The sequence below is a fragment of the Pollachius pollachius genome, assembly GCF_949987615.1.
Source record: "Pollachius pollachius genome assembly, chromosome: 11".
Classification (NCBI taxonomy): Eukaryota; Metazoa; Chordata; class Actinopteri; order Gadiformes; family Gadidae; genus Pollachius; species Pollachius pollachius.
Window position 1 is genome coordinate 10,917,781 of NC_136944.1, and position 72,089 is coordinate 10,989,869.

Here is a 72,089-nt window from a genome sequence, read left to right on the forward strand (position 1 = left end):
AATTAGATACAAAATTGCACACCGCTTTTCCAGATGTCGCCGCAATGATGAGATGCTAAATATTTGATTTTTAGAACATCCCCCGTGCCTACATTTTAAACTACACAACAAAGTATTCTGGGAAATTATTTTCTTCTTTCATCAGAAGAGGGAAGAGGATTCGTCTTTTCTGAAGGATTGTCACATATGACATCTTGATTCTTGTTTTTCCTTTCATGTTCTGATGCCTAAGGTTTTGGATGTTTTCTAAAAAGATAGATTTGAGGTTTGAAACCCTTCGTTTTTCTAAACCTAAAGCCTTGCTTGTAGTTCAAACTAAACGAGGAACATATGCAGGCTTCTATTTATAATTACTAATACTATGTTTTACCGGGATCATTTATAGAATGTTATGGGAAATAACACCCCTTTTGACACTATACATATGCACTTGTGTATGATGAACGTAATCCATGGACATATTTTTATAATATTTTTTAATTTGTGTCATTCGTTGGACTCTTTTTTAAGACTTCAAGATTAGAAACCATAGTTAGAAAACAGAAGTCAAACTTGGAATCAGAAGCTTAGCCTGAGGATGTTATTATTTAGTTTGTGAACGTCAGGATAACAGGATAGTGCCTCAGAGTGGATGACTGGGAGATTGAAACCACAGAAACCACCAAATGGGAAACTTGTCCAACTTTTAAAATACATTTATACCAAAGTCGTGCTACATGCTGTAGGTATAGGCACAACCACAAAAAATATCAGAAAAGTCTGGGGTAAATTCTCTCTACCATCCCACTATAGAACGCACAGCAGAAGCAGCAAGGAAGACCAGCCTAGGAGAGCTGGTGCTGGACTACAGGTGGAGCTCCTCTGAATCACTCCCCTCACCTGCAACTAGAACACCTGTTTAAATCCCTTGTCTTGTCTTGGGGCACTCGCAGGCATACCCAAATGCAAACAACTAGCTTTAACATACCATTGACTTTTGTTTAACCAAGCTGTTAATTATGGCCGATGCAAACAAGATCAGTGTTTAAATCGTGTTGAATCTTTGTCTGTTCTTGTTTTTATTGATCAAAATAAGTCTGCACCCCTCTATCATACGTGCGTCACTTGTACGGCACCTCCAGAAAATGGCGTCTATATCTTCTAGCTTCAACCGCTGTGTGGATGGACAGCCCCTGCTGAAGCGAGGGGCATGGCCTTGTCAAGGCGCCCAGTCACCTTGATCGCTACGTCGGAGCGTTGTCCTTTTGAGTCCTCCGACAGCCGAGTTTTAGAGTGTTGCTGTGAGAGCCCGACTCTTACACACTCTTACAACAGCTTAGGGGAGCAAGGCAGGAAGGAGAGGAATTAAAAGTGTGGGAGTGATCCTCTGGGGACGTGGTAGAACGCAGGCAGCCCTCCTTCCATATACTAACGCAGAATGCCTTTTCTCTAATTAATGAAACTGTGTCGTTGTTATCACTGTGGCCATAAGCTTGAAACTCGCAGACCTTGCGAAATAATTCCCCACTGGCACACGTTTCACACGTCACGCTGTAGCCCCCGGCGTCAAATGAACTCCTGTTTCTTGTTTACTGAAGTTGTGTGACGGCATTGTTGTCGTCACCCTTTTTATTTGAAGGAACTAAAGAAATTACAAAACAAAGTCCTTTCTAAGCACTCATCAACAGCACAACAACAGAGATTGGTTGCTAGGAGAATTAAGAGGAAAGAAGGGAATTGTCACGTGATTAAGCCCAGTCTGTTTCTTTGATTGGCAAATGTAAGTCAGAAAATGAATGAAACAGCTAACTCTAAAGGCATAGTAATCATTATCATCATCATCATCATGAACCTCATTAGCAGCCTTCGGGACGTTTCGCTATCAAGTCCGTGGACATGAAAAAGACAAAAAGCCTTCAAGATAGATGTATTTAACTTTGACTTATTTATTTATTAACTTTCTGGGAAAAGCTGGTTCTGGGGGAAGTGCGTCTCCAAGGGACATGAGATCAGATTGGAGATCAATGGGATGTGGGCTGACTCCAGATGGAAGATTAGAGGTTTACGGTGGGGATACCACGTGTCAGGTGGTAGACGAAACCCCAGATCGTCTTTCCAGGTTGCCTCAACTATCTTTTGTAAAAAAGTACAAAGGGAAACAAATTTGAAACAGGTTAACCGGAACCCAAAATAAGTATTTGGAAAAAAAAAAGGTCTGCTTTTCTTCATCGTAGAACATCCTGGATATTTAAAAAAAACATTTTGGTTGTTGAAGGGTGTTTGTTTAACCATTCAAGTAAAGATGGCGCAAATGCTACTTTTGCACATTTGTCTGTGAGACAGTAATTCGACAATGAGCTGATTTAATTTGCCACTCTTCGACGCATCCCATTGAATATGTTTTAGCTAAAAGCAGCCATGAAGAGTGACCTCTAGAACATTGCTTCCATTCTTAGTTTCTGAAAATTTTCTTTGCATGGCCAACTACACCTTTACGAATTACAGATATTTTAAACTATTATTTTTCTGTTTCTAGCATTTGATCTGCTAGAAGAGGTGTGTGTGTGTGTGTGTGTGTGTGTGTGTGCGTGCGTGCGTGCGTGCGTGCGTGCGTGCGTGCGTGCGTGCGTGCGCGTGCGTGCCTGTGTGTGTGCGTGCATTGTTTAGACTTTTGCTGAATTGACCACAAATGGAGGAAGAGACATTTGAATGAAATGTATTAATTGAGAAAAAGCTTTCACTGAGTTGTTTAATTGGACCGTCACAAACTGTGATCACATTGGAATAGAATCAAAGGATGTTTCATTATATTTCGCAAAACAGATGTGCTATTCTCTTCGAAAAAAAAATCTCACACTATTGACTTTACTGCAGCTAGTTGCATATTTGAACAGGTTAAACCTGCTATTCATCAGGCTGCAACTGAAAAGCATGATCAGTGGCAGCCTCCATACATAAACAACTATTAATGCTCAGGTTAATAACAGCAATTTAGGCACACATCATAGTTTAGTCTTTTTCTGACACATTGCTGTGTGTTGTGATGTTTAAAATTGAATCATGAGTTATATATATAACAGTCAGTCTTGGACAGGATACCCATGTTGCAAGAATAAAATAATTCTCATTACATCTCTTTGCTCCACCACGTCGCAATACAAGCATATAAGGATTTTTAACAGCTTTTAACAAATAGACATTGGATTCTGCCCGGATAAATAACTTTCAGGTTGTGTGAGCAATGCACATGAATATTGTTTTCCTCTTGACAAGATAAATAAATACAACATCCAGGCAATAGGAAAGTCCTGTAGTTTATTGCTCTCGGTGTTAATTAACAGGTAATTCATGTTTTTATCAACCATTACCACTCCTTAAAAAGTTCAAGCTCTAAATGAAGCTGTGGACCATTGCAGGAATAATTAATTGATACCCGTCATAAAAAGGCTTAGGTGTACCCAAAAGATGTACTCAAAAAATCGTAACCAAACCTCCCCTTGAACCTATATTAGCCTATGTTATAGCCACTCTCCAGTAGCCAATCTGGATGTGAGAGACTAAATTATGTCCAAACAGAAACCAATGTTGAAGGAGAATCCCCCTTTCCCTGTAGTCGAAGGAACAGACCTCAGCGAAATGATTGCAGCTGATTTATTAAGTTGAGGCCCTGGCAGAGAGCACACCTTCCTTAGTGTTTTTCTTTGGTCAGAGTAAACATACAGCGCTGATCAATATCCTTCCCTCTCTCTTCCTCCCTCTCCCCCGCTGTCTTTCTTCTCTTCTGCCCCTCATCTCACTCCGTCAACCCCTTCACTCACTTGATAGGAAAATATATCACAGGTGAGGGACACCTGCGTATTAGTATTGCTCGGTATTGCTCATCAATGCCTACAAATGTTAAAATAACTACTGGTTTTGTAGATAATTGTTGACAATGGCTTTTAACTGGTCAAAGGTTAAAGGCAACTCAAATATAAGAAGTCATGAGCTCAGTGGTGTGCACGGCATAATCAGAAAACAACAAGCGGCCAACCGTCAAGCTGTTCAACAGAGTCATCGGGAGCATTTAGTGTAGCACGCGCTATCAGAGATTAGCTTCCACTTCTGAGGTAGGGTAGACGGGCGCTTTCTTTGCTTTTGAGTTCTTCAAGCACAGACAAAGAGGCAGAGAGGAAGCCCACGGAAGATGGTTTGATTGCCGTCCCCCGGAGCACAGCACACACACACATATAAAAAATATATAAAATACACCACATCCATTTTTTATCTCCTTGCCAACTCTGACTAACATTATCCTCTGCTCTGCTCCAAGCTGCTTTGTGGAGGCAGCCAGCGAATGACTCGCACTCTCAAAGATTGAGAGCAAGTGAGAGGGAGAGAAAGAGAGAAATAGAGAGATATATGCAATTTGATGCAGGGGAGAGAGAAGGGGTGGAAGAAAGAGATAGGGAGGGGGAGCAACGGCAGGTGGGGAGTTAGAGAGGGGACAGAGAGAGAAAGAGAGACAAATAGATGAAGAAGAATGAAGAGGAGAGAGGAGAAAAAAGAGAGAGAAATGGGGAGATATATTTGAGAGACGGAGCGAAAGAGCAACTGAGGTGATGAGGCAGAGAGATGGAATCAGAGAGACAAAGAGAGAGATATACATGGCAGAGAGAGTGAAAAGGAGGAAATAGTGATAGGAATAGTTATTCTCTCTATCATTTTGTTGGAGGCCAAGGCTTCGACTATTAGCCTGAGATTTTGTGGCAAAATATAATTGTTATGATTACATCATAAAATGTTGTCAGTGATTTGAAAGAATGATAGACGTTTCTTTTAAACCAAAGGAAGTGCAATAACAACATGGATTGTGTGGAGAAAAAAAAGGAGAGGAAACCGACGGGTAGATCAGAAGCTGTAAGTCTGTAAGCTTCAAATGACTCAACAATATCTGATCTTCTGATAAACTGCTGCAATAAAACACGACAGTCGATGACATCGACTGTGCTATGTAACAGTAATAATGAAGACAAGACGCTACACCGTGTGTAGTGTGGGAATCTTTCAAGACAGGCCACAGGTTGAAGACAGTCTTGAGCAAAGTAAATCCTTTTTTAATGGGACTCATATACAGGTTTGCTTCAGAACTCGTGGGAAATGAGAAGGAATGAGGTTTTAAGGGGGAGGAAGCTCTTGCAAAAAAATTATAAAGATCCCGGGCCCGCAGAGGGACGGGAGGCCCCTAGGGGCCCCTGAAGTAAAAGCTTGGAGCAGCAAGTGGAGGAGCAGAGAAAGAGGGAAAGATTGAGAGATAGCTGGGGTGGTTAAGGTAGCAGTGGGTCAAACTGGGTCAAGGAACCAAGCAACAAGACACGGAAGTGTAAAACAGAGTTCATCCACAGTGCTGGAAGATGATAAAAGGAAAGAGAAGGAAGAAAATAAATATCCACTCTGTATTCACTGACTGTGTGAGATTTAACATTCTGAGGGTTTTTCTCATGGGTTCAGACTTTAAATAGGGCAGGGGATATTTGGTATATTATTTTGGATATCAGGGTATTTGCTCCAAGCCAAGAATCACTTGGTTTCATTCCAAATGTTTAAGGATACCTACCTGTAAGCATTTTTACTTGCTCCTTTATAATCTTTTTGTACTATCTAATCCCTGCCCGATTCCGATTCCTAAATTACATGAATATACAGTTTCTAACCCCTACCTGCTCATGAATGACATGTATCTGTATTTACTGTCGAACCTCTACCTGCTTCTTAATGTGACGTACTGTCTAACCCCTACCTGCTCCTTGATGACATTTACCTATATGTACTGTTAAACCCCTTTCTGCTCAATAATGACATGTATCTCTATGTACGGTTGAACCCCTACCTGCTCCTTAATGACATGTATCTTTACTGTGTAACACCATTCCTGTTCCATAATGACCTCTATCTGTACTGTCTAACCTCTACCTGCTCCTTAATGACAAGTATTTGTATGTACTGTCGAACCCCTACCTGCTCAATGATGACATGTATCTGTATTTACTAGCACCCTACCTGCTCCTTAATGACAAGTATTTGTATGTAAAGTCAAACCCCTACCTTCTCCTTAATGATGTGTATCTGCATTCATAGCTTAGCACCTAGCTTTGTATAAAAGTGTCTGCTGAATAGTAAATGATGCAAGAGATGTGTTATTCTTTAAGGCGGGAAACAGCGGGTTAAGTCTACCATGATTCATACATCATACATCTGTATTCACTCAGTACGTTTACATGCAGAGCTTAATCTTATTGAAGCCATAGTTCGACCATGCTCCTCAATTGGACAACTGCAATTGTCTGATTATACATGGCGGTGAGAAAATCGATTCATTGGCCGAGCATTTCCTACCCCGGTACGATAGGTGGCGCTGTACCCATTTTAACTAGTGGTAATAGAGCCACTGGCTTACCTCTTTACGTCACCAGCAACAACAAACTGACAGCTGTAAATTCACTTCAGATCCATGTCATTTCTCTGACACTCCATTGTATGCGGAGCATCTCCTCCGGGAGTCCACATACGGCAACATTCCCTTTCTCCTCCACGTCGCGGTTCATTCTGGACTTCAGAGAGTCAAAGCCAAAGTTCCTTTCCCCCAATTCCTTCTCCACCATGGGCGAGATAACCCCCACTACGAGTCTTTACTTGTTGTGGAAGTACCAGAGTCGGAGAAACAGCAAGACTAATAAGACAATGCATAAATTGGTGACCGAAATAAAGTATCAATGTAATCAAATGTGTAAGAGCATTTAAAATCGACATTAAATTGAACAACGTGGTACAAATTCAAAGAAAATGATGCCAGACATTTTTTTTGTTTAGAGCGTCATTACTGCTCTCGGTCTACTCTCAGAATTCCGAGAGATGAAGACAAAAAGGAGGCTTGCCTCCGAGAAATGCTGCAAGAAAGCTGGGAGATTTCCAGACCCCAGGAGCAGAGCATGCTTCCGCAATCCACCAGTGCTCAGTGGCCAAGCCTGGTATTGCAGCTGTTTTAGCGGGCTGTGGATGGGTCCCTCAATTCATGGAGTCCAAGAAGTAGTTATCCCTGTTCACTCCAATACAAGTGGGGAAGATGAATGTGTCTCCGCAAAAAAAATCTGGATATCAATCAAAGGCTCATAATTATCTTTATACCATGTACTAATAAAATGTAAGTTTTCTCTTTTCAAAACGCCAACTCAAGCATTTTATGCAGGAGAAGGAGGGGTGGGCAGTAGTGTTGGGAAGTTCGACTCTTTTTACTGAATCGGATCTTTAACTCTCGGTCAGTAAATTGAACGAATCTTTTTTTGAGTCATTTCGTTCATTTCGTTCATTTTTACAGCGGGTGGCGCTGTAGCCCCCTTGTGGGCGTTGTAAAAAAGGCTGCGGTTCTTAACGCTTAACACTGAAGGCAACATGGTTTGCTTCAGCTGAGCTGCTGAATACACACAATGTCACAAGCAATTCAAACCATGTGAAAACCTAGGAAAGCAAAAACACCACAATAAAGTGACTTGTGTCCTGTATCCTCATTTTGACAATTAGTAAGACAATTAAGTAAGACAAAAAGTATAAATAAATAAGTTCCTTAAAGTGTTACATGGTGCATTTATTGTGTCTTATTATTATTGTTATTACGTTTGTTATTATTATTATATTTTATGGCAGAGTATAACACAAAATCAATATGTTGATATAATTTTCCAAAGTATTTATTTATAAACACACTTATAAACCCAATCCAAACCAACAACAATATTGTACAATTAAGTAAAAGTAACACAAGTATATTAAGCAGTTTAAGGCCTGCTCTAAGGCAAGTTGGCATTGAGAAACACAAGCTCGCGGACCTTGGAGGGGCTGAGCCTGTTCCGTCTGTCAGTGATGATCTGCCCAGTCTTTGAAAAAATTCTCTCAGAGGGCACAGATGTGGCCACAATGCACAGTCTTGTCTTCATCACTTCACACAGACTTTTAAATACTGGAGAGCACATCCTCCACCATGCCAGAGGGTCTGATGTGCGGGGTAGGAGTGGCTCTGCAAGGTAGGCCCGTATCTCCATCATGGCAGCAGTTGAGATGCTTGATGTGGCAGAATTGGATGAAGTGGAAGCGCTGGTGTTTGCTACCCTCTCATCGAAGTCTTCCCAAAACATGGCCCCTGCGCTGGCAGCCGCAGCAGGATCTTGACCCTCCTCCTCCTCCTCACTGTGACCAGGGTGATGGTGTGCTGCAGTAGCTGTAATCCTCTTTACAGCATCATCTGCTGCCTTGTCGTTCACAAAGGCTTGCTTTTTGAACCTTGGGTCCAAACAAGTAGCATCAGCAAGCTTCTCAATTTGCTCCACCTTGCTGAACCTCTTCTGCATCTCTGCCATCAGACAGTCCACCAGTTTTTGAACTGGTTCATGGATGGATGGATTCCTTTGATGGCGGGCAACAATCCTCTGAAGACCCCTTGCCATCAGGATCACTTTGGAGGCAGTCACAAACCTACAGACAGTTGAATTATTCAAATGTTGTTCTTAAAAGCAGTTATAACAGTGTACTATTACAAAGTCAATGTCATGCTTCTTTGTTAACAGTAAGGATGCAGTTAAAAATCTATCACTAACTATAATTTTTGTTTAAAATATGAAGTTTGTGCTTATTATGTGCATGTACATTGAGAGCAAAGTTAGATAGGAGTCAAATTCATTTATGTGTACACTGATTCATCCAATAAAAGTGATTTTAATTTAATATAAACATTAATCACTTTATCTACATACCGTTCAGCGCTCACTTCAATGGTAACCTCCTCAAAAGGCTTGATAATGCCCACTGTTTCACGGGCAATTCCCCATTCCTCTGTGGACAGTGTGGATAGCGGTGCATTGATAAGTGCCAGGGTGGAGATGACTGGATCTTTCACTTCAATGAACCTTTGCAGCATGTAGAATGTTGAATTCCACCTTGTAGCTACATCCTGCTTCAAACGCAGTTGCTCCTGGCCCATCTGTTGCTGTGTGGCCTTCAGCTTGTCTGAAGCAACTGTGCTTCTGTGGAAATATTCAACCACAGCTTTTATTTTTTGAATTGTGCCCTGAACCTCCCTAAGTGCAGCTCTAAGAATGAGGTTCAACACATGTGCAAAGCATGGTATGTGGTCCCAGTGCAGGTGATCTCTCAGGGCTGCCACAATGTTGCTGGCATTGTCTGTGACACAAGCTACAACTTTGTCTATGACACCCCATTCGGTTGAAACTCTCTTCAGCTCACTTGCCAGGTGAGCTGAAGTGTGTCTGTCTGTCAAGGCAAAACAGTCCAGGAGATGGGAGGTCATAGCAAAATCCTGAATATAGTGGCAGGTCACAGACATGTAACTTGTGGTCGTCACAGATGTCCAGCAGTCTGTTGTGAGACATACAGCAGGAGCACTCTTGATTTTTTCAAATAACTCGGCTCTTAGTTTTCCATACATCTTAGGCAGTAGAGCTTGAGACAGTGTTTTCCTGCTAGGCAGAGTGTATGAAGGGTCCAGGGTCTTTGAAAAATCTTTGAAGCCTTTGTCCTCAACGATGGAGAATGGTTGATAGTCACAAGCTATAATTTTTATCAGTGCTTCATCCAGTTTGATCTGCCTGAGCGGATCCATTGGCCTTGTTACATAAGTGCCCAACAGTGTTTGTTGAGGCCTCCGTGGCCTAACTGCTGCTTGGGTGGTGGTGGTGGTGGGTGCTGCTGGTGTACTGGATGTTGCAGAAGCTGTAGCCAGTGTTGCAGCAGCAGCGATTGGAGGTCCAGATGAAGTATTGCTGGTGGAGATATTTGAAGCTGCTGCAGTGGCTCCATCGTCACTCTCTACCCTCACTTGTGCTAACTGCACAGTTGGATGTGCTGCTTTCAGGTGCCTTCTCAAATTCGAAGTGCTTCCTCCTTGCACTGATAAAAGTCTTTTGCAAATATTGCACTTGGCTTTGGTGGCTGAAATTTCACCAAAGTGGTTCCAAATGTCACTTCTTTTCCTGCCACTCATTTTCCTGACCTGCTCAGACCTCTGTTGTTTGTGTTCTGATTAAACCTGACACCTAATGTAAATGTATGGGGATGAGTGAGGGATGGGTCACTGCCCCCGCATGGAGCCTTGGATGACGGGAGCACTCAATTTGTGGGACAGGATCTCATCACTCCTAGTAGCCCAGTCTGTAAAACATTAAATTGTGACGAGGTGAAAAGCTGTCTCATGAGAGTCAAACAATTGACACTTTTCACACCCTTTCATGCCAAACATCAATTAGCTCAGGCAGTGGAAAAGAAATATATAAATAATAACGTCAACTTGCGACGTAAATCAGATTTTGCCTAGCCGATGCCGTGCGAACAGCGATACCGGCATATGCCGTGACTGTAACCAAGTGAACCCCGTCTTGCGCTGTTAAAGTGTGAACGCTGACAGTGTGTGACAGTTGTCTTTAAACCGAGATGCAAACCTGGTCTGTGTGAGCTGCACTTTATCAGAGGCTCTGAAGTTAACATTTATGGAGGATTTGTCGTGCTTTTTCACCTCCTTTCCTCATCCGATCCTAAATGGTTGTGTCTGTCACCGCAGCAGCAGAGCAGGGTAGGGGAGAGCTGGGTCGATTATTTGAAACACGGGACGATTGAAACACAGTTTTCCTCGAAAACCGCATGGCTTTTACGTCGTCACTACGTTCAGCACGCAAGACTGACCAACCCCGGGAAATTTACGTCCCACCGTTCAAATGTTATCCTCCGAACCTGTTTTCGAGAGCGCTTAGTAAAATCCTTCCTGCAGTAGTGTTTTTGTAATAGATAGTTGTGTTTTTTGTTTCATACCATAATAATATGACTATACAACAGATGAAAAAGACGTTTAACTGAAAAGTGTTTCAATCGACCCGGCTCTATTAGTATAGCGCAGGTAGACTTAAAAAAAATAATTCTCATTATATTGTAGCGACCCTGGGACATTTAAATAGTTTGTGTGTTATGTGTTGCATTGTATTTCGTTGTCCGTTATGCAAGTTGATCTATGCGCTTGTATTGCAATGTTGTTCTTGTCAATCAGTGTGGGGGCGAATCATTAGGTCAGCTGGGGGAGGGGCCTTGGAAGAACTGGAGGGTGGGGCCTGGCACGTGCGGCTGACCGTGCGGCGGGTTGGGGAGTACGGCTTTTTGCTTCGTGTGGGATTTTCGCCGTGGTTTACATGTTTCAGTGACCTAGTTTGGTGCCATTAAAAAGTTTGTTCCAATACCGATGACTGGACATCGTTATGTCAGCGAGGTCATTACAATATGTTTACTTTTTCTCCCGACATGTCAGAGAACACAGATGTGCAGAAAGTAAAGAAAAATATGAGCAAAAACGCATTGTAGACGAAGTACATGAGCAATTAAAGTTCAGAAGTTTAACTATAGTTTAGTTAAGTTTAATATAATATAATTCAAATTAAAAAGATTACAAGAACTGAAGGCCACTGATTAATTATGATTTCATGAATGAATAATGTATTATGATATTTTATTATTCTATGGTGTAATTATTCTATTGTGTAAGTATAACACAAAATCAACACGTTGATATAATTTTCGAAAGTATTTATTTACAAACACACTTTACATTATATAATCTATAACACTATACACATCTACAAGAATCGAAGACCACTAATAATTATGATTTCATGAATAAATAATGTATGTCGGGTTTCACGTGACAAATGAATGAACGTCACAAATCAGATATCATTCATTTCCTTGTTCGTAGCTGGCCTACAGCTGTCACGTGACAAATGAACGAGAGACCGATCCATATGAACGAATCGTATGAACGAATCGTATGAACGAACCGTATGAACGATCTGTATGAACGATCCGTATGAACGATCCGTATGAACGAACCGTATGAACGAACCGTATGAACGATCCGTATGAACGATCCGTATGGCTGTCACGTGACAAATGAACGAGGACCTGGGTGAGTCGTGAACGAATCATTTCTGCTTCCTCTCCTACTGACTGAGCTTATGCAGCTGCCTGCCATGTGGCGAGGTAAGGTACTGCATCAAAATGAACGAATCACTCACTGAGATGACTCATGACTCCCGAGTCATATGAAAGATTCGTTCATATTGAACGAATCGTTCACGAACGACACATCACTAGTGGGCAGCTGAAAGGAGTCGTAGTGAAACAAATTTTGTTTCGGCCCGGCATCCGAGAGGGCTCAGCGCACGGCTCTGTTAACTTCTCGTGTCCAAGGTTTTTGAGCAACTTTTATAGGAATGAATGGCCGCCCTTTTTTAATCCGCTGTCCTTTCTTTAATAGGTCCATGGAGATTTCCTGACTTCCGACTCGGAAGGGTGGCGCCAGAGGAATCTGGAACACACAATAACATCTTTCGCTTCGACGGCAGTGGGTCTGCTTATAGGTCGGAATTTGGTCGGAATGAAGCGGCCACCGTTTCTTGACAAGCTGGGTAATTTATTCATAGTTCCACTAACTTTACAGTACAGGTTTGCAGTGACAGAACCGGACTCTTTCGTTACTTCACTTAACTGACACACGCTACTGCTCGCTCTCCTCACTCATCCACTCACTCGCTGACGTCACTCACAAACACACTGCCATCCTCGCGCACACACCGCTACTCTCATAACAGAAGCGTAGTGTGCACTGAATGCATGTAGATGATGATACACTTCTTATAGGGGGTAACTACATTTGCACGACACCGGCTTCCCCCATCTTCTGTGCCACCTTTAAATAAATTGCTGTTTTCCAGTGGCTCACGGCCCCCGGAAAAGATCTTGAGTATGCACAGAACGCAAAATCCAACCATATACATGCACACTTAATAAGACTAATAATCTAGGGGTTTTAATTCGACTGAGTAGCCCGATTAGATTCGATTTTAGTACGACTAAGGTGTAAACATGCATCATTATAATCCAATCATAGTCGGACTAACCCAATAATTCGTTTTTCTGCGTGTCATGTAAACACACTGTTTACATGACACTGTTACAGATATATACTGCACAGATATATACCCTCTCTAGAAAAAACCTGATGTCTTAGCCCATTTAGAGTATATGTGCTCTGTCTAAGACTGTGACCTATTTTCACTTTCCTTGCCTCGGGCCACATATTCAGTTGCATACAATATTGAGATTGCAGATACTAGGGAACACACTCAGTTTTAGTCTGTTTGCAACACGATCCTGCCTGTTATGCCCTGAGATTATCCTTGATGTACCTATTAAAGAAGTTTGGATATTGGATGGATATTGGTTAGGACAATATTAAAAGGGAAGGCGAGAGAGAGAGAGAGAGAGAGAGAGAGAGAGAGAGAGAGAGAGTGAGTGTGTGTAATGTGACTACGTCATTTAGATAGAATTACATGAATGCCATGGCACTATGGATCTTGGAATTTGTTTGACTAACTGCTTATTTGCTATTTTTCGTGAATAATTGATGAGTTACGTGAATAGCTTCTAGCTAGGTATGGATGGTATGGTATGGTTCTTTTTTTCTTTCCTCCTCCCTTTCTCTCTGTCTCCCCTTCCCCAACACCGCCACCCCACCACCTTCTCTTGGCTCTCCGGGTGATGATTAATAATACAACAAAGACCAGGCTTGGTGAAGACTGCTTGGCTTCTGTTAGTGTGTTTGTGTTTTTATCTATGTCCATAGTAGGTGCCAGTCCTCTGAGTAGCTAACCAGCCTAACAATGCTCTAGTTAGCTGGTTAGTACTCCAAGACAAGGACCCAGTCCTCTCAGCAGCTGTAGCCTACTGAGGTACTAGTTAGCTAGTTAGTACTCAAAGACAAGGACCCAGTCTTCATAGCAGATGTAGCGTACTGAGGTACTAGTTAGCTAGTTATTACTAGGTTACATACAAGGATAACTTACTTGGATCCTGAGACCCTTGGCAGTGAAACCTAAGACTCTTGGCAGTGTTTTTGTTGGGCAAATGCCTCTCTCTCTCTCTTGACTTCAATAAGTCTAAAGCAAGTGTTTTGATTTCCTAGTAAATTATGTTAGCAACTTGCTCATAGCAACAAGATTTTAGACTTAACACAGAGTTTTCTAAACGTGTAGCTTTGTCATACTTTAGCATAGAGAAGAGAGTGGAAATAAAATGAGTAGTATCTTATATGAGTCAACTCTGAGTTAATAATAATAATAATAATAATAACAATAATAAATTGTATTTGTATTGCACTTTATATTACTGGAATCTCAAAGTGCTACAAAGAAGAGTTACCATCATTTACATAGAACTTAACAAAGAAAGAATGAAAGCATATAGTGGAGTGTGTCAAAGTGAAAAGCGCTGAGACGTGATGGATCCTTGCGACTCTGCTCAACAGTGCTGTCTCCATGGAGATCGCATCCTCTTCATTATTCTCCAAAATCCTCTCCACATAAGAAAATCCACCTGGTGAGTGTGTGTATGCGTGTGTGCATTGCTTGTGTGTGTGTGTGTGTGTGTGTGTGTGTGTGTGTGTGTGTGTGTGTGTCTATGGGCTCAAACTTAGCACTCAACCTGCCAGACCCCCACAGCTTTTGCTGACTCTAAACCCCTGGTATCCTCACCATGGGGGACAAAGTAAAGAAGTAAGAGGATGGATGGACAGGCGGACGGATGGATGATAGATGATAGATGGATGGGTGGATCAATCGATAGATGGCAGGATGGATGAAAGATGACAGAACAAACTAGACATGTCGTCGCATGTGCATTTTCTAAAGATTGTGTGTGGTTGCACCTACTCGTCATGTGCACAATGTTCCGCGAGCGTACCGACATGCTAATGCCAGCGAGGCTAATGAGTGAGCACGCCTAGTTTCAGGACCCTGGCCCGCTTTGAGGCAGACTTGCGATTGATCGGACGATGGGGATCCTAGCAACAGCAACAGTTGTGATTTTAAATTGTTGTTACCTCAAAACAAAACTTTTCACATTACTCCAGATCCCAGTTTAAATAAAAGCTCAAATCTCACCTTTTCAAATCTGCGTTCCCCTCCTGATCTTCCCATCCAACATCACCCCATCACCATCAGCCATTGTCCACTTTATTTTAACTGTTTTAAATGTTAAATATTAAATATTATTATTAAAAAAAGTCTGTTTGGGTTGGTCTATACAAATTTGTCACACACTGCATTGATATATGCCCGACTTTTTGGTAGGAGTTTGGTAGCCTGGATATACTCATCCTGCCTTGCGCGCGATTTCATTTCGCGCTGCTAGGCAGCCTGGATTCCATGGATTCGATTTTCGCCTGCGATAGGGAACCAATCACAGAACGGGGAGGGACGGCAAGACGATGACGACGTCTATGCGACACACCCATCGTCTTCTTCGTCATCGAATTTCTGTCGCTACATATGTTATCTTGTATAATTGATACGATTGGCTATGAGCTACGTACAGACTCATATGATAGACATTCGTAGCGCCCAATAAACGACTCCGGGCAATCGTAAACCACGCCTCAAATACAAGAAAATTAATGTGTGGTTCCCAGACCTCTTCTCAATGTAGATTGAGATGTGGTCTGGCGTTAGCCAGGCTAGGAGTTTGGTGCAAATCAAAAAATAAACGTTGGGGTAGATGGTTAAAAATGAAGAGAGATGGATGGATGAATGGGTGAATGTATGCATGGATTGACGGAAAGGTGGACAAATGTGCTTCGTGGAGCTACAGAAATGTATATTTGTCTTTTCAAATGATTTTCAAGTGGAAGTTGTTGTGCCTTTGGGAGATGCAGACCACACAAGAGCAGAGGGTGAACATAGCAACGCTCTTGGTGTGTATTCATTAAAATGTATACAGTTCCCCAAGCATTTGATTTCATTATTTACATTGTGAGGCGTGTTGTGTAGCCAGAACATTCACGTAGTAGCTCATCCATGTCAGGTTCATTTTCAATATTATTCCAGTCCAACTCTGAGCCCAACAGTGCTAGATTACACCACGGAGAGTCGGTCTGCGCAAGATTTAGTGCCCAGCAGCAGCCAGCCCATTTAATCAGATGTGAATGTTTAATGTGTTTTTATTGTTCTGTTATTATGTGCCTAATAAACAATAACAAGAACCATGACGACAATATTCCCCCCCTTCGCTTTGTTCCTGGTAATGAACGATAATAGGTTCAGGTCAGAACCGGTTTGTTTACCAACAGGCAGGAAGTTAACTGCTACATGAAGTGGCCACAATGGAGTCATATGGAAGCACCGCTCTTGTCGTTACCCTTGTCTTGAACAAAGTGTTCAAGACTGTTCGATTAGCATGCAGAGTTTTTGGTTTAAGCACCGTGTGAGGCTGTATGGCCATTGGCCTGCAGCAAGACACTTCCTTGGCTGACGTAATGCAGATGAATACAAAGAACATTGGAAGAGAGTAGTCAATGTCTGTTCAATCTCTACTTAGTTTTAAAAGTCTAAAAGGAAAATGTTATTGGATGTGTGCACGTATACCGCTGTTTACTTTAGGTTTGTTTCAAATTGATTTGGTTTAGTTTAGTTGTGTTGAGTTTAGATTTGTTTGGGTTTATTTGGTTTAGATTGCTTTGATTTGGTTTAGTTTAATTTAGATTACTACTTTTCATTGGGTTACGTTTGGGCTGAGCACGGTTGGTTGAGTTTAGTTTTTGTTTGGGTTGATTCTGTTTGGCTTTCTTTTGCTTGGTTAGAGGTGTGAAGAACTACCAATCCACACTAGGATCATGGAAAGGCGGCTGTATTTTGGAATGTTGCTTTCTTATGCCTAGAGATTATATGTAAACAAACATATGTATGTCTTCTGAACCATCCATGGCTCAGAAGACTATTGCACAAGGGAGTGATGAAAGTGCATCCATCCATTACAAAAAACTAACCCAACTAAATAGGGGGGGACATGCTCTACACATCATTGGACCACAGATATGGAGTTACATTGTGAGGAGTTCAACGTCACAACACATTTCCCATGAAGACTAAAGCAAGGTAGAGCCGTTGCTATGAGGCATTGGATATTTTCAAGGTTAGCATGACAAAAAGCCCAGAAAGTATGCAGGAGACAGACTTGTATTGTTAACAGTGTTTTTGTCTGTAAACTGCAGTCCTATCTACTCGTTCCCTTTTAAATTTCGGTTCTTGTTTCATTCTTTTTGTTTCCTTAATTTGGATTGGTTGTTTGTTTGTTTGATTCTTCAACTACACATTCCTTCCGACCCCCCCCCCCCCCCACACACACATAAACACATAAACATGCAATCACACACACACACACACACAAACACACACACACACACACACACACACACACACACACACACACACATAACACAGCCCAAATACAACACATAAACCAACTCAAACACGCTCAGAAAGACACACATACTGACTCACATACAGATACCGACATACACTCAGTCCCCCCCCCCCACACGCACACACACACACACACACACACACACACACACACACACACACACACACACACACACACACACACACACACACACAGACACACACACACAGAGTCCCAGCAAAGCCACGCCTTGGATCATTGGGACACACAGCAATAACCTGACTCCTGTTCTCACTTCAATCACCAGACAAAGAAGCACACTGGCCACACACACACACACACACACACACACACACATACACACACTGACTGGACACAGATACACACACACAAACACTGGCCGCAGGAGCAAACACACATACACACATACATACACACACACACACAAACAAATGATGCCGATACAGGCACACCAACATACACACACACAAACACACACACACACACACACACACACACACACACACTTGATGTATATAAGGACACACACACATACAAACATGCACATGCTGACAAGAACAACAAGACACACAACAGATATGGACTAAAACAAACACGCATGAAAACACGTGCGTAGTACATAATGCATCAGTATTTTGTAATTCTGTACGCTTGTTAAGAAGCATGTGCTCACGTGTTTTTGTGGGCTGAATGGTTGGTTATGTGTTTGGTTGTGTGTGTGTGTGTGTGTGTGCGTGTGTGCGTGTATGTGTGTGTGTGTGTGTGCGTGGTTTAGGGAATGGTTATTAATAAGCATGTCTGTGTGCGTTAATTTGGGCATGTTTGTGAAAACCATGTGATTGTGGGCATTTATGATTGGATGTGCCCAACATGCACGGGTGTGTATGCATGTGCTTGTGTTTGTGTGTAAATGCAGTCACGTGAGTGTGTGTGTGTTTGTGTGTGTGTCTGCTTATGCATCTGTGCATATGTGTGTGTATGTGTCATTTGTGAGAGATTAGAGCAGAACAGAGTGTGGGTCAGGGCTAAGCACACGCTTCCTCCCTCCATGTTTCCCGCTGGGAGTGCGAGAGGAATGTCTGATGTGCATGCAGAGAGAGACAAGAGAGATGAAGAGAGTGAGATTAAGAGATATTGAGAGGGGGGGTAAAGAGACAGAGCAAGAGATATAGAGATGGAGGGAGATACAAGGGGAGAGACGGTATATTAGGCAGTTGATGAGAAAAAGTGTTGGAGGGAGACCTAGTGGGACAAAAGGAATGGTGTAATGCTGTTGTTGCCTGAGACACACACACACACACACACAGAAATGAACCTCCGCACTCAAAAGAAAAAAAAGAGAGATGGAGAAAATGAGAGTGAGAGAGAGAGAGAGATGTAAAATTATTGAGATGGGGGGGACAGATTGGATTGGTTGTTTAATCGGGGTGTTTCTCTCGCACACACTGCTGATGCAGTGCTTCAGTGATTTGCACAGCTGCATAATGGCCCTATGAGGAAGAAATAAAATATACACACAAACAAAACGCTGCAATTAATTGTTAAAGGACAATTCCGGTATTTTGAACATTGAGCCCACTTTCTGGTTTGTCTAGGCTGAAATAGAGTGGTTAACACCGAAATTTTGAATATTGGTCCTGTCTCGGGTATTTGGCTAATTTCGAAACGCCCCTGCCTGCTTCACATGGCTGGCTATCTGCATTCAGAAACCTACCCTAAACATTCGTTTTCAGAAATGTGAAAATCACAGAGTAGTTAGTGGTGTTTGTTGATGATGACATCAAGTATCATAGTGAAATACAGTTTCTGTCGTGTTTTATTTGGCATTTTGTAAATCCATTGAAACAGAAACCGGACTGGAACCAGAAACGGAAAGGGGGGCTGATTGTACTCTTTTTGCTTGGTTCTAGCCATACTGTTCAGACGGAGAACAGAGCAAGCATTGTTAAATACTTCACTCCGATTGGTCCATAACTTTCCAATGGAACAACTGATCACCTCCGTGTTTCAGCAGTTCCAAATCAATTCGCAGATGTTCGGGCAGATGTTTCCAAAACAATATGCTGAATGCACTGTGGAAGAATATTTTAATTTCAGCTGATTAATTCGATAAAAGACTGAAAACACACAAAAAAAAATCTTATCACAGTTGGTAGCTGTTGTGTGAGCAGAATAAATAAGGCTGTCCCATTAATTGCACTGTAAAAAACTGACTGAAATTCACAGATACTTACTGGCAGCAATTGACAAGTAACTTACTGTAAAAACTAATCACAGTATTATAACAGTAAAATAAAAAAACTAATTATTATATACTGTAACTACTGGTTACATTAGTAGTGTGGTAACTGTTAAATAAAACACAATAATACCCAAGTACTGTAGGTTTGGTTACAGTGGTAGTGTGGTAACTCTAAAATAAAACACAGCAATAGCCAAGTACTGTATGTCTGGTTCCAGCAGGCACGGCGCCAGGATTCCGGTCGTGGACGGGCCAGAACAATTGTGGGTGGTCCTTACATTAAAAACGTTATCAAATCCCTGTTTAACCTAATACAAATGACTGACTAATATACTGTTATATTATCTGTGCATATAGAGATTTGAATAGCTTGATGTTCTTTAAATATTTTGTTGCATTGTAAAAAGATTCGGTGCATAGGACGGACTTATCCGCGATCTCTCCTTAGGCCTTTTTACATTGCCAAGCCGGTTCGGTCGCGGCTTGGCACGCAAGGAATGTTCTTCTGCGTCTTTCTCGTAGATCGCACCATCTTTCAACGTCTTTGTTAAATGCGACCTCATCACCTTCTCTCCCATGATGGTCAGCAGCTCGCGGATTTCACCGTCTCTCCAGTTAGAACTGCTCATATCACTGCGTTATTGTCTATTGTAGAGACAATGCAACAACACCTCTACCCAAGACCCCCCCCCCCCCCCCCCCCCCCCCCCGGAACCACGGAGCGTCTAATCGAATTTAAATCAAAAAGAAACCGCCAGTGTGTGTAGGGTCCGGGAGTGTAAAAACGTCTCTTGGTTCTGACCAACGAAGAGAGCTTTGGAAACTCCATTACGCACCATATCTTGCTGTGCTTTAGCGCGTCACTCCATAGATTTAAGGCCTAGAGACTGTAAAAGTGGTCAGGAATCTAATATTTCCCACATAGTTTAGTTATGCTCGTATAACATGAGGCAGACTATTTCATAATTCTGTTTAATTGTTTTAAGTTTTCAACAATATTTCGATATCATTAGCAACAGACTGAGCTTGGCTTATTATACAAAGAAGATGCATTCAAATGTAGCCTAGGCTACTACGAGATAATAACTAATACTATAGCCTACCACGATTTCACGGTCATCCACAAAGATAACAGCCCTTTAACGCAAATCGGATCAAGCATCAATATCAACAAAGTTTGCTGCATTGCAAAAATAAAGCATTTCAGAAGCCTTTAAAAAATATATATAATAATAATGATTAAAATATATTTACCTTTATTTTTATTTTTTTGAAGAAAAGTTTAGGATGGGCCTGTTGAACGGTGGGTGGTCCTAGGTCCGTCAGGCCCCCCCATAACGCCGTGCCTGGGTTACAGTAGTAGCGTTTTAACTGTAAAATAAAACATAGTAATGGCCAAGTACTGTATGTTTGGTCACGGTAGTAGTGGGGTAACTTTGAAATAAAACACATAATATGCATAGTTTTTTAAGCTTCAACAAAAACTAAAGAGACAAACAATAATATATATTTTTTACCTATTTATTGTTGATTGCAGAATGTAGGCACTTTTACATTACTACAATATTACCACTATTTTTACTTAAGACACAATGTAAAAAAAAGACTTGGAGTTCCCTTAAATTACAGATCTGCATATTCATAATAAGACATTAAAACATTAAAAAAAACAATTCATTTAAAGTAAGTGAACCTTTTAAATGAATGTACACAGATGGATGGTATGTGACATTTGGTGCCAGCCAATTAAAAGTTTGTATAATTGTTAGAGCCCTGCTGAGTTAGTGACTAAACATCATCCCAAACTGAGAGGTTTCACTGGGTACCCTATTTACGGCCCCAAAAGTTTTTGAACCGAATGAACCGAACAATACATACATGCCCTGAACCGTAACTAGTGATACCAATGGTTTGTATTTTTGGACCAAGCATCTGCATCCATAACAGTTCTATTTAATACATATTTAACCTGTTTAAGTTATTACATTTACATCAGCATCTTCATGATGATTTTCCCCCTTTACAGACAAATACACATGTAAAGAAAGCCCACTCTATTCTACAGTTGAACATAGTTTCCCAAAAAAGTCTATGGTTCCTTTCCTCTAAGAGGAATAAAGTAAATGTAAAAGAAGTGGGATGCACAATATGTATTGTGAGCAATACCTCTCAACAAACTCCAGTGTTGTGGCTGCTTCCACCTGATATTCAATATTCAACACCCAGAAACTGCAGAACGTGAAAGCCAAGGCAGATATGAAATCTGGCATGGGAGGTGGATTTGTATTACAACACATCCCTCTATAGAAAGCATCCACTTGTTCGCAGACCACACAGTGTCTCCTGAAATAATCAAACATAAAACAAAGATTCAATTACAACATAGTGTTGTCTGCAGACCCACTTAATTTTGTGGGTCTGCAGACAAGTTTGAATTGAAAAGGGGCCCCATGACATCTTTTAAATTGTACTTTATTTGCAAAGCAGAGCTGCCACAAGAGTTACCTGACTGTATTTGTGTACCCACTTAATTGTAATTCTCTTCAAAAGACTTTTACATAGCACAATAAGCTTGGGGGGAATGGGAAGGAAATGGTCTTCGGCATTGGCAGAAGTTGTAGTCGCCTAGGAGAATTAGAATTAGAACAAAGGCATAGAAAAACACTCCAAGCAATTAGTCTGTAGCTTACAGTTTTTACTACTATGGTTTAAGGGTTATTAACTTCTTCTTCAGCTTGGTCTCAATATAATCATCTGTCAATAATGTTTTGGCCAACAAGCAATACGTTAAAAACATGAATGAATATTTTAGGGACACTGGTTAGAGTGCAGACAAATGCAAATTTGTAAATACAAACCTATTTGATTGCAGGGTAGAGAGCATTTATTACAGAAAGAATACTTACTTACAGAACACCAATTGGTCATTTTCAAAATTGAACTGCCTTTCGTTGTATTTCAATCTGAAGTGCAACAACAATAAGTGTCACAGGAGTTCTAGAAAACAAATAGTGACATAAAACTTACATCAGCAAGAAGATAAAAGGCGTCCTTTGCCTTTTTTATATGTGTAACCGTGACACATAAGTTGGACACCACCTCACCAACCAATGATCTCTATCTAGCTGTGGTAGGTCAGTCTGTAATAATTGCACTCTAAATGGAGTAGGGAATTTAGTATTTTACCTGTAGAATATACAAAAATACATTTTGCCTCATGTCATATTAATCATTAGACAGTGGTATCACCAATAACTGTCAGGAACATAAACCCATTTATATACATATATATACATGAGTATCATGACCGTTAACTATAAATTGTTGGAGTAAATTGAATAGTGCATGGTGAATGTTACGTTGATATTCTTTGTGAAGGGGAACGGGAACTCGAACCGTATGTAATCCGTCCGCCATGAGACATGCAGTTGTTCTGCTAATTTATGCTACCTATCAAATGTTGCTACCTAGTGGTTCTGCACATGCGCATGACAACATTATTGATCTGTGGTGTAGTAGTTGTGTAAAATACACATAATGTACACCTGAAATATCCTTTAAAGACATTTTATTACACGGCTCTTCTTAATTCTGTAGCACTGAAAAGGTACAAGGACTTTTACTTTGTAAAGTTACTGGAGAAACGGGAAAAGGAAGCCGAGTGAGAGATGAGAGGAGATCCTCACGTAGGGCTGACATTCTGAGCAGAGGGGTAATTTAGTGGTAGGCAGTCCTAGAAGAATTGTTGGAGCTAAGAAATAAACGGTAACTCTTTATTTGAAGGTGTCTACATAAGAGTGACATGACACTGTCACAACTATGACTTGACACTGTCATGAACTTATCATAAACGTTATGAACATGTCATAAACGTTCATGACTTCGGTCATTAAGTGTCTTTCAGTTGTTCTCTCTGTCATGACAACTTTACATAAACAGAAAGTGCACCTCCTTTTGTATTCATGAAATGTTGACATAATTATTATTATAATTAGATGTGCAAGGTTACAGACCAATTAGTTAGTAATATGGTAATACATTGATTGTAATAAATTATAAATAAATGGTAATAAATTAGTAAATTCGACCAATTGAAAATGTCTATGCGCCAAGTATTTTGGGCCAAGTGTTGTGGGACTTAAAAGGCTTCACATTAAATGAATGGAAATATAGAGATTTAGATCTACCTCTTTCTTTCCTGAACCTTTATGTAAGGTAACTTTGAAGTTGACTAGGTGGACTAGGTCCATCTTTCATTTGTGCAAGGTTGTGTCAGTGATAGACTTTTTGTAAGCCTGAGAAAACATCCTTTAATCATGATGTTGGTGAAATTCAGGAGGGGTGTATGAAACCAGGGTTAAATGACATGTCTTTTTTGTATCAGAACTTCACCAAATACTGATACTGCCCCGGTTGCTCAGCAAAAATGTACATATTTCGCCAATCAGCGTTGTTGCATTTTATGGTTTGGGGCTCTGAAAATATCGCCCCTAGTATGGCTTCTCTATGGGTTCCAGGAGGGCCCGCCCCAACGCTTGCATCATACGTAACTGAGCAAAGAGAGGGAAGGAGCGTCTTCAATCAATTCACATACTACTTTCCAGATCGCGACTGTACCGTACAATTCTGTTGTGTTTTTGAAAGAAGTTCCTTTTAGTCGGTGATCAAACCACTTTTGTTTATGGAATTGGCATCTAGTGGACACGAAGGTCCACTAGAAGAAGGATCTCTGTATGAGTTAATCATCTAACAACAAATTGGTACTGCTTAATGCACCTATTGAATGGGTCACCTTAATCATTATCAGAAAAATAGCCCCACCTGAAAACATTACTCATTAATTATATAGGCTACTGTGATTTTACCCATTAGTTATGTTAGTACTGTGACTTTACACAATAGTTAAGTTAATACTGTGATTTTACCCAGTAAAAAGTAGAATAGTGTGTTTTTAGACCTATTTCACAGTACTATACTGTAACAAGTATCCACAGTTATTAACTGTGGAGAAAAACAGTAAATTACTGTGGATTTCACAGCAATCCACACCATAAAAAAGATTATGGTGTGGAAAAATGATGTACTGAAGTGGTGTTGAGACGGCCGAGGCGTAGCTGGGTTTGCTTACCACCTCGTTGCAGTTAAATAAGCTCTTGAGCTCCTCTTGGTTAGTTTTAGTAATGAGAACCACTTGACATTATGGGAAATGCTAATCCAATATGTTCCAGTAATACGACCACCTGTGGCATTGGGTTTGTTTTCTTTCCTTCAGAATGTTTCTCCTTCCAGGTTTTCCCCACAACTGATGGTTTACAGAGGCCCTTGTCTCCCTGCACTGCAATTGGACGCCATGGATTGCTTTTGATGTTGGCAAACATTAAATGCCTCCATTTTGACAAACGCTCAGCTCTGTGGTGAAAGCCTTTTTCTTTGCGCCAAAACATTTTTAGTTTAGACACCCTCCAGATCAGGGTTGAATAGGAGCACACACACACGCACACACACACACACACACACTCACACGCGCACGCACGCACACACACACACAAACACACACACATACACATGCACACACACACACACACACACACACACACACACACACACCAGTAGTCTACTGTATAAGACTTGATTCACACAACACACACAGTACAAAATGAAGTGCGGAGGATTGGGGAGAAGGGCAAAGCACTGAGAATGACACGAATAAGAGACAACGGGTATATTGAGGTAGGACACAAGTCAGTCTGCTGGCCCAAGAACATCCAGCTAGTGGGACCCTCTAGTTCTCCTGAGTCTCAGAGGGGCACTAGCATTGTCTTATGTATGTAACTTACCATGAAACTAAAATCTTTATTCTTTGGAGCCCAAACATTTATTTAATGGGATCTGTTATATCACACCCTAGTCCAAATTGAACACGTGTTCAACTTGCATTCAACGAGGGGGCAATAGCAAATACATTCAGAAGACATATTAGCGGTTGCTGAGGCGCACACCCCGTACCACTAACTGTGGACACATTAAAGTCATTTTAATATCCCCGTCATTTAGTTGTTGCAGATTCGACACGAGCCATATACCAAATGCCATTACAAGCAGTGCCAGAAAAAATAAATAATTTGACGACAAAAAATGAAATCCCAAATCGACTTTGTCAAAACCGGTAGATTATGCAATGGGTTATGCAATGGTCTTTGAGTGGTCATCCTGAATGCAGCAATACTGATGGAGGAGCCAGGGCTGTTTATACAGAGCTCTGGACCTTTGGAACATCAGAGTCAGTCTGGTGTAAACAGGAATACTGGATGTGGTGAATCAGCTAGCATGATTCTAAGCATTACACGCAGTTTGCTCACAGCTCAAGTGCACCAACCCGGTATCACACGATTTCATGCTCATGCTCACGTTTTTCACTTTTTTCGTGCTACACAGAACGAAATGAAAACCAATGCATGTTGAATGGGAGTGTTTCTCTGACTTTTTTGTGCTAGACAGAAAGACATTTAAACCAATGCATTTGCATAAGGTGATTAAGATTGAAGGGGGGGAGGGGGGCAGTGATGAGTCACAGGCAGTGATGCCTCAAATTATGGATATGTTAAAATATCTGATTTTTCAGATTTCTGCAGCAGACCTCCTCAAAAAGTGAAACTTACCATATCCCTTAAACCTAGTCTCACACCAGAATGTAGTATGACCAAGTTGGTCCAAAGCGGAAAACATTGTAGTTTTACAATAACGGCTCGAAACATTTGACATGCGTACGTGTATTTGGCCTATTCTTTTCAATGGGCCTGCGTCCACATCAGCAGCTGTGCTGCTGTAAAATTGTGTTGTTTTTGCCATGAACCAGGTTCCGCTGGCTAGAAAACAGATATTCCAAGGTGCCTTTTGAAGGCCACCCGCAGTTAAGACAGTTTAGTTGTTTTTAATAAGTTACTTTTTTAATCAGCGTGACATTTTTTTTTTTATCACTGCCTGGGGGCTAGTGACGTCACTCCGAGAGATGCGCACGGACAGTTTTGGTAGTGACGGAGGCAAATAGCCTATTTATGAAAGCAAAACAGCAAGCTCATTGATGTAACGAGGCAGGTTTATATGAAACAATTCTGAGTGTGTATTGCCTATTTCCTTTGATTGAAATGCTCATTGCAGGTTTCCTATTAATGTCTGGTGTACCCCTACTGTCCACAAGCACCCCCCCCCCCCCACATGGATATTGAGAATTGTTGCCACGCCCCAGTGGTGGTGGTGTCATATCTATGAAAGAGGGCATTCAAAGATAGTATGATGATCAATAAGGAGGCCGAAGCCCTAAAGGAAGTTATGCAATGAATAGGTGACTTCGGAATCAAGGACGGTAACAGATAAGCTGTAGACCTGGATCCTCTCTTATATCAAAGAGGGTGCTGAAGTGCACTATTAAGGTGATACATCTTCATCTAGGTTTGTGTAAATTACACGGAAATCATAAACTTCTTTGCAACGTGAAATGTGCTTAAATTGTGTACTATACTGTTCCTTATCACAGCGTCCCGCTCCTATCATAGGAATATAGAATCAGTATGTTTGGCGTTGATTCAGAATATACATTTAACATCCATTAACTACAGGAAATATGCGTGCATGTTACATAAAATGAAATAATGTTCATAGGTCTTAAACAAGTGCATGTGGATATACAGTATACGATAACTGTGTGTGTGGGGGGGGGGGGTATAGCAACCTTGGACGTGGACGATGGCCCATTGAAAAGAATAGCTTAAAAAAACGTAGGCATGTCACATGTTTAGAACCGTTATTGTAAAACGACTATGTTTTTCCGCTGTAAACCAACTTACTAACACTACATTCTGGTGTGAGACTGGGTTTAAGGCACATGGTAAGTTTCAATTTTTGAGGAGGACTGTTGCAAAAATCAGAAAAATTGGATTGTTGTTTTGACGTATCCATAATTTGAGGCATCACTGCTGCCAGTGAGTTTAAATTTGGCAGGCCAAGCTATAGCAACAGTTTAATTACGATGATGTTTTTCATGTTATATTCAGTCAATGGTACACAAAGTGACGCTTCAATGCAAAAAGCTCAATACCCATTCCTATTTATATCCTAAATCAAATCATTAATATGGTCAGCGTAATGCCCGATAGTAATAACAGCACCCACAAAATTCCAAGAACCACGAACCACAGAGAATGAAGAAAGAGTTAATTGTGAATATCCCACATTATGCCAGCTAGCTTTGAGATGGCTGGTAAACTGCTGGAGTAGCTACATTAAACATTTATTGCACTTATTGCAAATGTACTACCCTACACTACTATATTTACTCAGCTACACTACACAACTACTAGACTATACTATTACGACATTTTGACTTCAACTACACTATGCTGAGAATTATAAAACTGAAACACACATAAACGCACACACACAGACATACACACCACACACAGATGGTGACAACACTACACTACAGACAGACCCACTACACACAAAGTCAACTCACATACACACACGTGAAACTACAATACACTGACATCACACTACACTACTACTACATTCAATGCTTCCATGGAATGGAGACACTGTGACACACTGTGTCAGTTTCTGAAACGGCATTTTTGGGATGTGTGCAAATGACAGGGAAAGTTTGAGGGAAGGTATGATGTCATCCTGCCAGTAGCCAGCAATGACGTGTTACTTGGAGCCTGCAGCTCTTTGCTCTCTTCACCCCAAAACAAGGCTGTGCTCATGCCACCACGGATTCTGCGGAGTGACATCTCTTCCTGACTTCAGCCAAATGGCAGTGAGGTGAACTTTTTAGATGTGAAGCAGAAGAAACAACAAGTATATGTAAAGATGGAAAAAATGAAATAGCCTTTTAGAAATCTATTTTCTACTATTTTGGGAACTTTAATTGATTAATAATGTCTTATTTGTTCATAAAATAAGTAAGCAAAATATGTCACATTAATCATTTGGAATGCATTTGTGCAATGTGTAAAATCTAGATGCGTCATTTAGATCGTATTTTCTTTTTATACGTTTATAAAAAATAAGGAAAGAGTCAATGTTATTCATTGATAATCTTTCATATATTTGTGAGATTTATGATTTTGATGTACTCGCACCATTCTTTTAGGTTGTATCATCATCGTTTAATGTACTTATTGTAAGTCGATTGGGCAAAGGCCTCAGCTAAACAAATGTAACGTAACGTAATGTATAAAATAGGACAACATTTCACTAGATGTAACGTGTGGTACTCTCAAAACTGATTATTTTATTTATATTAGCAAAAGGTAATTTTTTCTGAATTTGAGGGCTTCAAACGATTTTTATTAATGTATGAGACCAGTACATTCATTTATTCCTCATAATTTGTGTTGAGAGTAACTTAAAATGTAAGTAGCACCCAGGTGGAACTGTTGACACTTAAGTAGTTGCGTTCCGGGTTGTGGTCTTATGGGAGCACTTCCGGCCGCGTCCGCAGATGCAACTTGGATGACGAACTGAGCAGTCGTGTCTTCATTGCTTCGCACCATTTTCTGTATATTACAGGTCAGTAGTTGGTTTAAACTATAAAATGTCAACCTTCTAAAGCTTTGCTTTATATGTATAACTGTTGAAGTTTGGGTCACTTTGTGTTTTTAGCGAACTTAGGAGACTTTAAAATACCGCCGTTCAGTACAATGGCAGGGGTAAATACCGGAAGGCGCGAAACGGCAGGTCCCGCCGATTATGGGTTCATTTTTCGCCCTGCGTATTGCCTTGCGGGCATGCCGCGCAATTTAAGGGTTTTTGTTAGCACTTTGCACAGTGTTAGTTTTATTTGTGGTCTCCTGTACACTACAGTTTAAGTGTGAATATGAGTAAATGTTAAAGGTTCATGGTTACAGATTTACAAGTTTGGAAGAATATTTATATTAATGCATACTGTTTAAAGATAAAAATGTTACTGTTACATCCAGAGTCACAACTTGGTTTACTTTGTATTGAAAACGTTTAGCTTTCTCTGAGTAATTATTTTGTTTTATTTAAGTGTGTGTGAATCTAGAATAGGACGTAAGATGTAGTTAATATTTGATGCACTTAAACAGTTGAAGACTGAACAAGAGACACTCAGAGAAATGTTTGTATTTTATTTATGAATTTGAATAGAGACGCAACTTGGATGACGAACTGAGCAGTCGTGTCTTCATTGCTTCGCACAATTTTCTGTATATTACAGATTTCTTTATTGTTGCCGTGGCACCCAGTCCTGGGACCCGTAACATAAGCTTTATAATGTTTTAAACATTTAAATGACTTAGTTACATTCAAAATCCCCCACACATGTTTTATTACAATAATATAATTCCATTGGATTTAAACACGCCTTTCAAGCTACTAAAAGACACGCACAACTCCACACCACAGGGTGGGCAACGTCATGGCTAACCCAGTTCTGCTGCATGGTATACCCAAGTACTCCTGCCGGAGCGGTTCTGCTTGGGCCACTACACCAGACGACATGATCCCCCCTGGTGATGGCTGGGTCCACTAAGATCTATAAGGGGTTCCTGGTTCTCCAGCAGACAGCAATCCTCTACCCAGCAAACAACCACTTTCACCTCACGTTGTGTCCAAACAAGCCCTGCCAAGACCTTGTGGCGTCTGCTGGACCCGCTGTTGGCAAGCTCCATGTATCCTGATTGGATTCCAAACAATAGACTTTACAACAATCAGAAATAGCACGTTTGTTGCAACAACAGCAGATCTGTCATGATTCCCTGCCTCGTAATCACCACATGACTTTCAGGAGGAGATAGGAATATTTGAAGAAGTGTGAAGAAGAATTGCTTGCTCAGTGAATTAAAGTCACCATAGTACTTTTTAAATTATTTTTATTCAAATGTGTGCAATTAGGTGTTGGTTGGCAGCCTACTCGATGTTTTGAGTGTCCTGCTATAGAAGCTATTTTTATAGCTCCCGAAGTAACGTTTGTCAGCAAGTCGAAGAATTAGGGGATTTGATTAAGCGCTAATAACTGGACACAACACACGCACACACACAAACAAACACACATGCACTCACACACGCACACACAGAGTTGTCTCATAGCCCTGTCACTATGGCCACCAGCGTTGGTGGTGGGCGGGAGACTCATTGGTGGCGTGCTCGTTACATAACAGGAACCTGAGAGAAGCACTCTGTTTGTTTTCAAGCACAAGCAAGTCATCAAGGACTGCATATGGCCACCAACACACACTGATCAGCACAGTCACCATGCGCGGTTCAAGAGCCACAGAGTGAACCATGGGGTTCACAGTCATCTCACTGCAGCATGCTTCCAAGACTTCTGAATATTTTTGTGGGTGATTTGGAAACACGTATCGATAAAATTAAATTCAATAAACTCAAAGAACTGTAACAACACACAAGTACAAGACATTAAAGTGAAGTGTCTAAGTGTTGAGCTTTACAAGGTCCATTAAGGTGTTTTAATGACTAAAATAGCATAAATATATGAGGAGTGAGTATGGATTTGGTGATAAAATATCATATGGCGTACTTGGTTTTGAAAAGGAGTGACCTGTATCTTCGTCCGGAGGGTAGGTGGTCTTGATGGTGGTGCAGATTTGGTTTTGTCTGAGGCTGTGAGTGATCCTATAACCATTGATCGTCTGCTGTGATTGGTGTTGAGTGATACTTGGTGCAGTCCAATGATTTTGCTGCTCATGCATTACATCATAATACATTTATGCTTGATAATTCCAATCCTATCTATAATTCAAAGCTCTGCATGTCTGTATCAGAACTGACAGCTCTGACGTAAAAAAAAAACAATTTTATCCTGTTTAATAATCACCAACATTATCCAAAAACCCATTAATATGTCATCTACAAGGGAACATCCAAAGGGGGGCGACAAAATTTGTTTTAGTGTCCCGGCAATGTGTTGTTCTTGCATTCTTTCTGATATCGAGCAACTTCTCTGCTCATCAACAATGTGCTCACAATGTCCCCAGGGTGTGAGACGTGGACTCACCGACAGAGGGAAGAGCTCCTTCCTGAACGTAAAAACTGAGTCTGTAGCCTCGCCCTCCAACATCAAACAACAGACAATTTTGGAAAGAATATATATTGTATCCGTTGTACTTATTTATAATTCTATTAATTTAATTATTTATAATGTCTTATAGCTTTCTGATCCACACGAAAGGCAGTTGTTTGCGGGCCCCCCCCCCCCCCCAAGATAAAAAAATTACAAAATGCAGTACACCACCATAGATGGAGCAGTATTTTTCTAATTTAGGATTTGCATGGGTGTGTGTGTGTGTGTGTGTCTGTGCGCGTGGTGTGTGTGTGTGTGTGTGTGTATGCAAATTGTAATAAATAAATCAGGCCTAGAAATGAATTATTAGAGCTCCCACCATTAGGCATGTTCAAAATGTTTCCTGTGACCTTGAACATCATACATCATGGCATTAGCATTCTGACAGTCTCCTGAACATGTGATCTGTTCGAAAGATGCTTTGCCTCGCAGGCTTCCGTCCTCTGTCCCCTGAATATATACTCAGTCAAGACAAGAAGACGATCCCCTGCCATGTCATCAGACAGCACTTCAGTTTCCTCTTGGTTCAACAAATGACCTGGTCAGCTGCCACATTAGTGGAGGACTTTATCAGCTGCGATTTCTATTTCTTTGCCCTCTTAATGCCATCTCTCTCTCTCTCTCTCTCTCTCTCTCTCTCTCTCTCTCCTATAGACACACACAAACAGATACACACATTGGCTCATACACTATATCTATCTCACTCTCACATACAAACACACACACAAATACACACACACACACACATATACTCTCAGAGCAGTGTCAATATCCACTGTGAAACTGAATCTCTCCAATTCCTTTAAAAGGTTTGTTTTTAGTTTCTTGCCATTTAGTGTGTTATTTAGCTTATTTAGTGTCTGTCTGTCTGTATATATATATAGATGTCTGTGTATATATATATATATATATATATATATATATATATATATATATATATATATATATATATATATATATATATGTATATATATATATATATGTTTTTGGTGGTGGTGTAGCTGCAAAGCACCAGGTAGGCAACACGAGAGAAGGAGTGAGAGGGGAGGGAGGGAGGGAGGGAGGAGGGAGGGAGGGATGGAGGCAAGCAGGGAGGATGTATTGAGGGACACAGGAGGGAAGGAGGCAAGCAGGGAGCATGTAGGGACAGAGGAGGGATGATGAGGACACAAGAGGAGACATGTGTCAGAGGGCTCTTGGCATTTTCAGCATGCTGAGACTCGCTACCGGACCCACAGGCCTGCTGGCTGCCTGGTGTGCTGTGTGTGTGTGTGTGTGTGTGTGACCATCAGATTGTTGAGTCATGGGATCAGAGTGTTCAACACCTTTACACCGCTCTGTCATGCTCATCAACACGTCAGTGAAGAGCATCATCCTCATCTTCTTCTTCATCCTTGGACCTGATATGTTTGTGATGAGCTAAGGACCAGAGGTGTGTGTGTGTGTGGGGGGGGGGGATATAGCAAGTCAGAAAAGTGCCATATGAGATATTAAGCTGAAACAAATTTTCTATCCCACTTTTTACAGTTGTCGACAAGGGTGAGGCTGCAACTTTGAGGGTGTAATGGCCAACGTCACTGTGATCAATCTCACTTTATTAAAGGCACAAAAAGCAACCAGTGCAATATTCAGGAGTAACCTACCTTTCAACTGTATTCAATATCATTGAATATTGAGCATTCTGGGCAAATCTGGTTTTTTTTATCTACTCTTGAGTCTGTAGGTGTACAAAAGCAAGGCATAATTGCAGGCAAGGGACCTTCGTCTAGCAAATTAGAATCATTAGGATCCTTGCCTCAAGATGAGGAATCAGCCGCAGCTGAACACATCTAACACTTCTCCCAAACATATAACCTTTTAAATGTTCACTTTAAACATGGCAAAGTGAAACCATTCATTCAACATAAGATAAGGTAGGTCCTTTAGATAAGGTTGTTATGGTCACACTTTTTTTTTTTCCCAAGGTTTGTTGTAAAAGAAAGAAAAAAGAGACAAACTGATTTTGCTGACCGATCTCTCAGTAAGTTTACACGCACAGTTTAATGGTGGCCGGGGATATACTTCTTATAGGGGATAAACACATTGGCACGACACTGGCTTCATCCATCCTCTTCGCTACCTTTTTAAATAAATCGCTGTTTCTCATTTTCCGACGGCGACAACAACACGACTATTTTCTCCTTCTACTTTTGGCTCACAGCCCTGGGAAAAATTCTTGAGCATGAGCAGAACGCAAAACCCGATTCCAATCCGATTGAACGTATACATGCACGATTAATAATCAGACTATGAGAAACTTGATGCTGTCTGATTTTAGTCAGACTAAGGTGTAAACATGCATCTTAAGAAAAAATCTGAAGTGTTGTGTAAATGCACTCACGATCTTTTACCTTTTAGCCGGTCTTCGTCCATTGTATGCCGAGTCTACAGATGGCAGGTGATACCGTTACAACCTGTAGCCCCTTTCAAGGAAAAGCGCTGCACAGATACAATGCTACTGTTATGTAGATTGACTTATCTATTCAAAAGGGTTTGTCTCCAACTTCTTTAAGTAAATATCTAGTAAAATATTCATAACATCCAATTTTGATAGGGAAGCTGTGCAGAGTTTAACCCTTGAGTTCATTAATCGTTTACTGAGCCAAATTTGACCATCTTATTTGCCATCAATGTCCCAAATTCCCTTGCAGCGTTTTGACAGGCTGTGCCAGTCTTGCCTTGATGTGACATTGCATGAAGAAAGCGGCGCACAACGAAAGCCCCTGCAATACTCTTCAATGTCTCACATCCTAAGAGCCGCTAAGCCCTGATCTGTCATAGATGCGACCCAAGGTGCAGATATATTAATATTTATACCAGATTTATTAAAACTGTGTATTCTGTGTGCTCAGTAACCTGAGCATAAGCCTAGTGCTCCTTCCCACACAATTGTATTCTCTGTTATTGATTCTCTAATTATTCTGCCTCTTAGTATATATAAATATTTTAAATAAAATAAAGATTCACGGCAGGTATTCTGGTATATTAGGTAGAAAATCTTCAGAATATGAAATTACAAATATTTTAGGCAAACCGTTTCCCCGTGCCAAAATGAAAAGGGACTGCTGTTTTCAAGTCAATCCAGGCTATAGTTCTAAACTATAAGCCAAGGTTTTTAGTTGTTATCTGGTTACAGGGCATATCCAGAGACAACTGGGTCAACTTTAACAGAAAAATAATAACTTTGCGAACGAGAGGACCACGTGGTCAGTAATGGCAGATGATGGACTTTCTGGAAAAAAAACCTGGACGATCCGACCGAAGGAATCATACAGCAGCAGAAGATTTAGGAGTAATCATATAGAGTTAATACAAAGAGGTTCATAGAGTCAGAGTCATGCCAAGGTCAGTGTATTGCAATCCATTAATCAAAGCATGCTAGGAAGCAAGTGAAAAGGAGGATTTGGTACATGCATGAAGTAGGCCAAATAGGAAGAAGTCTGTGTGTGTGTGTGTGTGTGTGTGTGTGTGTGTGTGTGTGTGTGTGTGTGTGTGTGTGTGTGTGTGTGTGTGTGTGTGTGTGTGTGTGTGTGTGTGTGTGTGTGTGTGTTCTGTGTGTGTCTGTGTGCGTGCGGGTGTGAGGGACTGTAATTTTAAGTATCACCTATAATGTGTATAATGTGAGCTGTTCTCTTGGATTGATTTGTTTAATTTTACTTTACTTACTTATTTTACTTTACTTAAGCTACCGCAAAAAAATATTCAAATCACAGTATTGACCTATAACACTGACTGTTCAAAGGACTGTTTTTGTAATGAATTTTGTGTTGATGTATTCACACTGTCACATTAATTATGTATGACAAAAAATCCCATCAATTCATATATTATGAAAGAATTTATATATAAAATATATCAACAGATGTGCTCGTTGATAAAGCCTTTATGTACAACATGTGTTCAACTAGCTCCGAGCATCACGATTATTATCACATAATTATACTACGTTCGAAGAGCAGAGCTCGCGGCGCAACGCGTATACTTTCTGCTGCGACGCAATGATGACGTGTGATGAAGCCGATTTGACTGAGCACACAAATGATGAACGGAAACGCCAGTGCGCGCGCCCTATATTAATCTGCTCCAACCCCAGCATCAGCACTACTCACTGACAAGCGGACCGCAGAGGCACGAGGACGACAGCTACAAATGTTTATCTTAGATATGTTTTGCTACTTTTGAAAAAATATTTTAAACTAAAATTACTTAATCGAAAATATAACTGTGATTCTTTCTTTCCTGCAGTTTTCCATATCCAATGCGCAAGACGATGGCCATCTTTTGGTGTGTTTAGTTGAAAGCGTCTGCGACTGTGCGTTCAACTGCGGAGTTTTTATTTGTTTTTATATTATTTGTGGTGGTTAAATAATTATTTATAACTTTGTTGTTCCCATGCGGTTTTCGGTATTTCGAACACGATGTCCAAAGCCATCAAATGACTGAGATTTGGATTTTATAGAACGCCTTTTGATTTGGGACGTCAACGACTCGAGGTTGAATTATAGTTGTTTTTCATATTACAATTTTTGTCAGGATGCTCAATTTAATTGTTGGGATTTTATACCTGGTAAGTGGACGCACGGCGCGCGCCAACGAGGGTGCCACAGGTAGCCGCTTCGTCTGCAACGCGATCCCCCCGGGAGCGGAACCAGGTTGCGGATACGGCCCCACGGGGAACCGCGTTCAAAGCACGAGCCAGGTGGAGGACGAGTTGCGGAACACTATCATCCAGCTCCGTGAGACCATACTGCTACAGAAGGAGACGATCGTCAGCCAGCAGGGCACAATCAAGGAGCTCAACTCCAAGCTCGCGCGCTGCGAATCGTCCGCGGACGACACGTCACAGAGCAGAGCTCGGGGTCAGGGCTCGAGACGTAAGGAGTACGGCAAGAACACGATGGGGGACCTACCCCGCGACCCCAGCGAGACCATTGACCAGTTGGGCAAGACCATGCAGAGTCTCAAGGGTCGGCTCGAGAGCTTGGAGGTGAGATTGCGCGCGCCAATTTGTTCATCAATAACCAAAATATAGGCCATTGTTGAATCTGCGCTACGTTTCTATCTTGTCGAAAGTTTTTTCTCCCCTTTGCCTCTGACTTGTCTCATCCTGTTAAACTAACAAACATGCACATTATCCATGATATGCAGCAAATAAAACCTCGCGTGGATTTAGCAGGGTCACCTGGTAAGCTTGTCAGGTTCACTCAACGCTTTGCAGCTGCGAGCTGTTTATAAAGCAACATGCACGCATTGGAAAATATCAACAGACATGGTGTCAAAGGTTTAATAATTTCTGTTTTGCATCAAGATTGGATGAAAGAAAAAGGTTCTGCACATACTAGCCTTTTTCACCGCAGCTCATTTAAAATCCTAAAGCGCACACACTAATCTAAGGATTAAAGATAAGGAATTCATTTGCTAACATGTCAATTATTCACTTACAAAATAGTTTTCAATGATTTGCACTCAAATGCAATGCTCTAGTTTTGTGTTGCATGTGCTCCAGTGAGTTTTAATCTCTAAAGACCAAACATCTAACTGTTTTTTGCAGTCTTTTTCACATGCCTCAGTAATCCCATTCATAAAATATTTAGGTCATTACCAGACGAGAGCTGCTGCTTTGCATAGTACATCCTGACAAATAGCTGTTATCTCCTCAGTATTGCCAATTATGAGTCATGTGATTGAGCTCCAAAGATGTGAAGTAGCAGTCATGCTCAATCCGAATGAATAGATTGCTTCTCTAAATCTGTTTTATTTTCTCTCTCTCTCTCTCTCTCTCTCTCTCTCTCTCTCTCTCTCTCTCTCTCTCTCTCTCTCTCTCTCTCTCTCTCTCTCTCTCTCTCTCTCGCTCTACAGACATACACTCTATATCTATCTCTCTCACTCTTTCACATACACAAACACACACACAATTATTAATTACACGTAAACACACACATATTCTCTCTCTCTCTCTCTCTCTCTCTCTCTCTCTCTCTCTCTCTCTCTCTCTCTCTCTCTATATATATATATATATATATATATATATATATATATATATATAATCTACCACTTGCAGACGCTCTTGTTCTCCTTCTCTGCAGAATCAATATTTTTATACTTTTATATTTTAAACTACTTGGTCAAGTTAATCTCACTAATAACATGTAGTGGACCTTTAAATTCCTCAACAATCTCTCTCCCGCTCATTATATCTCTCTCTCCTCTCTATCTTCCACACACATACCCTTCTCTCAATCGCGCTCCATCCCTTCCCCTTGCTTCACCCGCAATTATGCATGATTGAATGCCTTAATACCCCGCCCCCCCCCCATCTTGATCAAATCAAGGATGTATTGCAGCTGTCCACTGGAATATGGAAGCCATATTTTCCCATGCCTTATTGATGTCGTCCCCATTGATCTTCATCTGCTTACCATATAACGATTGTTGGAAGGTCGATACTGTGGCATACTACAAACCCAGCCAGCCAGCCACGCTCTCTCTCTCTCTCTCTCTCTCTCTCTCTCTCTCTCTCTCTCTCTCTCTCTCTCTCTCTCTCCTCCATCGGTAAACATCCATTTGGCAGCATTCAGATGGAATTCAGAGTGAAGACCTTGAGGAGTTTGGCTTCGCCAGTCCTACAGATATAGAGAGAGAGAGAGAGAGAGAGAGAGAGAGAGAGAGAGAGAGGGTGACAGATGGCGTTTGGATCAGTGCCATCTGGATTATTCAGCAAGGTTCCATTGTGTCAGGCGAGATTAATCATCGTCGAGTGTCACACAGTGTTTGAGGTGGCACAAGGTGGAGGTTCAACATATGAAGCACCTGAATTGACTTTTGGGAAGTGATGATGAGTGGACCTGAGTAGAGCGTTTGCGTCAACGGAATCGCCTATGCTCACTCATTGCGCATAGTGTAGCAATCCAGAGAAATATAAATCCTATATTAAGGAGTAATATCCTATCAAGCCAGGTGCTATTCAAACCTGCCATGCAGGGTTCTTTTAACGAGGAATCTGATTTGCTTTACACTTTTTCTGTAGGTGCTCCCATTTCGATTGTCTTCCATGATTGCTCAGCCTTACTTGTAAGTCTTGATACGTTTATGTTTGAACAAAAGTATCTCCTTCAGGACCACATGCATACGTTCACTGCTCAGCGTAGCGTTGATATGGCGTTATAATACAACCTGAGTGGTTTGAAGGAAGGATGCCATTCCATTCAGGAGGAGGGGTATGAAGGTCTAGGCCTCCACAGGGACTGAATGGAACGCGGCCTGAGAGGATCGCGTGGCTGCTATTGTCAGTGTCTATTCATTCAATCAAAGCTCTCGTTTTCTGTCTATTACACAAACTCACACTATTCAATCCTATGCTTATACTTCCTCTCTGTCTGTCTGTTTGTCTGTCAGAAGGTTGGTCTGACTATCCTGAATCATTCTTCCATTTTGTATTTTTCATCTTCTTCTGCCTTACTTGAGCTATCCGTCTGCCTTCCAGTTTGTTTTATAGGACTGTACGTCTGCATACTATTCTAGTAAGCTGCCTTTCTATCTGGCTGCTTCTGTTCTATAGTTCTACAGGTCTGTGGTTCTGTTATTTTGTTGGTCTACAACCTCCCCTTACGCCTGCTTTGAATGTGCAAATATTGGCGACAGAGAGGGAGGGACTTCCATATCTGTTACAGTCCCATGAATGGGGGGAGAAGCGAGTGAGGGGGAAGGACTTCCGGGGAGGGATATCCTTTCTGTTAAATGTTCCAGCTATTACTTTGTCAATTGTTTTGCGAAAGAAAAGTTGTTGTTGCTGTTGTTTTGTTAGCAGGAGGGACCAGAGCTGACAGGATATAGTCGATAACACACAGCACCCTCTCCCGGCCAAATTTATCTACGTGTTTTTCTGTCCACCTGTCTGTGTTTCTGTTATTCTATTGGTCCACCTCCAGTCGCTAACATCCTTTCTCCCCCTTCCTCCTCTCAACCTTGCACCTCCACCTCACCCAGCAGCAGCAACAGCAGCAGCTGCGTCTCCCTGGCACCAACCTGTCATTGACCAGCGGTGGTGGAGGTGGAGGTGGCGGGAGTCCAGTGGCATCCCTGCCCCCCCTGGCCCCCCTGCCCACAGAGCTGCGAGAGTTGCTCCGCCAGCGGCTGGAGGTGTTAGAAGGCCAGCTGCTGAGAAAAGTGTCTGAGCTGGAGGAGGAGAAGAGTCAGCTCCTGAACGAGACGGCTGACCACCGCCAGCGCACAGAGAACACGCTCAGCTCTCTGCTGGAGCGCATCACCGAGCTGGAGAGAAGTAAGGATTCAGATTCAGAACCAGATTATGCTTCTGATACACTTTCAAATACAAATTCAGCTTGAAATTCAGATTCAGAATTAGTTTCAGAACCGATTTAAATTTGTTTAAAAAATGTCTGTATAAATCTAAATTACAATTACAAATATATTTGCAAGCAATTATAACGAGGTCTTGAAATATGGCGAATATGGTAATATGGCATTTGTGTGCCTGGTTTACCCGGAGTAAACATATCAAAATAATCTCCAACAATGATTCTAAAGTATATATGGTCAAGCCTTCAAAGTCTTAAAGTGATGCACACATCATTGGCAATGATGTGTGGACCCATACAAGGCCCATCCTGTGTTGGAGAGAGGCCTCGGTTTGGATAGGCCAACTTCAAACCAATGCATCCAAATTTCCCAATAATTTAAATTTGGCATGGGTATACAATAGAATCTCCTCTTAGTAGACGTCTTTGACAGCCAAGCCTACATGGTCTTAACGCAAAGTTATAGCTGTTTAAACATCGGGGATATGCATATATTTTACTTTAAATTGTATATACCCGCTGTCTTTGGGCTTATTGCTATGAGTTTAAGACCATATAGTGCCACAGTCACCTGGTACATGCCAAGTTTGCAGCTTTTATCAACAACAGCATCAAAGCAGTTTTTTTGTGGGTGTTTGTTTGAGTTGAAGCCATTGCATAAAATCTAAATGGGCTGACCATATGGGTTGCACATTGAAAGTTATTCATCATGAGGAATGGTGCATCTATACAAAAGTTATTCATCTTAGACTTTTCTAATGGAAATGGCAGGCTGTTGAGAATGTTGAACTTCATTTTACTCCAAGCCTGCCAATTTATACAACATTTGAGCATGTCCACTTTGAGATATATATATAAAAAAATGAATACTAATGAATGCAATAGGGTTCCTACGGATTTCGTAGGACCCCTAATTACAATTAAAGTACCCGTACGCATTCTGAAAAATTGTCTATCAATAGCTAGAGAATCATCCTCGATGTGGATGTTATCTATCCATCAGGCATCAAGATTTAAACTGAAATAGAGTTTGTAATGCTTATCAACATCATATCTGCTGGTAAAATAGGGGCCTGTTAAGACACTAATTAGCTGTGTTTTCTATACAAGTGTACAATCCTACACTGTTGAATTTTCAATATTTTTATTTTTTCCGTTCTCTCCCTGGGCTACTTTTTGGAGCTACACCTCAGTCTTAAAAAAGTTGAATCTGGTAGCAGAATTTGCAGTTAATTAGTTTAAGGAAAATTCAAGGGCACGTTAATACTTCAGGGTATCTCTTTGATGTTAGACATCCAAATTAACACTTGAAATGAATTGCCTTCCCCACAGGAAGGCCTATTAGGAGTCCCCATAGTCACTGGACACTGCTTCCACCTGCCTCAAGCTCTGTTGTCTCCATGTTTTAATGTTTGATATCACAAAGCTTGAGACAAGACAAAATAGGCTAACAAATGAGGACTTGTTAATGTTACCCTTTATTAAACATTTCAGGCATTGAACCCCTATTATGCCAGGCTGCACACATTTCTTAATTCTAGAGCTTGTGTGTTGCTTTCAATGTGAGCAAAAAAAAAAAAAGCGCTGAAAAATTGCAACCGTGCGGAACAGCAGCAGCTGCTAATGGCTAATGGGTGCTGTCGGTGACAACGTGCACAGCCCTTTCCACTGCTGGTACTAGTGCTAAGCTAATACAGTTCAACCATAATGAGGACCACTATCTTATTCTTAGCACAGCCCTGCTACTGCTGCTGCTGCTGCTGCTAAGAAACCACTACACTTGAAGGACCCCAAAAGCTGTTGGTGTAATGGTTACTATGGAGGTTACTATGGAGTCAGGGATAATTCTTTCCTCTTTTGATATATATACTTGAGGGCATTTGTGTTTGTGTGGAAACGTGTGTGTGTGTGTGTGTGTGTGTGTGTGTGTGTGTGTGTGTGTGTGTGTGTGTGTGTGTCTGTCTGTATGTATGGGTGTTTGTATTTGTGTTCGTGTGTACTTGTGATTGTGTGGGTTGTCTGTGTTTTAATGCCTGATATTGCTCCACTTCCTTTCCAATTTTTTCTCTTTTTGTACATTTCTTCCTCCCTCGCTAACTCTTCCCCTGAGATCCCTCATTGATTATTTCATCTCAATCACCGCCATCCAGTAGCTTCTACTTGCGTGGGGTATTTTGTGTGGATTGGTGCCAAGCAATTTCTTGACCGCAAGTTTCAAACGGTCATTTATCAATACTGAAATCAATACCGATGAATCATTTTACTGTCATCCTTGATGTGATTTGTATAGCCCTGGCCACCTGCGCAATCCGCTGTTTGTCACTCACTCTGATCATCAGATCCATCTCTCATCATGGTCGCCTTCCACTTCAGCAGCTGGAGACTTTCAAGCTGTACGGTGGACGTCGCTGCAACCTCATCTTTATTCAAACAATAGATTAGAATTAGATTAGAGAGATGAATATGAAACAGATAACAGCTTAATTAGGTGAGTGCTGCATGCAGCACTGAACTATTGTTTTATCATGGGTTGTATTCTTCCTTTCTTTATTATTCTCTACAAACTTTGGGACCTATCTCCTTCCTCGATTTTTCACCTAGAGACAACATTCAAATTTTAAAATGTTCAGAATAGCTTGGAATCGCGTCCTTCTTTTCAGATTTTTAAAATATTTTATACTTTTTAAGATATTCTACTTTTAAAATACTATCTTTTTTTAACATGGGAGTCAATGGGAGATCACCTGTTTAAGACCTAACTAAATCGCTTATCTTCGTTCAAGCCGTTTAACAAATCTACCCACTTGTATCTTCAATAATATCCAAACGTAATTTCGATATAATTTTAACTTTATTCAGAATCAGAGTTTTAGTTTCATACCAGCTTCGTTTTCAGTTGGTCTCATTGATTTACGTTGAGCTGGAGCGTGAGGACGTTCAGCAAGGTTGCCAGATTGGGCGTTTTTTCCTGCTCTATTGGGCTACTTTAATCACGCAGCGGCTCGCTATTCTCTTCAACACACACACACACACACACACACACACACACACACACACACACACACACACACACACACACACACACACACACACACACACACACCAGCAGTACAGGGCAATACATTTGACCTTTCAGATTCTTCAGTTCAATTAATTTTATATTTCTGCACTTAAGCAATACTTAGCATTTTTCATTCAGTTGTCACTTTATTTGTTTCCAACCATTTACAATTTCTTAAATGTTGTGCATGTTTACACTGTTTATCCGTTTAGACTTTTGAACTTTTGTTCAAATACCTTCACTTGATTCAAGCCATTTAACGTTTCTTTATGTCTTAATCTACGTGGCTTTATTAAAAAAAGTATTTTCAACCTCACTTTGCACTACAGCACTCACCGCATTTTCTGCAGGAAATGCATTTTCTAGTTGTAATTGTCATCAATATCGACAAGCATTTTTGTCTTCGTCGAGAGCTCACATAAACCCACATACAGTATATCACACCAGTATTGACATATTTATTGTCTAATGCATGTCCACAGCCAACAACGCTTTCAAGTCGCCGGAGGACTTCAAGGTGTCCCTGTCACTGCGCACCAACTACCTGTTCGGCCGCATCAAGAAGAGCCTGCCGGAGATGTACGCCTTCACCGTGTGCATGTGGCTGAAGTCCAGCGCCAGCCCAGGTATCGGCACCCCATTCTCCTATGGCGTGCCGGGCCAGGCCAATGAGATTGTGCTCATTGAGTGGGGGAACAACCCCATCGAGCTGCTGGTGAACGATAAGGTAGGCGCTAGGGCTGAACGATTAATCGAATTCAAGCTGACATCGCAATGTAATAGAACACGATTTTCAAATTGCAAAGGCTGCGATAAAAAGAAAAATATGTTTATTTTTTACACAATCTAACCAGTCAGAGGGTTGGATATGGAAACACAAGGCCACGTGGGTTCAGGTGTGTGCGACGCTAGCCTCCACTCACATGATGATAACGGAGTTCATAGGGAAAGATATGATCAACACGGTGACCATGGACAGATGTACGGCTTTGGTAGAGACACATGATAAACGGACCAGACTCGAGGTGTTTTTTTATTGTCTCTGACCTGTCTTGGACATATTACAAAAAGTTTCATTACTTCCCATAGATTTGCGTACACCACCACAAAGAAAGACCCTAAAAGGTTTATCAAGGGTCCATGATGATCGTACGGTGACCTCCCCAAGCCCTGCCCACTTCCTGTTTTCTCAGGGGGGATGTGTGGAGTGTCTTTGGACTCATTTCAGGGCAGCCTATTGGCTCCCCCCAAGCTGAATCCTTGGCGGAGGTTTGTGCTCTAGTGAGAGATTTCATAGTATTTGTTTTCCGCTTGTTATTTTACTTTGTGTGTGTACTTTGTGTGTCATTGTGTGTGGTTGTTATGTTCTTGTTCTTGTAGTTGTGTAGTGTTTTTTTCTTAATTGAGCCTGGCAAGATGACTGCCGATGTGTAGGAGTGTGCGGGCCAGCATATGGCTTGATAAACAAAGCCTTCTATAGTGTATGGATAGTAGTAAATAAGGAAAGTATCGAGTCGTGTTTGGAATTTTTTGGATGTTGGGATGCTTCACTGTATCTCAGAGGGACTACACAGTATGGGGATTTAACACAAACCCTACGATATAATCATATTTGTTTTGATTGGTGACTTTTTTGACATTGAACTATTATCAGATATTTTTATTCATTTCATTATTCATTAATTGATTTTCTTTGGTCATTCTACCATAGATTATTGTAATGATAATTATTATATTGCTATTATTATTATATTTCTAAGTCGTAGTAGTCATAATAGTACTAGTGGTAATAGTAGTAGTAGTAGTCGTACATTTAGTCATTTATAAGATGGTTTTATTCAAGGTGAGTTACAAGCCTCAAGGCTGAGAACAATCAAAGTAGGGCTGGGCAATTAATTGAATTTCAATCTCGATTTCAATTTTAAAAGTAATCGTTTGAATAATCGTGATTTCAATCTTGACAAAAATAATCGTGATTATGATTTTTTCCATAATCGAGCAGCCCTAAATCAAAGTATGGAATCAAAATAAGAGTCGCTACAGATGACCTAGTTTTAAAAAAACAAGTGGACAGAGTTTAGAGTAGCCATGAGAGCAAAGTGTTGTAGTAGTAATAGTAGTAGGGCTTTGTAGTAGTACTAGTAGTAATAGCAGTAGTAGTAGTAGTAGTAATAGTGGTAGTACCAGTAGGTTTACTTCTCAAGCCCCTCGCCCTCTAGAGAGTGAGCTCCTTCCTTCCTTCTCTCAGTAGTCCTGATTTAATTTCATACGGGTCGCTCATTTGGCCGACCCAACTCCTCTGGCAATACTTAACAGTGTTCGCAAGGCCTTTTATGATTATTGCATGGAAATGAAAAGCGCAAAGACATTTAAGACAGCATTTGTCGAGCCGTTTGAATGTTTAATTGTGGATCTCTTATGATCATTAGATGCCATCGCTCTGAATTACACACATTTCTGTTCGTTACTTAAATAACATTTGTTTGTGTAAACCGGGATTGTAACAATACTTATTTCCCTGTCTGTGATGCCAGAGAGTGCTAGTATGGGTGTATCGGACGGTGCTGTTGGTGGAGCATAGTGGTCAATGGAGGGCTTAAAGTGTTTTCTGTTCCCTTTTTGTGCCCCTTGTTTATTATTGTTATTGACAGGGAGCAGATTTCAACCAGCTTTTCTCTAGACATCAATAACACATAACACAGAATGAAGAAAATGTAGGGATCGAACAGTGAAAGAGACAGAGATGACAAAGAGAGAGCGAGAGGGAGAGACTGATAGAGAGACTGGTAGAGGGTGTATTAGAGATCAGAGAACTGTATTCAAAGTGTGTGTCTGTGTCGATGTACAGTATATGGGCATGTGCAAGTGAAATGCGAGCATGCATGCGTTGTGTTTGTGTGTACACATGTGCGTGTGGAGGATGGTAGCAATCAATGAACCATGCGTGCTCAATATGATAACTGTATGTAGCACATCCATGTGCTGCATTTATTCATGCTATTACAAGGTTCCCCTGGGCACATGCTCTTCGCTGTGTGTACCATTTATAACAATGCTTATAATAATCTCCATGCAAAGTAATATTGAGAGTACTGCAGTATAGACCAGTATAGTCTGACTTTGTCCAAAAGGTTATGTGTCCATGGTGGTAAAATGATTTGCAACACTGTGTCTGTCCTGATTTGAATACAGTAATACCAATGGTAAAGGGTACATTTTGTTTGTGAATTCTTTTAAACATGGTAATCGGTCCTATATGATCTTCAACATTGTTATATGACATTTTATCAGTGTTACTGAAATAGAGTGAAATTCTATGTTTTTACCAGTTTCCAACAACCAATTTTGAAACATTCCACCCTGCTCCGAACATAGGTAATGCTGTTTTTATGACACCAAGTGCCCCTGTTATCCTCCTCCTCTTCATGGATGTGTCAAGCTTTATCTGGGCATTAGTAATGTTGATGGCAGCGTCCGAGAGAGGCTTAAACCCAGACATTTATAGTATTACGCCACTTGTTCAGGGCAACAGTTGATTTTGATGTTGGTGTCCATGAGAGAGTTAGGTTTCTAGTACCCTTAATTATAACTTTATGGTGTATGGCACATGTCATAAAGCTCATTATAACGCTCATAAACAACAACGTATTAAAAAAGGTGGTGTGTCGTAACTATGGGGATAACACACCCCCCCTCCATCCTAGAACTCTTAGCCCAATTTTTTTTTTATCCCATAGTTTGTCAAAAACATGATCGTTTTTTATCTGGAACAGTAATTTAGAAGATTGCTTAGTAGCTTCTAACAAGAATGTTGAAGATGTAGGTCATTAAGCAGCAGGTAAGGATGGGGCATCTTGTCCTACTTCAAGGTTTTCTGCTGTCATTCGTGTTCGAAACCTAAACCTTTCTGTCAGAAGTAAATCAAACTCTAATCTCACAAGTCAGACTTAATTTTTGTCCAATCACGTTGCTGGATGCAGGTATCTGTAAGCATGTAAATGGCGAACACGAACACGGGCCAGCGCTAGTTAACTGTCAAACAGTGTCTGTAAGGTTTCATATATAAAAAAAACATATCAGCGTGTAGACTTGCCACTGTAGAAATACACTTCACCAGCTCACGCAAATGAGAATATCTTGATAACGAAAGAGGAAAGAATGCATAACTCTGACCCTTTCTGTTTTGGCTTGGCTCTGTGCTGCACTCCCCCCCCATAACTTAGTAGGACTACTGGATACGACATTAGCCAAACTCTCACCACTATATCCTACCACCATTCAGATTAGACTTCCCGGTGACGTTTATTGGCAAGTCCTTCATGTCTTCTGAGCTAAACCAATGATCGATGGGATTTCATTTATAAAGGTTTGCAACTTGCTGAAGAAGGACTAACGTTGACACTGTGTTCCCTGGCACCCACGCAATGTGACCCGCACAGCTTTTATAAATTGCACATTTGGTCCGACGTGTTCCACATTTTCTGTATTTTGTTTTCAACGTGACAAGTAAATCCACGAGGATTAGCAGTCTATTCAGAATTCATATGGTGAATGAGGTAGCAGCACCATACTGGGTGTGTTAGGCAGGGATCAGTTGTGTATCCACAGCTTTTTGTCTTCCATGAATACTAAGCAACAATCAACAACGCAAGCAATCGTCTAACCTTTCAATGAAATGCTCTACACAGCGTAGTGTCAATGTTTTCGAGTTTGACCATAATGTTGAAACTTGAACAATTACAACAATCGATTGTGAATGAGTCTTTCTCTATGAAATCGAATGCTTGTCCATAACATATGAACCCTGGTTATTTCTGAGATCCTCCGATTTTATTTAATCCTTAAATGTTCCTTTGAATGTGAATCCACTTCCACAGATGCTGTTGGACCCAATAGATTTGATTTGAAATAACTGCAAATATTAGAATATAGCATTATCTTGAGGACAAAACTAACCGTTCATGAGCCACAGAGTAGTCACATATCCATTTTTTGCGCCTTCCCCACTGTGGACGATGCCTTCGTCGCAAACACGGTGTGATGATGAGGGATGCCTTCATCGCAGACACGGTGTGATGATGAGGGATCCGACTGTCTTTTGATCTGCAGACAAAGCAGAGCTCTACCACCAAAGGCTCCTTTCAGAAGCGGTTTGCTACCTACTGCTCGGAAGGCTGTCCATTATGCATGGTGGCTGATGACAATAACAATCAAAGTGTTATTCAAAATAGTGCGTGGCCCATGCGCCTCGTCAGAGGGAGAATTCTGCTCAGAAGGAGCCATCTTTCTTTGACAACTCTGTCAGATTGCCATCCCACGTCGCATATTTTATTTATTATAGGCAAAGTATCTGATAAATGCCTAAATACCGACAGCACACACACACACCTGTTCCTACTCTCTCTTTTATAAGCCACCTTTCTATTGTCCGGTGTGTAGGTGGCCCAGCTGCCTCTGTCTGTAGGCGATGGCCGCTGGCATCACATCTGCATCACCTGGACAACCAGGGATGGCTTCTGGGAAGCCTACCAGGATGGAGAGCGGCTGGGCACTGGGGACAACCTGGCCCCCTGGCACCCAATTAAGCCTGGAGGAGTCATCATCCTGGGCCAGGAGCAGGTGAGACCAGGAGGGGAGGGGGGAAGGAGAGGTACGGGAATAGAGGCTGAATGATAAGTGTGTGGTTGTTGAAAATTTAGTATGTGTGTGTGTGTGTGTGTGCGTGTGTAAGCCTGTCTCTTCCAGTGTGTGTCTGTGTCAGTGGGTAATTTCAAGTCTGTGTCTACTCCAGTGTGTGTGTGTGTGTGTGTTTTCCAGTGTGTGTCTTCGTCAGTGTGTGTGTCTGTGTTCCGTTCTGTGTGCCCCCCCCTTGGGCCAGAGGTGCAGAACAGGCGTCAAGAGCAGCAGAGTCATTAGGGGCTCACTCTAGCATCTGCACAATCAGCGACACGTCATTCACCTTCTCCCCCCGGCCGGCAAATCTTATGCAAAACACATCATAACCATAACTACATTTCCCTCTCCAGTGTGTGTGTGTGCGTGTGTGTGTGTTCATGCTTGTGGGTGTGTGTCCATGCTTTTGTGTGTCTGTGTGTCCAACACGCAAGAAGCACTCGCACACCAAACTTTAAGGGGATTATACTTATACTTCCCTTATACTAGTTTATACACTAGTGGTTCTCTAAGGGGTTGCGGAATTGCAGCAGCGGAGGTACAGGTGGATGGATAATTGCAGGAGTTGGCAGGTAATGCAGAGCAGGAGTCAGGATTTTATTAAGTCAGGAGGAATTGATCTGATTTGCTGCAGTAAGGAAAAAATATAGAGATATGATGGGGATGTTGAAAGATTGATGTTTAATGTTGTCTCCACATTCATCTATCTTTGCCTCTACCTCTATGCCCATCTATCTCTATCTCTATCTCTGTCTGTCTGTTTCTATTTATTTCCCCCTCCCCTCTCCCCCTCTCTATTATCTCCCTTACTTTCTCTCTGTTTCTCTTGGCCCCTCTCTCTTGCACTCACTCTCTCTGTCTGTCTCCGTTTCCTGTTTCTCTCTCTCTATTGCTTGGCTGCATGTGTCTCTATCTCGCTCTTTCCTCTTTGCTCTCCTCCTCTCTTCTCTCATCCCCTACCTGCCTCCCCTCCAACTACCTCCCCCCCCAACTCCCCCACCTCTGTCAACCTCCCCTCCTGCACCCCTCCACCCCTTCTCAACCTTCCCCTTGTCCCGCCAGGACATTGTGGGCGGTCGCTTCGATGCCACCCAGGCTTTCGTGGGCGAGATGAGTCAGTTCAACATGTGGGACCGGGTGTTGCGCCCCGGGGACATCATCGGTATGGCCAATTGCTCGGCCTACATGCCCGGCAACGTTATCCCCTGGGTGGACACCAATGTCGAAGTGATGGGCGGTGCCACCAAAGCACCCCTGGAGATCTGCGAGGACCGTGCATTCGATTCCTAAAAGAGGAGGGTGATCGTGATGACGCTGACGATGGTGTAAAGGAACTGTGAGATGAAGTGGAACGGAAGCTCCATTGAGAAAGAGTGAGGCCCTCGAATAAAAAAAAGGGGGTTTTGTTTAGGGTGACACGGTGCTGTGAAAGCAGAGTCACGTGGTTTGGCTCTGCTGGGTCTAGGTGCACACCGTTTTCGGTCGATAGAATCCTATATTTTTTTGTGTGCAAAATATCCAAACCCACCAGGACTACGCTCCACTACCGGGATCACATGACTATGTCATGTGATCTTGCCTTTCCGTGTGTCACTACCTTCTTTGGATGAGATTACATTTTAGAAATTTAGAAGGGAAAGCTGAAACCCCAACTTCCCATCTGCTTTCATCCATCCTCTGACGACATTTGTATGTAGTAACTATGCAGTCTTAAAGTCGGGTTTTATCCACTGTGACTATTGGCTCCACACACACGTTTACCTTGCTTGGTGAGATTGATTGGGGGGGATATCATAGATGATTGGTAGGGGGAAGACGATAAAGGATGCCTGTTATTGATATTCAAATGTCACTTTATGCATGTGTAGCCTGGGTTGGATAAAAAATATGTTTTAAAAAATGACAGCGCATGTTGTCTGTGAATACGCACAAGCATTTTGTGTGCTTGAAATTATGTAAGTGTGTGTGTGTGTGTGTGTGTGTGTGTGTGTGTGTGTGTGTGTGTGTGCACACACGTTGGAGTAAGTGCGTGGGAGTCAATGTTAGTTTTCTTGTGATGGAGAGAGAGCGTGAGAGAGAGAGAACGACGTGCGCATGAGCCTCGTTGCTGGCGTATCTCGTGAGGGAACAACATTACCGTCCTAACTCCCTGATTCTAGATCAGCTGTTCGTCCTGAAGCAGATTTTGAAGAGAGACTAGAGACGCCCAGCTCAGGTACAACAATCAAATAAATAAATGACAAAAACAATTTAATAAGTTGTGGCTCAGGACGGGCAGCAGAGCCTAGAAGCAACCAAGGCATGTGTCCAGACAGAGGTGGGCGGAGCCGGTCTGGGCCCTGGCGGAACACCCCTTTAATTCCCTCCTCTAACGAATAATTAATTAAACTTTGATGTGAGTCAGCATGACTGGGAGCTGATATTCATCAAGGACGACAGTGTGTTCTTCTTGTGTAAGTGCAGGCGCGCGCAAAACAAAAGCCAACAGAACGGGCCGATGATGACAAAGGCTTTACAAAAGTTTCATTTTTGTATATTTGTTTGGGTTGTATGGACACCAGGGAAGTCATTCCATGTCGTTGTGACTCTGTCTCGAAGGAAGGTGGTCTTTCACAGCATGGATATGAGATGACTTAACAAGAAAAACTATCTAAAGAACAACAAGACATGGAATCAATGAGGGTTGGGTTGATCGAACAGCGCCAGCGCAAGTGGTGGTGTTTTGTCAGACGTTTGGTTTACTTTATTCTTTGAATGTTGTGTATTGATGTTGCTTCTTCTGCCGCCCATTTACCATTTATAGTATAACTTTGTTAACACCAAAATGCCTGGTAGGGAATCATGAGATTAAGGGACACTTTAAAAACATTGAGACAGTGATGAATAGTACAGATGTCTATCAATCAAGTGTAATTCCTGCGAAAATTGAACCCAGGGTCTTTTGCAGACACTATTTTTTGTTGATAATTGAGTATAGGGCTTGACCGCAAATGCCCGGACCAATGAAACCGCCCAAATGGATTCCATGTTATTGGCTTGGGGCACTGCGAACGCTTCCAAATCTTTATCTTTTAACTGTAAATAATATAATAGAGGCACCAAAAGTTTTTAAAACAGCCAAGTATAACCGGTAAGGCACAGACTTGGAAAAAAATCTTTTTTAATAAACTCCCGGTATGTTCACTAAGTTGTTGATGATTTGTTTTATGTGTAGGGACCCAAGTCATGCTACTGCAGAGGTTTGGTGCTATTTTGAGCAATTTTTTGAGCAACTCTATACTCGATGTCAACGAAAGTGTCTGGAGGGCTTTTTTTATGGGGCTTCATGCCGAAAAAGACCCTGGGGTCAATTTTTTCGCCAGAATTACACTTTAATAAAAAACAAGATTGAATGCAAGTGACAAATGGACCTCAGTGAATGTTATGGAAAAAGGGTGTTCACTCAGTTTAAGTCTTGTAACCTTTTAAAAGCATCACACCTAACCACCATTAGTCCTTTTCTTGATCTAATTGTTTGAAAATGTAAAACTGGACACCTGCTTTTTCCTCGCAGTCTTAATAATTGCTTTCTGCTCATTCTGCTTATTATAGCAAGGCCGTACAAAAAAAAAGGAAAATGCAGATGAATTCGGCAGCAATGCTTTGTCAAAACGGTGAGATGCCTTTGTTTCTCCTGAGCACCAAATGTGCATTTGGTTTAGTTGGAAGACTCAAAACACGTTGCTACTTTACTAATCAAAGCATTGCTGGCAGCATCGAGTAAATAATGATAACAATACCTTGGAAACCTGTATCATCATCTCTATATAAATGCTACCTGTTCCTGTTTATTTGCATTATGTTTCGCCTTGTAGCCAAATGTCCTTTTTTTAGATTAAATTAAAGTTTCATGAAGGCAAGAGGTGTGTGTGTATTTCTGTGTAACATTCTGTGTTATACTATCATAGACATAGACATTTGTAGGAGGTGAGGAAGCAGCCTTTCTTGACTTTTTGTAAAATATCAGTGACTGTGTTTGTATGCAGGACTCTGACGATTTAGTGGATTTCTTGACAATTTATCTGGCTTTTTTTTTTTGGAGTGTGGATTATTGACAATAATGCACTGTTTTAATTGTCAGAGCCATTTTGCTCATCTCAACTCATGTAGTTTATACAATGGGCCTTGCACAAAATGGCATGGTTCAAGGTTAGGTAAAAGATCCCTGCAATACCACTGCATAGGACAGAGAGCGTGCCCTTGTTCGGGCAGTGTTTTGGCAGTGGCAGGAAACACAGCCTCATGGGCTGGCAGGCCTCCAGGTGGGCATTTTTTAATCCGCCCATGAGGATTATGGTGCTGGTGTGATGTAGGCCACTCTGCCTCTGAGCTTGGCATTCTCTTTCATGCTGTAATGAATTCTATGTTGGTTTTTACCATACATACAGCTTGCGTATGCAGTAACAAATCCGGATGCTCAATATCTGGGAATTCTAGTAAAAAATGTATCTCTTCTCATCACCTGGGGTGGGGGTGGTAAAAAATGTAAGCTGTGTGAAATCTAGAGTTGGATGTGAAAAGTAAAAAATAATGGGAAAAGGGTGTTTTGATTCTCCACGACGTGGATGAGGCTATGATTCCTCTCAAGGATTCTTGCAGAATGCGTCCTCCTTGCTGAAAGCTGTTCACTCACTAATTGCTACCTTCTTCCTTCTCTTGGTCGGTTGCAAATAGACACTTTGTGAAACGTGCTCCTCTAAGACATTACCTTGCGAGGAGAGTGGTACAGCACTAATGAAATGGAACTGAGTGGGTAAGCGAGAGTGACATTGATGTGTGTGTGTGTGTGTGTGTGTGTGTGTGTGTGCTTGCGTGTGTGTGCATGTGTGCGTGTATGTTTGTGTGTGTGTGTGCATAGAGCTAAGCAGGGTATATGTGTTTTAATGGCTGTGCTATATTGCTAGCGTTTTTCATCAGAGATGTCAGACAGTTGTTTATGTGTCAGGGTGTAGTCATTATATGTCTTTGTTCACATGCATGACCTCTTTAGCAGGAGGATCAGAGTTGGAGAGAGAGCGAAAAAGAGAGAAACTTGGATATAACAAGCTGTTATAAGTTATTGCATTTTTAAGAGATTGGAAAAGCTTGTTTCAGGCAATTTTAGGTCACAATAAGATTGCAATGATTTAAGGGGGGAAAAATAATGATTGCATTTTCTGCAGATTGGACACTGTAACAACGTGTTGGTTGGCGCCTTGGAGAAAATGAGGAGAAACAATGTTAACTACGTGTTGGTTGGCGTCACTTCTGCCTCCTGCTTTCTAATTTACACTTCTATGCTTAGTAGACCTCAGGTGAGCAATTACTACTAATACTACTACTAATACTACTATTTACTTTAGATAAGAGTTACATTGTTTGTCTTTACATCTTTTGCGAGGAGTTCTCTATGTCAACTGGTAGGGCATGGCATCACAACAAGGGTTAGGGTTTTTTTTTGTCCCTGTGTCTACCTATGTTCATATCTTTGAACTCACAGTATTGGGATTAAAGCACCAAATTAGTTTATACTTAAATAGTTACATAGTTTGTGCAATTAAGTTTAAGTCTGTGCTACCACTATCATCCTAATGTATGTGTGTGATTGATTGCTGGTTTGGGCAGGTGCACCTGGCCCGAGTCAGCCACTCTGGGGCTTGGTGAGGCTGCACACCTGTTGTGCAATGAGCAAACAATGCACACAGGTTAAACCAGTCTTCATCATACCCAATCTGGAGATCTCTGACATGGCAGCATGGAAGACCTGGGGCCTCTACGGATTCTGTTTTTTGCTTAGAAAATTTATTTTCCTAATGAGATGACCCGAAAATACTTGGAGGAAAGGTTGTTTGAATTCTAAAAATGCTTAACCCACCTTTAGCATAGGTTCCTGACCTACCTTTTCGAAAGGAAAGGAGATGTTTGTGACCCATAATCGTTTACGTGGCAATATTTAAAGCAGCAGGTGAGGCCACCGACAAAGTTTACCGACTCTACGCGAAGATGCATGAGAGACAGGGTAAAGCAGAAGAAGAGAATGGATACCAATTCCAGAAAAAGAATTATTTGAATCAAAATGTATTAATTTATTGCTGGTTAGTAAATAAAATTACATGAATGTACACAGTTGGGGGCAGTTCATTTCAACATCAACATAAGATTATCGTCTTCTTTTTTCACATGTGAATTGGGATTAAATTAGCCTAAAATATTCCCGTTTTTACTCACTGTTGGCGACAACCTGATTGAAATCAATACAAGAACGCATGGATCGAAAGAGCGCTTGTTGTGGTCCATCCTCGGAAAATTAGAGAACAGCAATACCCGTATTTGTCACGGTCTCTCCCACCGGATCCTAGCTGCCACTGGTTTTCTGTTAGTCTTGTCTGTCTCTGTCGTCATGTTCTGTTTCAGGTACGGGGGCGTGGCCTGCTCAACTCCCCGACCCAGCCACGCTGATCACCCGCACCTGACCATCATCACCAATCACATCCACCTGCATATCTTCCCCAGTCATTCAACCATTCGTCGCCAGATCGTCAGCTATACTTACCTGGTGAAGTTATCCTCCGACCTCTCTTGCCTGTTCCAGTTACTCTTATTTGAGTCTCCATTCCTGATCCAGCTGTCTTCCTCCTCAGTCATCATAATCACGTCCGTCATTCGACTCTGCTCTCCTGCCGGAATACCAGTCCCTCCGAACCATCGAGGGGGGACTACCTGTTCGGCAATCCCACCAACTCCGGTTCAGACAACCCGGTCAGCGGACTCCGGATCCCCACGAACATTCTCCTCTGTGTAGCAATTAACTGGTTAATTGCTACCAATCTCGTCCTGTTGTCATTTGTGCCGTGCGTTTGGGTTCACCCCGTCTTGGCCCGTATCAGTATTGCTGTTCTTTCTCAGTCTTTCTCAGTCTGCGTTTACTATGCTTCTCTACTTTGGCTCCAATGCATATGCACCCGCATGGCCGGAGCCAAACCCTACAACCTGCACCTGAACCAATGTGCGTCTATTGCCAAGGCCCCCAGCATGCACAACTCCAAGAGCTGGCTTTGACCAGCTGTGAGTCGCCTTCGCCACCCTCCCATGATCCAGCAGAGGAAACTCCGAAAATCTGCACTGCCGCTCCCTGCTCATCCTAGTCAATGTGCCCATTCTCTGACACTTACTACTTCAGCCTTCGTAACTTGGTAAATTATTTATCGTTAACCTTCGTTCAAAGGTTTAACAATCAAGACACTAGTATCTTAAATAATCTGGAAACAGAATTTCGATTACTTTTTTCATAATCATAGTTTAAGTTCCATATCCGCTTCGATTTTAGGTGGTCTCATTGATTTACACTCAGGTATGAGCGCAAAGACGTGCAGGCAGTGTTGCCAGATTGGGCAATTTTTCCCACCCAATTGGAATACTTTTAATCACGTTAGGCTGGAAAAATGAGCATTAGGTGAGTACATACAATTTTATAAAATTCTTATAATCTCACAATAAACATGATTGCTATGTCATTATTAACACTTATAGATAGTCTTTAACACAAATGAATGTTAATAAGCATATAATGAGGGTCTTATTACCTATTAACTAAGGCTTATTACAAGGAGCCTTAGTATAAAGCATTACCCTAAAAAGTTCTGAGAATTAATAGTGATACAGCTTATAATTTTGACACTGTATGGAAAACCCTGTCTATTTAACCAGAGAGAGGTAAAGTTGGTACTCCTCTAATATGAAACGGAAAGACATGAATTTAGTGAAGACAGAGAAACATTGGTTCACTTTGCATAGGGTCATGAACATTTCAGTTAGCTTTTTCTTGAAATATAAGTGAAATAGAACAGAGACTAAGCTACACTGGAATGCTAATCATGCAATGAATACATATCGTGTAATATAATATAATAATATTGCTGCATTATATGTATTGTAAATAATAGCCTTCTTTGGTACTCAGAATTTCGACAGCGGAGACAGCTGTAGGTATTGATCTTTTTCCATCAGATTTCAATGAAATATGCACTATTATAAGATTCTAGTCTGAGAGTTGTACTTGGGCTACATTCAGAAAGCTGAGGTGGATGCAAAAGTGTTTCTATAGAAACTTGTGTTCATCTGAACTCACAATCCTAGTGGTTGTTTTTTCCTCAAACTATACACAAATACATTTTCGCCTTCAAAAACAATCTATCTTCACCATTGTTGCTGGGTGTAAATATCGCAAAAAATATAACACACTTATATTATCAGAATGAAATACACACAAAAGGTATGAGGTTTATTCTATACATATAATAATGTTTAAAAATAAACGTCTTGTAACCTTAGAAGGTCAGTATCCCTGTTCAATGTGACACGTATGCAGGGACGTAGGCACGCAGGCTCCAACTATTTACACACACACACACACACACACACACACACACACACACACACACACACACACACAGGTAAATTAAATGCATCAGCTTTAGCATGACTATTCTATAACCCTGGCTGATGCTGAAAGGCCAGCTGAGTCTACTAAAGGTCATGGTATGTTTGATCATTTTTATTCAATTGGATTTAAGACATCTGGAAATAATCACACCATGAACTCAACATGTGATGTATGGGGAAAGACAATGACATCTCAGTGTCTGGCATTAACCGCACACCCATGCACACACGCACGCATTTGCAGACACACAAAGACACCCAATCACAAACTTCAACACAGAGGGCAGATGCCCTTTGTCCCCACACCGAACATGACTGATGATCCAACAACATCTAATGGGCTATGTGGTATTAAACCCTCACCAGCAGTCTATTTTTAGACGATCCTGCGCCGTTTGCTATTTATGACAGAGAATTCCCTCTTCCCCCCCATTCCGGCTGTATAGCTAAGCCCTGCTTCCTGTTTTCCGGACCAAAGAGCAAATTCATACAAAATTCTACCTAACTATGATCAAATTACAGAGAAAAAATACACAGGCTTAGGTATTGGGGAAGGGTTGTTATGACCAGAGGTCTCTTCAACCTGCAGTGGACCGGGGCATTCAGCCATGTTTGGCTTCAGTCCCAGATGAGCGAGGGGACAGGAAGAAGGTTAACATGTGTAAGCCTGGCAGGAGCTTAAGTGAGTGGAAGTGATGAAACAAGAGGGACGTCCTTGAGAGGCCACGTCCACCCTGGAAGATTTGCCACCCGCAACGTTCTGTTCACCCATATCTTGCTCATGTGGGGTCTCTCTCTCTCTCTCTCTCTCTCTCTCTCTCTCTCTCTCTCTCTCTCTCTCTCTCTCTCTCTCTCTCTCTCTTTCTGTATGGAGGGATGCTAGTGAGCATTAAATCTCATGTGTGATTAGTGAGGAAAGTAGGCTGCATCATTATGTAATAGGACGCTGTGTCGGTGTGTGTGTGTGTGTCGGTGTGTATCTACTTAGCGTATGAGGCCTGTGTTTGTGTCTGTGCTCTTGTGTGTGTGTCTGTGTGTCTCTGTATGTGGAATTGACCCATATGGACTCAGAACATGCACAGAACATATGGTGTATCCACAGCTCTTGGAAGCTACACAGTTATGAGCTCCAACCTGAAGATATTGAGACAATATTATAGTCAGTAAGAGTGGAACTGTAAAGCATGTGCATACGTGATGGGATGTCAGGGAATGTAGCATGAGATTAGATGAGGATGAAGACTAAATTGAGATTAGTTGAGGATGAAGAAGAAATAGCATATTATTAATCGCAGAAGGGAAATGCATGTATTGAAGCAGCACTGAAGTTGACGCTGAAGTTTATATCATAATCATTTATATTTTGAATCCAAACTATATTATACTACTGACGTCTCCCTACTTATTTCCATGATTCACGACCCACTCTAGGTAGTTAAAACAAACTAATAATTGAACAAAAAAAATAAATAATACAACAGGAATAGAGAGTGACCTGATTTAAAATACTATTCAAATTAACTCTTGCAGGGAGACACGGACGAGGAAGTTGGCAGACGGTTGGGTCGGAGGCGCGCGCAGCCTGGGGCCAAGCGGTGGTGACGGCAGCATTTCTCCAACCGCTGCACCTCCGCGGTCGTGATTAATATCAACAGGCGTTCATGCTGCCTCTCCATGCCAGAAGGCCCCGTGGGAGACTCAAGGTCGAGCACATTACCAGCGGTAAATTTAGCATAATTGACAGTGAGCTTGTACTCGTAGTAATTTCTCTCATGGCTCAAGCCAACTAAAACCGTTCTTCGACCTTACTGATAGCATCCCCCGGTCCCTGGTGTCACGCGTGCTGCTTATACATATGTGACATGCATTTAGCCGTGCTCAAGAAAAAAAAAAAAGGCTGCGATAAACGATGATCATGAGCTGCTGTGATGCACTTATAATGAAAGCGCTGAGGGTTATTTGACCAATGATGTGATGAATTCAGTTGCTGAAGAGGGATTTGCGGAGCTCTGTGAAAAGACATCTTCATAGGAGGGGGTAGGGGTTATCAAATTCTCTCTCTCTATACCCAACCCTGGTGGATCAGCTGGTGGTTGCACCATTCCAACCTTGCTTGAAGAAGCCCCATCGGAGGGACCCCAATTAATTAACATCTGTGCTTTGGTTTTGAAATTAAATAAAATGTGTGTGATTAGATAGGCCTACTCTATTACTGGTTTCAGTGGAATCAAAAATTACAATTTGTACACGTAAGTGTGATTCCTTGTTATCATTTTTGAGTTACTTAGTGCAGCAAAAATTATGCAAATGTAAAGGTGTGCATATGTGATATGTGCTGGGGATGGGTAGTGGGTGTCGCCTCTTGGCATAGTCACTGCTAAGCATTTTCATGGATGTCACTTTGTTGTAGAGAACATTTCTATCTAAATTGTTTATAAAACTACTTATAAATTGGCCATGACCTTCAAGGATTTGTATATATGGAAAAAAGTAATGCGGTGAAGAATGTGTTGATGTGTGTATATAAATACAAAAGATGACACAAACAACTGGTGACTAAAGACAATCCTATCGATTCCACATTTCTTTAAAAAAATATAACTGCACGATTTTTCCTGCTGCTTCCTGCTTCTATTGCAAAACTGTTCCAGTAGTCGCGTGGAGTGTATTTGCATAACCGCGATCTGATTGGCCGATGGATCCGCCGCTGCCTGAAAAGTTGAACATTTCTCAACTTTTTGACTCAGGCCCCGGAACCACAATGCATTTCGAGAGCGTCCTATGCAAAAGATTGTTTTTAGTCACCTGTTGTTTGTGTCATCTTTTATATTTATATCCAGACATCGGCTTTGTAGCGGGAAGCAATTTGATTGGCTGCAGTATGCGTCTACAAAGACTAGTCTCCTATACGTCAGACAAGACGCATGTAGTGTGAACGAGGCGTAACGGCCGCGCAAGTGAGAAGCGCAAAACAGAAGTAGCTTTGTGGGAGGATCTCTGGCGCAGTTGCTATTATACCGGCGGATAAATGACTCTTGCGCCCGACGTAAATCTAAAATGGGTTGGTCTGAATACCCGTAGGTGTGTTTTGGATTTAACAGGAAATAAACCAATGAGAGTGCCATCTCCCATCCCCTTTAAGAGCCATGAGCGCATTTGAATCTGACGAGTTGATATTTTGAAAAGGCGTTTGCAGTCTCCCCTGAGACAGATGCATGACCACATGAATTTCAAACTTCAAACGGCCCAGTGTATGCCCAAATAATGTGGCCTTATTCACACATTGAATAGTGTTTTCTTCTACAACTTCAGAAACATTGAGTTGTAATGTAAATTTCGGCAAAGAGAACTTACTGCATATGATGTGCAGTCCTGTGGCCGCAACTGTGGGTCTATTTAATGATATGCGGCAATTCATTAACAAACATCGTTTGTTACCAGTATAGTATACATTATCGTTATTGACTTGTGTTCATAATATGCATGTGTCCCCCTGGTAATATACATTGCCATGGACTGTATTATGCATTACGTGTTTAGATTGTGTGTGTTTAAACAGATGACTGCACAAATGTGCACCAAGCATCTTCGCGTTCATTCATTCTTTTTTTATTCATTCACTCGTGGTAAAACTATGTTTTCTCACGATCTAATACTTATCAATCCTGAAAGGTATGGGCATGGACACGATGTCTGTGTCAAGAAATATGTGTTTGCTGTACGTAGTGGCAGAGCTAGAACATTTTCAGTGGGGTGGCCACGGTGAGACCAGAGATAGTTTATCAATTTGTGTATAGATTGAACTCAAATTCTAAGACAACAACTGCAGGTTGGTCTCAGCTTTTCAGGTCTGTTTAAAAAAAAACACTAACTCGACTTTCTGATCTAACACTGTAAAAGTAAAAAGTCAAAATGCAGCCTATTTATCAGAAAATAAATTCCACAATTGCAAAAACTTTTTTTTTTTTACTTTTCAATCCATGCCTCTAACATATACAAAAGACATCAACCTGCCATAGATTCATCTTACAACAGCCGTATACTGTGATTATTGTGGTTTGTAGCAAAGTGATTCACAAAATCGCCAAAATCCAGGGCTTTTGCTAAAACTCCTAGATTTCTGAGTCAAACATTCCATGGTAGATATACGGTAGGTCTTGACCAGTTTTAGTTTGGAAATGCTTTGTTCACAGGTAGCTGTACTCACAAGTATGGCGATTGTCCCTTTGCATAACCTTAACAGTTCATGGGATACCTCTTTGAATGGTTCAATGACCTTTGTGAGTTCCACAATATTAGAGGGCATCTGTTCACCAAATGTGGACATAAGAGCCAGACATAAATGTATAAAGTCTGCAAAAATGCGAAATTATATTTAAAAAAAATGCAAATACGACAAGGGTGGCCGATGGGGTGGGCCGGGAATCAGTCCAGGGTGGCCCTGGCCACCCCCTAGCTCCTCCACTGGCTGTACGGTTTTTGCAGATGCATTGACTTAAAAGTACAACTTATTACCGCTGTATCAGCTGTTCTTTCCCATAAAATTTAACCAACATTATTATTTAGGCCTACCCTAAAACAAGATTTTTTTATTGAAAGGCTGGGATATACTTTGCTCAAATTTATTATTGTTGTTATTCGTGTTTTAACGTATGGCATAGCCTACTACAGTGTTCATACATGCAGCCCCTATAGAAAAAAATGTTTCCACAATCCACATGCTATTTCTATGCAGTTTCACACATATCAACAATCTTTGACCTCATAATATTTAAATTAGGCTAATTGTTAGCATGTTTGTGCTGTGTACAGCCTATGTGTATGTAAGCTTATATAAAGTTTCAACCTGCCTACGCATGTCAAAATAGCAACACCAACTGCGCTATCCGCTAGGGCACTTAAACCAGGATTTTTTCGGTCAGTTGCGCAACTGCTTTATCGATCTGTAAGTTAGCGCCATGTATCATTTGCGCCAGAACACGCCTCGGCTTTACGCCGACACGCCTCTCATGGCGCAAGTTTAGCGGCGCGAAGTGTTAAGTTATAAAAACACGATCAAAAACATAAAATTAATGTAAATAGTAATATAAAGAGGTTGTGGTTGTTAGTTGCTGACAAAAAGACACTCTGTTTAGCGGGAAAACATACTTTTATATTCAGTTCGGCCGTCTTTGTTTGATTTGGCGCTCTTTGTGTCCCCTTGTTTAGAGTGCGTGTGAGACGGACAGCGCCGACGTTTATATTAATGTGTTCCCACACAGGGATGTGAGCTCTTTTTGTGTGTTTTTATGTTTATTTATTTTGGTGTATTTTTGTTTAATTTCATTTGTTTAGTGGGCATGTTAATTCAGATGTTTTAATGCAACATGCTCGCCAGTCGGAGGGTTTCATTGCTGGAGAGAGGGTGCGTGTGAGACGGACGGCGCTGACGTTTATATTAATGTTTTCCCCCACAGAAGGCTCTTGTGGCAAAGCAGCAGTTGTCTCCCGACTCATTGTAAACTACACAACGCAGAGTTAGCCGATGAAAGTTATGGCTGGCTTTACACACATACAGACACACACACACACACACACATAGGCTACGTTTACATGATGACGGTCTAAACAGAAGACGCAAAAGTGGCGTCGCGTCTTCACTTTTTATTCCGCGTTTAGACGAGCGTTTTCGGGAGGAAATCTGCGTGCATACAGTGACGCAAAAATGTGTGGAGTTCGATTGGGTATGCATATCAGGCGGCTAGGTGGTGCTGTGATACACCATCACACAACACTGCCATGTCTGAGCGCATGCGTATAATCTTCCTTCTTCTCTTATCTGCGCCGCGAAAACCAAAACATAATTACAGCTCCTTCTCTGTTCAACAATACTATCTGTACATATCCTGTACATTTCGTGGAAAGACTCCTGTAAGTTTATTAGAGCTGCCAGGGTAGCTTGACGGTCCGACGAATGGAAATAGTCCAACATGTTTGTTTATTCACCTGTACTGGCGCTGCATGTGACGTAAACGCGTTCGCGGCGTGAGCAGATGTAAGCAGAGTTTTGCGTCTTGGCAGTGTAGACGAAAACGCTACGGCGGAGCGTATTCAAGTTTTCCACTCTGGAGGGTGGTTTCAGATTTTTGCGTTTTAAAGCCCCAAAAACGCCGTCATCGTCTAAACGAAAGGCACTCCCGATAAAATATTTGGTAGTTTTTACCCGTAAGCGTCCTCGTGTAAACGGGGCCATAGTGAACAATAGGCCGATCATGTCAGACATAGGTATTCTGTCTGGGAACGAATATAAAAACATTTGTTGTCTTTTTACTCTGTTTTGGGCTCCTAGGAGAGAAAGAGTGGACTGCCATTCTACAATGTTGTTTTACACTAACTGACGAACCAAGATACCAACTGTGGATGAGGAGGAATGCTCGATCTACAAACCTTGAGTAAACAAAGATGTATGTGTGTGTGTGTGTGTGTGTGTGTGTGTGTGTGTGTGTGTGTGTGTGTGCGTGCGTGCGTGCGTGCGTGTGTATGTGGGTGTGTTTATAGGTCAGCTCCAAGGTTCCTTATGTACAGTAAACGTCCGAGAACATTGAGCTGCTTGCCTTAGCTGCTTGACAGCTCCTGCATCGGTGAAACGGCCTCTGAGGGTGGATTAAAAACACACAAAAATACATCTGGAACACTTGTTTATTTGTGTGTGTGTGTGTGTGTGCTTAATTAGAATTATTTAGTGCAAACAAATAGCAGGGTGACATTTTATTTCTAAATATTTATTATGCACCAAAAGCGCGGCTTGCAAAAGGCAGTGAACTATTACATGATTAAATCATGTTTTGCTCTTCGGCATAGCATTTTTTAAGGACGGCGAGACAGAGCATGGAAACCTGACATATGAATAAATACTAATTAATACAAGTGATAATCCAATATTGAAAACAATGATTACAAATATTTGATAAAAAGCAGTATTCTTAATGTACCACCATGCCATTGCTTCTGTAAGAAAACATCAACTTCCACTACTCGTACACCCTTAAGTTATTATCATTATTCTGTTTTTCCTCCTGCTAGAGTGGGTGGTTTTTGTTAGCTGTCGAAAAACTAGGAAGCTCTATTCATTGCCATTTGTGTAAAAACCTCTCAAATTGAACATTGCGTCAGTATCCATCTGTGTCTCATTTCATGTGAACAAACAGCCAACCCCTTCATGCATTTAAGTGCACATTAGCAGTAGATCATGTGTAGTGAGCGGAGAATTTCAGATATGATGAAAGAAATCCATTGGCTAGATACATGCCCTTATAAATACCACATCCCCTTATAATAAATATGTCGATTTACTTTGTATGTTGAATTGTTTAGAATAAAGAAGGTGCAAATATTTAGTTTATTTTCACCACAGGAAGGCAGTAATAAATAAACAGCTGGAAGCATACTTTGAGATTTCTGCGTTTTCATTGAAGCATGCAGGGTGAAATATTCCTCTCACACACCACCACCCATTTATTGATATGAATTGTCTGAATTTTGATCAACTGCCGCTTGTGTTGTAACCATAAACATTTCTTATATTATAACTAACGGGGGGGTTAGGCAGAACCCAAGTGCACAGACTGACAATGGTGACAGGGCAGTCCAAAGGTTTATTGATTGAACAGATGATCAGGATCGGGCTGGCAGAGTAAACGGGGACAGGCAAGAGTTCGGGGACCGGCAGGCAATCAGGTAGACTGGGGGTACCATCGACGGGCGGGTAGTCGGGCAGGCGAGGGGTCGATATCAGGAGGGCAGACAGGCAGGCGAGGAGCCGGAAACGGGAGCAGACAGGCTGGCAGGGACTCGACAACAGGCGGGTGGTCCGACAGGCGAGGGTTCGGGAACAGGCAGGATCAGCGTTCGAGAAACAGTTCTGGAGTTGCGGGAAAGCTCTGTGAGTAACGAGAGACGATCTGGCAGAGACTGAGTAGAGAGAGAGGATTGATATAGAGGGAGCACAGGTGAAGGTGGTTGAGCTAATTAGGTGAGATCAGATGGCAGGCAGGCAAATCAGGAGCGGACCATGACAATAACTACCAGAAGCAACTACTAAGAATAATCAGACTCTAGACGCCCCTCCCCGCTGGCAGTCACCGTCGTCACATCCTTTATCCGCGTCTTTCAAACTTTGTGTGAGTATACTGCGGCAGGGGAGTGCTTAGTGTTTTCATATCGTTCCACAATGATTAATAGAATAATTTTCGTGATATAGAGTCATACCATATAATCATGTCCTCTCATCCATCTCCTCACGTGTGTGTGTGTGTGTGTGTGTGTGTGTGTGTGTGTGTGTGTGTGTGTGTGTGTGTGTGCGTGTGTGTGTGTGTGTGTTTGGGCGGGTGGGTGGTTTGGTGGGTGGGAGTGTGTATGCGTGTGTGTGTGTGTGGGCTGCTGGGATTGTCTGTGGCGTGTGTGTGTGTTTGTGTGTGTGTGTGTGTGTGTGTGTGTGTGTGTGTGTGTGTGTGTGTGTGTGTGGCCGTGCTACGTTTTTGGGTAAGATGAGCAGTTCTGCAGCTGTGAAGCCGTCTGGCCCCTCTCAGCAACAGATCAGAGTTTGATTTTTTCCTGCATTCATCGCCTGAAGGGAAGCTCATGGAAGAGATCCAATATGAAATATTTCTTAATGATGCGTGCTATAACACATATATCTCTCTTGGGTCGTGGACGCTGTTGAGTGGCAAGGGATGGGAGGGGAAGCCCTGCATAAAAATAAAGACTGTGTGTGTGTATGTGTGTTTTTTTGTCGGCGTGTCTGTGTGTGTGTGTGTGTGTGTGTGTGCTGGTGAAGAAGCATGACTCCCAAGTAGAAACTTTTTGCCTGGTGCTGTAGAGATCTCACGTGATTAGATACACAAGCAACCCAAGTAATGTGGAACCATGACTACGAAGAGAGACAGACAAACTGACATAGATACTTTAGATAAACAGAGAGATAGACACTGCTACATGCAGACATATAAAGGGAGATAGATAGATAGTAGATAGATAGATGGATAAAGAGAGAGAGAGAGACAGAGAGAGACATAGATACTTGTACCCAGGTGTGTAATGAAGGTTTATAACTGTGCCACTGCAGGACCTCCCAGCCCTAGTAACAACTTGGAGTCAGTTGATTGTGCTCTCATAAAAATGTAATTACCATTGAGCACATACATACTCTATAAAGGGATGTTGGGAAAGTAAGCAGAAGGGGAAACTTCCTGAATTAAAAAAATCTAATAGGTGGGTGAGTATTTAGTAATTTAGCAGAATTTTTGGTCCAAAGCAACTTACAGATAATGTTTTTCAGATACATTTCATTAAGGATCATGGGTTTAGCATCTTTTCCAAGGGATGAAAGTACCTCTATCTCATCATCCTAGGCTAACAAGTCAGAAGTACAACCATTTTGTCAAGGGGATTGTTGACATTGTTTTGAGCCACCATTGCCTTTTTTTTTGCCTTGCAGGTAAAAACTCCAAATGATCATAATGTCTTGTTTCATACATAATCTAATGTGCAATATAAATGTTCCTTATTGGTAAATTTCATGGAAATCACATCCTTCACACATCAATATCACCTTTATATAGAACACACGTTTGCACACTGTCATTCTGGAGATGAGAATTCATATTCCATTTCAGTTGCGTTGAGGTTTATTCTAGGACTGCACCGTCATAACCTTCCCCACCGTCACACTGTCTGAAAATGTCCTTGATCCCCCCCCCATCTCCGTATCCGTACGCTCAAGGCAAAAAATAACGTGAAAAGCAACCCAAAAAATATTCTCTGTTCAGTTGTCAAATCCCCAAAAAAGAAAAGAAAATTGAGCCATTCAAGTTCCCCCCTCTGGTCTTCTTCATGACTTCCCTGAAGTTGTTGTTTTTTTAGACTGAAGCAGTTCTCTTCTGCCTTGGCATGAGAAGGTGTAGATTCAGCAGTATTTCATACAAAGGAGTCCTATCTATCCCACAGTGCCATAGATTACCACAGAGCAGTCAAAGAATCCTATGTGTCATCCAGTCCACTGAGATACTTCATTTTGATTCCAAGGGTAAGGAGCAGATTTTATTTTCTGAAAGTTTCTGGACAAAAGATGACTGTGTGTCTGTAAACAAAAATGTCATGTCAGCCTTGCATAAAATAACGTACACACAGATCTCATTGGCTTACGTCAAGCAAGCCCATTTCATGTCTTCTCATATTTGTAATGGACGTTGGACTAAAAGTAATTTGGAAATCAAAGGGAATTGGAAATATTAGAATTCTTTGAACTTCTTGAAGTCAACCACTGGAAAAAACAAAGAAGTTCAAAGAGCTATTTATTAAAACTTCTACAAACAAGAACGAGTTTTCTACCGACTACAAGCCACTCAAGGATTCACAACCACAGCTTTTAAAACCCAGTGTTTTTAAACAATTCGACCACAATGCTGACCCACTACACTTAATTTGTCTTCGGGGGGGGGGCTATGGGTGCCTGAGCCCTGCCCCTTGCCTCTGATTTTTTGGAAAAAATGGCTGCTCTTTTGAGTGGCTATTTAAATTATCAGTGCTTCGTAAAATGATACATGAACATTTAAAAATGAACGTGTGAATTAATAATTCAACAATAAAAAATGGCTAAAGTAATAATATAGAAGTAAAGTTGGTTGCCTCGTCTACCTGCGCTGCTGGTAGGTGACGTCAAAGGCTATCAACGTGACCTTTCACATTTGACTGCCTGCAAGATGCGCAACGTATTGTTGTTGATTTGAAAAGCAGGGTAAGATCACTACAGTCTGTTTCCAAAACCATTTAGCTGATGTTGAAAAATAAACTAACATTTATCTCGTTTTGTAGCGGGTAAAAGAAACAGGTTTGATATTCGCTGGATATTCGGTTTTTGACTTACCCCGCAATCGGATTCATCAATACAATTTCACTACATTACGGGTGTAGTATGCTGAGGACAGTTTAGGACACCGCCCAGATATCTGTGCACAGTGGCGGTTTTATGCACAGGAAGAACCAGGCAGCCGCCCGGGGCGCCATATTTGTGGGCGGCGCCAAATCACATGGGGGGCGCCACGAGCAGTAAAAAATAAAAACGCGCCTCGAAGTGGTTTTCAATGAAGTACATAACATTGTGTGGGGAATTGGTACATGGGAACCGCCCTGTCTTTGCAAGAAAAGCACTTAAATGCTTGCTATCTGTCTTAGGGACCAGTTTTGGCAAGTACTTCTACTTACTACAGGTAACACTCTGATAGCTTGCATTATAGTGAAACAGGATGCAATTAATAGTTTAAAATATTCACCAAAAATCAATAAAAATACATTTTCTCATTGTGATTGCTGTAGTAGTTGCCAATGATGTCAGATTGTTGCATTTTGAATGGATAGTATTTGTGTGAATGTAGTCTGATGTAAGGCTCCATATTTCATTCTGGTGTACAGGTGTACAGTATTGCGGATTTAGTGTTATGTAAAATTTGATATAGCCTTTTCTATAGTGTTAACGCTGTATGTAAAATTACATTTTGTTGGAATAACGATTGGAATTTTTATTAATGTGAGTCTGATGTAAGGTCCCATGTTTCATTTTTAGTTGTAAATTTAGTTTAAATTGTGGATTTAGTACGATGTATAATTTCACATTGCCTGTAGGGATATAGTATGGACTACTATGTAAGATTGTATGTAAGATTGCACAATACATTTTGTTAAAAAAATTAAAAAATAAACATGACATACAGTATTGTTAAAAAAACTTGTTCCATGTGGCCTTTTTTTAATCAGAGCCCCTCCCTCTCAAAAGGCCTCTGCACGGCCCTGATGCATATACTATATAATGTAATAACTAATCATTCATCACCCATCCCCACAACTCTTTGCCTATAGCGTCTGTGTTTTGTCTGATATATGCTTGTGCATGTTGTATTCCTCTCAACACTGTTATGTTAACTCTGTCCCTATGCACAGTATGGTAGTGGAGGTATAAGTAAGGGGCACATTTATCAGCCATCATGTCATTATTATCCTATCCTACACTTTAAATGTTTATTGGCACCTCGTACGTATGCTAATGATATGTTTGTTCATTGTTCGTTTGAAGAGTATTCTCATTTCACAAACGTGTGAAGGATCCTGAATTATATTCAGTCTGCTCAAACATCCACATTGTGTCTATTATATCGTAGCCTGAAAATAGACCAAAAATGGTGTTCCATTCCAATCCACATTATCTTGTTTTGCTTAGCATTGTAATTCTTCGGTGTGGATCCCTACCTTAAAAAGGACCATAGCTCACCCTGATTTTACTTTATATGAAGACTGAATACTTTAATGTTTACTTTAGCTTTCTGCTTGATCTTAAATACACTGCACTTTGTACAATGCATTTTTTTACCTTTGCATCTGTTTTCTTTTACTTATCTATTTCATTTTATTATTTCATTTTATTGTATGCTATGCGAAGCACTTTGAGTCTACCTCGTGTATGATAAGTGCTGTATAAATAAAGTTGCCATGCCTCGCCGATATGGCCATATTATCTCAGAAGCTAATTATGCTGTTTGTCACCTTTAAGCATTTTGCAAGGTAAAAGCGTTCAGCATCAAGAGCTTCAGGCTGTGAGCCTATTTTGTATTCTTCCTTTTTTGTGTAGATCCCCAAAGGGAGTGATCTAAAACCGCCTTCAGAACAGCTCGGAGGTTCGGAAGCTCTTACGTGACTTTACGTAAACCTTCCCTTCTTCCGAAATAAGAGTGTTCAGGAAACGCCCCTTAATAGTTTGTACGGTATGACATAAAACCGGAAAACAGATCGATCTGGAGACTAAACTTCATAACAACTACAAGTATGGATGCCCGCAGGGACTTCTTTGCTGAATCAGATGAATCAGTTATTAGAACTGCTTGTGATGGTTGACCACGAGCGAGAATTTAAGTGTTGTTATAATTGCAAATGTTAGAATGGCTGTTAAGTTCGCCTCTAGTGCTTGCTGCAAGTTCACTTTAGTCTATCAATGAAATGGGCAGCCATTGTTGTGACGTGATCTCGGAGGACTTGGGTAGCTTTACTTCCGCAAAAAACTCCGAGCGAAAAACTCAGACCCAACAGAGGGTTCAAAGCACTTTCCTCCGAGCTTAAGGTCCGAACCTCCGAACCTCCCGGAAAGACAGTTTTGAAGGCGGCATAAGGCCTTCACTTCAAATGACATTTGGAGAGTGTGTCATGTCTTCTCAATATATATGCTTGGCTTTTGCTCTAGTCTGATTAATTTATTTCAGTATATCTTATCACCAAAAGCTTATTTTTAGGATTATCCTGCAGTTACACACAGGTATGGTATACAGTATTGGTTGTGTTCAACGATTGGCTGGAATTGACTTGGTGCAGACAACGCATACGTGTACTACTACGGATCATGGCTGCCATGCGTATTCTGCGACCGCTTAGTGTGTCGGTCGCGCACATCGTCGCAGGCAAACACGATGGTCGGCAAGATGCAATGCTGATAAGAAAGTTGGGGGTGATAGAGAGCATAAACAGTGACCTCGAGGTCAGAGGGCAGTTATTATTACCATGGCGGAAAGTTTTGAGGAGGGACTCTCAGACCAAGTCCGCAATTTCCCACACCTGTATGATAACACTCTTTCGATGCATTTTTCTGCCGCCGTCTTAACAGTAGTAAAATGATCAGTTCTTGACCAGCGTCTCCATGTTGTTTATACACATGAGCACTCAATACACATGCTTTTGCACGATTTTCCGGGTCTGATATTACTGTGGTCTGCCCCAAGCGGAGACCTCCAGTATCATGTGTTTTGGCCGAGTAATGCTGCAGGAAGTCTGCACACAGGACTAGTCCCCTATGTCTTTGTATGTGTCTACAAAGATGTCCCCTATACTGACGTATAGGGGACTGGTCTCTGTAGACGCATACTGCAGCCTATCAAATCGCTTCCCACTACAAAGCCGACGTGTGGATATAAATACAAAAGATGAGACAAACAACAGGTGACTAAAATCAATCCTACCATTCCACATTTCTTTCAAAATATATAACGGACGGATTTTTCCTGCTTTTTCCTGCTTGTTATTGCAAAATGGATCGAGTAGACGCGTGGAGTGTATTTGCATAACCGCGATCTGATTGGCCGACAGATCCGCCGCTGCCTGAAAAGTTGAACATTTCTCAACGGACCCACAATGCATTTCGAGAGCGCCCCATGCAAAGTCAAGGAGATCCGGCGACGGACGGAGGTAGTGTGAACAAGACCTTACGCCTTGTTCAATCTGCATGCGTCTGTCGATGGATGACCGAGGGCGTGTCTGACATATAGGGGATTAGTCTTTGTACTGCAGCCAATCAAATCGCTTCCCGCTACAAAGCTGATGTGTGGATATAGGCTGCGTCTCAATTCAGGGGACGCATCCTTCGAAGGACGCGGACCGAAGGCCAAACAAACGTTTTAAATGAGACGGTCTGGCCTACGGAGCATTTCCGGTTTGCGTAACAAGCCGTTAACACCCTTTACCTTGCGTGACGACGCGCTGCTCCTGTCACCTAGCAACCCCGACAGCTGCGGTTCAAACCGGACGGCGGAGGAGAAATATGGAGCCGTTATATAATAATTATATAAAATATAACGTTAATTGGTTTAACGTTATATGGCTCGTGTTAATGTCATTGAATTTGACAATAAAGTTATATATTTAAAATAGTCCCAACTTTATTTTAATATAAAAAAAATGTTTTACAAAGTTTTGTCATTAAATATGTAATTTGCTGCAACTGCCGCTTCCGCTCTCTCCGACGCCATTTCTGAAAGTACAGTGAATTCTGAATCAAACGCGCAATGAATCTTGGGATAC

General features: G+C 41.5%; 1 protein-coding gene across 1 annotated transcript; it reads left to right on the forward strand.

The window, feature by feature from the left end:
* Positions 1 to 36,240: 36,240 nt before the first annotated feature.
* On the forward strand, positions 36,241 to 50,048 carry nptx2a (neuronal pentraxin 2a; the record flags this gene model as incomplete). The annotated part of the gene is made up of 5 exons (XM_079746560.1): positions 36,241 to 36,693; positions 39,693 to 39,987; positions 43,568 to 43,812; positions 48,525 to 48,704; positions 49,821 to 50,048. 5 exons carry the CDS (start codon positions 36,241 to 36,243, stop codon positions 50,046 to 50,048), a joined length of 1,401 nt encoding a protein of 466 aa, XP_079602686.1.
* Between the last annotated feature and the right edge of the window lie 22,041 nt (positions 50,049 to 72,089).